This window comes from Canis lupus, chromosome 7 (assembly GCF_048164855.1).
Source record: "Canis lupus baileyi chromosome 7, mCanLup2.hap1, whole genome shotgun sequence".
Taxonomy (NCBI): domain Eukaryota; kingdom Metazoa; phylum Chordata; class Mammalia; order Carnivora; family Canidae; genus Canis; species Canis lupus.
Genome location: NC_132844.1, coordinates 71,585,588 through 71,638,452, shown reverse-complemented (window position 1 = coordinate 71,638,452; position 52,865 = coordinate 71,585,588). Strand labels below are relative to the sequence as shown.

Sequence of the window (52,865 nt, the reverse complement as noted above, 5' to 3'; positions counted from 1 at the left end):
GATCACAACAAATTCCAAGGAAATACAAACGATTTTAAAAACGTATTATTAGCAATCAGATGCCAACAGATTAGGCAGTCTAGAGGATATCTATATACAGATGATACTGTACATAGAAAACCCAAAAGACTCTATCCCAAGACTACTAGAACTCACACAGCAATTCAGCAATGTGGCAGGATACAAAATCAATGCACAGAAATCAGTGGCATTTCTGTACACTAACAATGAGACTGAAGAAAAGAAATTAAGGAGTCAATCCTATTTACAATTGCACCCAAAAGCATAAGATACCTAGGAATAAACCTAACCTAACCTAAGAGGTAGAGGATCTATACCCTAAAAACTCACAACACTTCTGCAAGAAATTGAGGAAGATGTAAAGAGATGGAAAAACATTCCATGCTCATGGATTGGAAGAATTAATATGGTGAAAATGTCTATGCTCCCCAGGGCATATGTCTATGAAAATGTCTATGCTCCCCAGGGCAATGTACATATTCAATACAATCCCTATCAAAATACCATGGACTTTCTTCATAGAGTTGGAACAAATAATCTTAAGATTTGTATGGAATCAAAAAGACCTCAAATAGCCAGAGGAATATAGAAAAAAAAACCAATGCCAGGGGCATCATAATGCCAGATTTCAAGCTGTATTACAAGGCTGTGGTCATCAGGACAGTATGGTATTGGCACAAAAGCAGACACATTGATCAATGGAACAGAATAAAGAATCCAGAAATGGACACTCAATTCTATGGTCAACTAATACTCAGCAAAGCAGGAAAGAGTATCCACTGGAAAAGGGACAGTCTCTTCAATAAATGGTGTTGGGAAATTGGACAGCCATGTGCAGAAGATTGAAACTAGACCATTCTCTTACACCAGACACAAAGATAAACTCAAAATGGATGAAAGACCTAATGTGAGACAAGAATCCATCAAAATCCGAGAGGAGAACACAGGCAAAACCCTTTTTGAACTTGGCCACAGCAAATTCTTGCAACACACATCTATGAGGTCAAGGGAATAAAAAGCAAAAATGAACTATTGGGATTTAATCAAGATAAAAAGTTTCTGGGACACCTAAGTGGCTCAGCAGTTGAGCGTCTGTCTTTGGCTTAGGATGTGATCCTGGGGTTCCGGGATCAAGTCCCACATCGGGCTCCCTGTGAGGAGCCTGCTTCTCCCTCTGCCTGTGTCTCTGCCTCTCTCTCTCTCTGTCTCTCATGAATAAATAAATAAAACCTTTAAGAAAAAAAAGATAGAAAGCTTCTGCAAAGCAAAAGAAACAGTCAACAAAACTAAAAGACAACCTACTGAATGAGAGAAATTTGCAAATGACCTATCAGATAAAGGGCTAGTATCCAAGATCTATAAAGAACTTACCAAGCTCAACACCCATGAAACAAACAATCCCATCATGAAATAGGCAGAAGGCATGAACAGAAATTTCTCCAAAGAAGACCTACACATGGCCAACAAGCACATGAGAAAATGCTCCACATCACTTGCCATCAGGGAAATACAGATCAAAACCACAATAAGATCCCAGGTCACACCAGTAAGAATGGTGAAAATTAACAAGAAACAACAAATGTTGGAGAGGATGTGGAGAAAGGGGAACCCTTTGCACTGTTAGTGGGAATGCAAGCTGGTGCAGCCACTCAGGAAAACAGTGTGGAGGTTCCTCAAGAAGTTAAAAATAGGGACGCCTGGGTGGCTCAGCGCTTTGGCGCCTACCTTTGACTCAGGACATGATCCTGGAGTCCGGGGATCGAATCCCACATTGGGCTCCCTGCATGATTCTCCTTCTGCCTGTGTCTCTGCCTCTTGTGTGTGTGTTGTGTGTATGTGTGCACGCACGCACATGTGTCTCATGAATAAATAAATAAATAAATAAATAAATAAATAAAATATATATTTTTTTAAAATAAAGAAGTTAAAAATAGAGCTACCCTATGACCCAGCAATTGCACTACTGGGGATTTACCCCAAAGATACAGATGCATTGAAATACCAGGACACCTGCACCCCAATGTTTATAGCAGCAATGTCCACAATAGCCAAATGGTGGAAGGAGCCATGATGTCCTTCGACAGATGAATGGATAAAGAAAATGTGTCTATATATACAATGGAATATTAGCCATCAGAAAGGATGAATACCTACCATTTGCTTCAACGTGGATGGAACTGGAGGGTATTATGCTCCAGGTGAAATAAGTCAATTGGAGAAGGACAATCATCATATGGTTTCACTCATATGGGGTATTTAAGAAATAGTGAAAGCAATTATGAGAGAAAGGAGGGGAACTGAGTGGGAAAAATTAGAGAGGGAGACAAACCATGAGAGACTCCTAACTCTGGGAAACAAACAAAGGGTTGTGGAAGGGAAAGTGGATGCGGAGATGGGGTAACTGGGTGACGGGCAATGAGGAAGGCACTTGGTGGGATGAGCACTATATGTTGGCAAATTGAATTTAAATTTTAAAATGTAAAGAAAAATATATTATCTGGGCATTTAAAAAAGCATAGAAGACATTAGAGAATCCCTTACTGTAGAAATTAAAGATTTAAAATCTAATCCGGCTGAAATTAGAAATGCTATTACTGAGATGCAGATGCAAATGAAGTCTCTGACAATGAGGATAAATGAGATGAAAGAAAGAGCCAGTGATATAGAAAACAAAATAACAGAAAATGAGGAAGCTGAGAAAAAAGAAAGTCAACTACTGACTTATGAAGGGACATTTGGAGATCTCAGTGATTCCATAAAGTGAAATAATATCCGGATGATAGGGGTCCCAGAAAATGAAGTAGGGGCCGGATGTTTATTTGAACAAATTTTAGCTGAGCACTTCCTTAATCTGGGGGAAGGAAATAGGCATTTAACCAGGAGGCATAGAGCAACCCCCTTAAAATCAATAAAAATAGGTCAACACCTTGACGTATAATAAGAAAGTTTGGAAATTTCAGAGATAAAGAGAAAATCCTGAAAGTAGCTCAAGACAAGAGGTCCTTAATCTAAAAGGGTAGCACATAAGGCTGGCAGCAGTCCTGTCCACAAAGACTTGGCAAGCCAGAAAGGACTGGCATGATGTATTCAAGGTGCTAAATGGGAATGATATGCAGCTATGAATACTTTATCTGTCACGCAGATGATAAAGAGGAGAAATAAAGAGTTTCCAGGACAAACAAAAACTAAAGGAATTTGTGAACACTAAATCAGTTGTTGCAAGAGATACTAGAGGGAATCCTTTGAGTGAAGAGACAGCTCAAAAGTAACAAAGGCCAGAAAGAAACATAGACAATCTATGGAAACAGAGACTTTAGAAGTGATACAATGACATGAAATTCATACCTTTCAATAATTACTCTGAATGTAGATGGACTAAATGTTCCAATCAAAGACACAGGGTATTAGATTAGATAACAAAACCACATCAATATGCTCCTACAAGACACTCATTTTATTTTTTATTTTTATTTAAAATTTTTTTAAAATTTATTTATGATAGTCACAGAGAGAGAGAGAGAGAGGCAGAGACATAGGCAGAGGGAGAAACAGGCTCCATGCACCGGGAGCCCGACGTGGGATTGGATCCCAGGTCTCCAGGATCGCACCCTGGGCCAAAGGCAGGCGCTAAACCACTGCGCCACCCAGGGATCCCAAGACACTCATTTTAGACCCAAAGACACCTCCAGATTGAAAGTGAGGGGGTGGAAACCATTTATCGATGCTGATGGACATCAAAAGAAAGCTGGAGTAACAATCCTTATTACAGACAAACTGTATAAATCAAAGACTGTAATAAGAGATGAAGAAGGACACTATATCATAATAAAAGGGCTTATCCAATAAGCAGATCTAACAATTATAAATATTTATGCTCCTAACTTGAGAGAAGCCAATTATATAAACCAATTAATAGCAGAGTTAAAGAAACACATTGATAATAACACAACCATAACAGGGGACTTCAGTACCCCACTCACAGCAATGGACAGATCATCTAAGCAGAAGATAAACAAGGAAATATGGGCTTTGAATGACACAATGGATCAGATGGACTTCACAGGTATATTCAGAACCTTTCATCCTAAAGTAGCAAAACACTCATTCTTCTTGAGTGCACATAGAACATTCTCCAGAAGAGATGACATACTGGGTCACAAATCAGGACTCAATTGATATCCAATATTGAGATTATTCCCTACATATTTTCATACCACATGCTTTAAAGTGTGAAATCAATCACAAGAAAAACTTTAGAAGGAACACAAATACATGAAGGTTAAAAATCATCCTACTAAAGAATGAATGGGTCAACCAGGAAACTAAAGAAGAATTTTTAAAAGCACATGGAAGCAAATGAAAATGAAAACACAAAAGCTCAGAACCTTTAGGATGCAGCAAAGGTGGTCCTAAGAGGGAAGTACATAGCAATACAAGCCTTTCTCAAGAAACAAGAAAAGTCCCAAATAACCCAACCTTACACCTAAGAGAGCTGGAAAAAGAATAGGAAATAAAGCCTAAATCCAGTAAGAGAAGAGATATAATACAATTAGAGCACAAATCAATGATATAGAAATTAAAAAAAAACACAGTAGAACAGATCAATGAAACTAGAAGCTGGTTCTCTGAAAGAAATGATAAGATCAATAAATCCTTAGCCAGACTTACCAAAAAGAAAAGAGAAAGGACCCAAATAAAGAAAATATTATGAGCAAGTGTTACCAACAGATTAGGCAATCTGGAAGAAATAGATACATTCCTAGAAACATATAAACTACCAAAACTGAAACAAGAAGAAATAGAAAACCTGAACAGACCCATAACCAGCAAAGAAATTGAATCAATAATTAAAGATCTCCCAAGAAACAAGAGTTCAGGGCCAGATTGCTTCCCAGTGGAATTCTACCAAACATTTAAAGAAGAATTCATACCTATTCATAGAAGTGGTGGGGAAACTTCCAAACTCGTTTTAGAGGCCAGCATTACCTTGATCCCCTAACCAGAAAAAGATCCCATCAAAAAGGAGATTACAGACCAAGATCCATGGTGCAAAATTCCTCATCAAGATATTATGCTAATAGGATCCAACCATACATCAAAAGGATTATTCGCCATGACCAAGTGAGATTTATTCCTGAGCTGCAGAAGTGGTACAACATCTGCAAATCAATTAATGTGATACACCACATCAAGAAAAGAAAGGACAAGAACTATATGATCTTCTCAATAGATGCAGAAAAAGCATTTGACAAAAAAAAATTGTTGATTAAAAAAAAAACTCTCTGCAGTGAAGGAATAGAAGGAACATATCTCAATATCAAAAAAGCCATACAAGAAAAACCCACAGTGAATATCATCCTCAATGCATAAAACTGAAAGGTTTCCCCCTAAGGTCAGGAACACGACAGGGACATCCACTCTCACCACTGTTGCTCAATATAGTACTGGAATCAGACAACAAAAAGAAATAAAAGCCATCCAAATCAGCAAAAAAGAAGTCAAATTCTCACTCTTCACAGAAGGCATGCAACTCTATGTAGAAAACTCAAGACTGCACCCAAAAATTGCTAGACTGATCAGGAATTCAGCAATGTTGCATGATATATGTTCAATGCACAGAAGTCAGTTGCATTTTTATACACTAACAAAGATGCCAAAGAAAGAGAAATGAAATAATTGATCCCATTTACAATTGCACCAAAAAAAAAAAACAAAACACCAAAATACACCTAGAAATAAACCTAACCAAGTAGGTAAAGGATCTGTATTCTGAAAGGTATAGAATACTTGTGAAAGACACAAAGAAATGGAAAAACAGTCCATGCTCGTGAATTGGAAGAATAAATATTGTTAAAATGTCCACAATACACAAAGAAATCTACATATCCATTGCAATCCCTATCAAAAAGTCATCAGCCTTTTTCATAGAGCTGGAACAAGCAACTCTAAAATTTGTATGGAGGGACGGCAGGGTGGCTCAGTGGTTGAGCATCTGCCTTTGACTCAGGATGTGATCCCGGAGTCCCGAGATTGAGTCCTACATTGGGCTTCCTGCCAGGAGCCTGCTTCTCTCTATGCTTATGTTTCTGCCTCTCCTTCTCTGTGTCTCTCATGAATGATTAAAATCTTTTAAAAAAATAAAATAAAATAAAATGTGTATGGAACTAGAAAAGACCCCAAATATCCAACGCAATGTTGAAAAAGAAAACTAAATCTAGAGGTATCACAATTATGGACTTCAAGCTGTATTACAAAGTTGTAATCATCACAACAGTATGTTACCAGCACAAAAACAGACACATAGGGGCACCTGGGTGGCTCAGTGGTTGAGTGTCTGTCTTTGGCTCAGGTTGTGATCCCAGGATCCTGGGATTGAGTCCCACATCAGGCTCCCTGTGAGGGGTCTCTGCCTATGTCTCTGCCTTTCACTGTGTCTCTCATGAATAAATAAATAAAACGTTAAAACAACAACATAACCAGACACATAGATCAATGGAACAGAATAGAGAACCCAGAAATGGACCCTCCACTCTGTGGTCAACTAGACTTCAACAAAGCAATAAAGAATACCTGATAGAAAAAGAACAGTCTCTTCAACAGATGGTGTTGGGAACATTGGACAGCCACATGCAGAAGAAGGGAACTGGATCACTTTCTTATACCACACACAAAACTAGACTCAAAATGGATGAAGGAACTAAATGTGAGACTGGAATCCATCAAAATCCTAGAGGAGGACACAGGCAGCAAACTCTTTGACCTTGGCTGCAGCAATTCTGGCTAGGCATGTCTCCAAAAGCAAGGGAAATAAAGTCAAGAATTTGAATTCTTGAGAGTTCATCAAAATAAAAAGCTTTTGGGGATCCCTGAGTGGCTCAGCAGTTTAGCGCCTGCCTTCGGCCCAGGGCATGATCCTGGAGTCCTAGGATCAAGTTCCACATCAGGCTCCCTGCATGGAGCCTGCTTCTCCCTCTCCCTCTGCCTGTGTCTCTGTCTTTGTCTCTGTCTCTCTCTCTCTGTCTCTCGTGAATAAATAAATAAAATATATTTTTAAAAAAGATAAAAAGCTTTTCCACAGCAAACAAACAGTTGGAAAAAGTAAAAGACAACCTAAAGAATGGGAGAAGACATTTGCAAATGACATATCAGATAAAGGGCTAGTATCCAAAATCTATAAAAAACTTATCAACATCAACACCCAAAAAACAAAAACTCCAGTCAAGAGATGGGCAGAAGACGTGAACAGACATTTTTCCAAAGAAAACATACAGATGGCCAAGAGACACATGAAAAAAAATGCTCTGCATCACTTAGCATCAAGGTAAACACAAATCAAAACCACAATGAGGGGCAGCCCCGGTGGCTCAGTGGTTTAGCACAGTCTTCAGCCCAGGGCCTGATCCTGGAGACCCGGGATCGAGTCCCACATCAGGCTCCCTGCATGGAGCCTGCTTCTCCCTCTGCCTGTGTCTCTGCCTCTCTCTCTCTCTCTCTCTCTCTCTGTCTCTCATGAATTAAAAACAAACAAACAAACAAAAAAACAACGAGGGGCCAAACTGTGTAAGGAGCCTCGGTGTCCATCGAAAGATGAATGGATAAAGAAGATGTGGTTTATGTACACAATGGAATATTCCTCAGCCATTAGAAACAACAAATACCCACCATTTGCTTCAACGTGGATGGAACTGGAGGGTATTATGGTGAATGAAGTAAGTCAATCGGAGAAGGACAAATAGTGTATGTTCTCATTCATTTGGGGAATATAAATAATAGTGAAAGGGAATATAAGGGAAGGGAGAAGAAATGTGTGGGAAATATCAGAAAGGGAGACAGAACATAAAGACTCCTAACTCTGGGAAACGAACTAGGGGTGGTGGGAGGGGAGGAAGGCAGGGGGTGGGGGTGAATGGGTGACGGGCACTGAGGGGGACATTTGACGGGATGAGCACGGGATGTTATTCTGTATTTTGGTAAATTGACCACCAATAAAAAATTAATTTATTAAAAAAAAAAAAAAAACAACGAAGGGCGCCTGGGTGGCTCAGTGGCTGAGCGTCTGCCTTTGGCTCAGGGCATGATCCCAGATCCTGGGTTGGAGCCCCAGGGGATGGAGCCCCACATTGGGCTTTCTGCAGGGAGTCTGCTTCTCCCTCTGCCTGTGCCTCTGCCTCTCTCTGTGTGTCTCTTATGAATAAATAAATAAAATCTTCTAAAAAACACGATGAGATTATACCTCACACCAGTCAGAATGGCTAAAATGAGCAAGTCAGAAGACAATAAATGTTGGCTAGGATGTGGAGAAAGAGGAACACTCTTTGACTGTTGGTGGGAATTCAAATTATTGCAGCCACTGTGGAAAACACTATAGAGGTTCCTCAAAAAGTTAGAAATACAACTACCCTATGACCCAGCAACTGCATTACTAGGTAATTATCCAAAAGATACAAAAATAGTGTTTTGAAGGGGCACATACACCCCAATATTCATAGAAGCAATGTTTACAATAGCCAAACTATGGATGAAGTCCAGATGTCCACTGACAGATGAAGGGATAAAGAAGATGTGAGATGTGTATGTATTTATACATAGATATATATAATAGAATATTACTGAGCCATCAAAAAGAATGAGATTTTTGCCATTTGCAACAAGGTTGATGAACTAGAGATGATTATACTAAGTATAATAGGTGAATCAGAGGAAGAAATGGGCATATAAATACCATATGATATCGCTCATATGTGAAATTAAAAAACAAAACAGATTAACATAGCACAAGGGAAGGAAAAATAAAATAAATGAAAATTGAGAGGGAGGCAAACCATAAGAGATAATGAACTCTAGAAAACAACCTAGAGGGCTGTGGGAGGGGAGGGGGCGTCTGGGGAAGGGATAATTGGGTGATGGGCATTCAGGAAGGCATTTGATGTAATGAGCACTGGATGATATATGCAACTGATGTATGTCTTTTATCACAGTTCCAGATACTAGAAGTCAATCAATAACTGGAAATTTTGGAAACTCAGAATGAGTGAACAAAAATATGCAGAATTAAACAACACAGTTCTGCATATCAAAAGGTCAAAGAGATATCAAAATGGAAATCAGAAAATACTTTGAGATTAATAAAAATGAAGACAGACATACCAAAACCTAGAGGGTGCTGCTAAAGCAGTGCTGAGAGGCAAAAACATAGCTGTAAATAGCTATATGAAAAAGCAACATCTCAGGATGCCTGGATGGCTCAGCAGTTGAGCTCAGGGCATGATCGGGGGCTTTCTGCATGGAGTTCCACAGTGGGCTTTCTGCATGGAGCCTGTTTCTCCTCCCTCTTCCTATGTCTCTGCTTCTTTCTCTGCATCTTTCATGAATAAATAAGTAAAATCTTAAAAAAAAATAGCAACATCTCCAGTCAGTTACATAAACTTCCACATTAAGTCAAGAAAGAAAGAAGAGCAAACTAAACCAAAAGCAAGCAAAAGGGGGGGAAAATTAGAGTGGGGGAAAAATTAGAGTGGAAGTTGATGAAATGAAAAAGAATAAAATTATAATATATAAAACTAAGTCAAATGTGAGCTTTTGAAAGATCAACCCAATTGACAAATCCTCAACTAGACTCTTTGAAACAAAAGAGAGAGAAATGACCCTAATTACTGGGATCAGCAATGAAAGAGAGGATATTAGAACTGACCACACAGAAATAAAGAGAATTACGAGATTATGATGAACAATTATATGCCAAAAAATTAACTTACTTGCATAAAATAGACAAAAACATGGAAAGACACAAATGACTAAAGCTGACTCAAGAAGAAATAGACTATCTGAATATACCTATAATGAAGTAGAAGATGGAGTCATTTGTCAAAAAATCTTCAGCAAAAAACAAAAAAAAACAATTCCAAATGGCTTCACTTGTGAATTATACCACATGCTGAAATAATATCAATTCTTTACAAACCCTTCCAAGAAGGACAGGAGGGAACCCAACTCATTCTATGAGGCTGGGATTATTCAGATACCAAAACCAGACAAAGATATCACAAGACAAGAAAACTACAGACCATTAACTTTTATGAATATGGATGCAAAAATTTCAAAAGAATGTGACAAATAAAATCCAGCAACATACAAAGAATTACATGCAAGCCTAATGAAATTTATTCTGGAAATTCAAGACTGGTTTAACATCCATATCAATCAGTGTAATCCACCATATTTATATACTAGAAAACAAAAGCTGCATGGTTATCTCAACAGACAGACAAGAAGCATTTGACAAAATCATGATAAAAGTCTCAACAAGCTACTAACAGAAGGGAATTTCCTCAACCTGATTAAAGGCATTTATAGAAACCGGTAAGCTAACATCTTACTTAATGGTGAAAGACTTGTTTTTCTCCTAAGATCAGCAACACCAAAAGGATGTCCACTCTCACCACTTCCATTAAAATTTGTGCTGGAGTTTCTAGAGCAAGAAATAAGATAAAATGCATTCTGATCAGAAAAAAAAAAAAAGGAGTAAAATTACTTCTATTCGCAGATGTCTTCTATATAGAAAATCCTAGGGAGTTAACTAAAAAGCTATTAGAATGAATAAACAAGTTCAATGAGGTTGCAGGAAATGAAGCCAATATATAAAAATCAGTTATATTTCATACACTTTCAATAATTAATCCAACAATGCAACTAAGAAAACAACTCCATTTATAACACCACTTAAATGAAAAAAAGTATTAGAAATACAAATCACAAAAGAAGTGCAAAACATATACTCTGAATACTACAAAACATTATTGACAGAAACTTAAAAACATATAAGTAAATGGAAAACCAAACATTCAGGAATCAGAAGACAATGTTAAGATGGCAAAGTTTTCCACATTCATTTACAGATTCAACACAATCCCTATGGGATACGTAACTAGCTCCTTTTTAAAAATTGACAAACTGATTCTATATTCACAGGAAAATTCAAGGAACTTAAAATAGCCAATCTTTAAAAAAAGAAGCCAAAGTAGTAGGACCTCCAAGTCCCAATTTCAAAACTTCTAGCAAAACGACAGTAATCAAGATGGTGTCTGGGGATTTGTTCAAGATGGCAGCTCACGAATATCCTTGAACCCATCTCCTTCCATGGACTCAACAGATTTACAACTACATACAGAATAATCTCCTCTGAAGAAGACCTAAGCCTCCACAACAAGGGATAAAAGGGCATCATCAAAAGAGGTAAGAGAGGCAGAGACACTCATGCCAAAAGCAAAAGCAAAACCATAACCAAAACCAAAACTAAAAAACCCACTTCAAGAATCCAAAATATGGTGGGTTCTCAAAGATATAAAACTTCACTGAGAAGCAAGGGGTCTGTGCACTAAATCCCAGGTCCTGCACAGGAGAGAAGAGCCCCTAACTTGCCTGGCTTTGAAATCCAAAGGGATTATACTCAGGAAAACCAAAGAAAGATGGTTTGACGGACTCACTCTTAAAGTTTGTGTGCAGTCTCACTCACCTCAGGACTCCATTTAAACAGCAGTAGGAAAAGTGCCTTGGACATACATGAAGGACACCCACTCACTAATCTTTGTTTTGTTTTATTTTGTTTTGTTGTTTTTAACTCCAGGAGAGTTAACATACAGTATTATATTAGTTTAAGTGTACAATATAGTGATTCAACAATTTGATACATTACTCTGTGCTGTTCAAGATAAGTGTACTCTTTTTTTTTTTTTTAAAGATTTTATTTATTTATTCATAGAGACACAGCTAGAGAGAGAGAGACAGAAACACAGGCAGAGGGAGAAGCAGGCTCCATGCAGGGAGCCCGATGTGGGACTCGATCCCGGGGTCTCCAGGATCACACCCTGGGCTGCAGGCGGCGCTAAACCGCTGCGCCACTGGGGCTGCCCAAGATAAGTGTACTCTTAACTCCTTCACCTGCTTCCCCCATCCCCCTACCCACCAGTCCTCTGGTAACTTTCCATTTGTTCTCCGTAGTTCTGAGCCTGTATTTTGGTTTGTCTCTTTTTTGCTTTGTTCATTTGTTTTGTTTCTTAAATTCCACATATAAGCGAAATCATTTGGTCTTTGTCTTTCCCTGACTGATGTCACTTAGCATTATACTCTCTTGATCCATCCATGCTATTGCAGACATCAAGATTTCATTCTTTTATATGGTTGAGTATCATTCCAGTGTATAAATATACCACTTCTGCTTAACTGATTTCTATCAGTGGACATGTGGTCCACTTTCATAATTCGACTATTATAAATAATGCTGCAATAAACACAGAAGTGTATGTATCTTTTCAAATTAATGTTTTCATATCCTTTGGGGAAATACCCAATAGTGGAATAACTGGATCATATTGTAATTCTATTTTTAATTTTCTGAGGAACCTCCATACTGCTTTCTACAGTGGTTGCAGCAGTTTGCATTCCCACCTCTAGTGCATGGGGGTTCCTTTTGCTCCACATCCTCGCCAACACCTGTTGTTTCTTGTGTTGTTGATGTTAGCCATGCTGATAGGTGTGAGGTGATATCTCAGTGTGGTTTTGATTTGCATTTCCCTGATGAGAGATGTTGAATATATTTTTATGTCTCTGTTGGTCATCTGGATGTCTTCTTTGGAAACATGTCTGTTCTGCCTTCTGTCAATTTTTTAATTGGAATATTGGTTTTTTGGGCATTGAACTGTGTAATTTACTTGTATATTTTGGATATTAATCCTTTATCAGATACATCATTTGCAAATATTTTCTCCCTTTACATAGGTTGCTTTTGGGTTTTGTTGTTTGTTTGCATTGCTGTGCAAAAACTTATCATTGTGATATAGTTCCAATAGTTTATTTTTGCTTTTGCTTCCCTTCCGCAGGAGACATACCTAGAAAAATGTTGCTGTGCTGTGTGATGTCAGAGAAATTACTGCGTCAGGCCTCACGTTGAAGTCTTTAATCGATTTTGAATTCATTTTTGTGTATGGTATAAGATGATCCTGTTTCATTCTTCTGCAGGTTGCTATCCAGTTTTCCCAACATCATTTGTTGAGGAGACTTTTTCCCATTGGATATTCTTTCCAAAGAATTCAAAGAATTCTTTGTCAAAGATGAATTGATTATATAATTGTGGGTTTATTTCCAGATTTTCTGTTTTGTCCTATTGAGCTATTTTTGTGCCAGTTCCATACCATTTGCATTACTATAGCTTTGTAATATAATCTGCTTTTGTTATATTACACATAGTAATATATATATGACATACATAATATGTATTACATATATATGTATATAGATAATATATAATACATGTTATATGTATTACATTACATATATATGCATATAACATATACATATTTGTCTTTGCTTTTGTTTTTCAGGATTGATTAGGCTCTTGTGGTTCCATACAAATTGTTAGGATTGATCTATCTCTGTGAGAAATGCTTGTGGTACTTTGATAGGGATTGCATTAAAAGTGTAGGTTGCTTTGAGTAGGTTAGACATTTTAACAATATTTTTGCTTCCAATCCATGAGTATAGATTGTCTTTCCTTTTCTTTTGTCATCTTCAATTTCTTTCATCAGTGTTTTATAGTTTTTGGAGCACAGGTCTTTTTACCTGTTTGGTTAAATTTATTCTTAGGCATTTTATTATTTTCGGTGTAATTTTAAATGTGATTATTTTCTTAATTTTTTCTTCTGCTGCTTCATTATTGGAGTATAGAAATGCAAGAAATTTCTGTACGTTGATTTTTCTTATCCTGTGACAGTACTGAATTCATTAATTCTTGTAGTCTTTTAAGTTTTCTATATACAGTATCATTCCATCTGCAAATAGTGAAAGTTTTCCTTCTTCCTGGCCAGTTTGAATCCTCGTTATTCCTTTTTCTTGTCTGATTGCTATGCTAGGGCATCCAGTACTATCTTGAATAAATGTGGTGAGAGTGGACATCCTGATCTTAGGGGAAAAGCCCTTAGTTTTTCCCCATCAAGGATGATGTTAGCTGTGGATTTTTCATATTTGGCCTTAATAAATAATAATGTTAAGGTATGATCCTTCTAAACCTAGTTTGTTGAGAGTTTTTATCATGAATATATGTTGTACCTTGCCAAATACTTTTCCTGCATCCACTGTAGTGATTACATAGTTCTTATCCTTTTTCTGATTGATGTGATGTATCACACTGATTGATTAACAAATATTGAACCACCTTGCAACCCAGGAATAAATCCCAGTTATGGTGGTTAATTACTTTTTGGGCGTATTGTTAAATTTCATTTCTATGGGAGTGCAAGGAGATCTGTGCTGCTCTGGGCCCCGGGGATCCGGGGCCTCTGAGGTTAGGGCTATAACAGTCACCTGCCCAGAGCCTGCCTCTGCAGCATTTGGCTACACTGTTCTGGAGTCTAACTCTGCTGGGGATCTGGAATCTCTGGTTTCCAACCTTTTGGGGGTTTTCGCCCCTAGCAACAGGCCTGGGGTGGGGGTGAGGAGGTACCAGGTCTCTTGGTTTGTCTCCCGTTGGCCCTGGACTTAGGGGACTTCAGTGGTCACCAGCTAAGCTCATGTCCTGCTCCTAATTGGTTGTCTGTTCCCAGTGTGAAAGTGTATGGCCGATGTTTTTACTGGATTGTACTTTTTGGTCTTGATTTTCAGCTGCTATGCTGAGCCCTCCATGGCCACGGCCACCGTGAGGCAGGCAGAGTCGTAGCCACTACTCCAGGCCACATGCACCTTTTGCCTTTCAGCTGGGGAGCTCCACTGGTGGTGGGGTTCACCTTGGTCAATGGCCCAGCAGGACCCCGGGGCGCACCTAGGGGTCCCGGTGGGTTTCGGTGAGTGTCAGAGAACCATGTCTTCCACCCAGTGGCACAGGAAGGGGGTACCTGTTGCCTGCCACTGCAGCTCAAGCCCCCTTCTCCAATCTCTTCGCCTCCCCTCAGAGTCTCCCATGCCCCCACCCTCTGTCTGCCATTCTCTTTCCTTTCTCTGATCCCTTTCTGGGTCCTCACCACTCTCCATCTCATGGCCACTGCCCACAAAGAGGCTTCTGGCCTAGATCTCCCTCCCCCCAACTTTTCCAACTCTATCTTCCTGAGATGACCTTTTGTCTAGAAGTCTCCCTTCCACTGCTCTCCTGCCATCAGCAAGGGGAGCCCTCTAGCAGGCTCCACAGCTCCTATGTACAGACTTGTCTCCAGTTTTGGTGCCCCTTCCTCCTCCCTCCCTTCCAGTGCAGGCACCTGCCCTTGGCCCTCCTTCATCCTGGGCCAGCACCTAGCACCACTCTGTCCCCATTCCTTCATCCTACCCTCACCCTCTTGTGGCCTCCACTGTCCCTGTGGGCTGGACTCCAGACCTCCCTGATCCCTCTGTACCCTTCCCCCAGGGCCCCTTGCCTGCTGGCGCCCCCCTGCCTGGCCCTCACCAAGCTCTCCTCTCTCAGGAGCTCCTCCGATGGGGCCCTTGCAGTCAGCAGTGCCTCCTCCCTGCTCTCAGCCCATGCCTGCTCCTCTCTTGTCAGCCTGTAATTAAGTTCTTTCAGGGTCACCCAGTCCCCCATTCCCAGAGCCTCAGCACTAGTGTCCCCTGATCCTCTTGCCATTCCCTCTCCCCTGTGGACCAGAAAGCTACTCCAGGTCCAACCTCCCAGATTAATCCTCGGCCCTCATCCCCCCTTTGGTTTCTTGACCCAGTCTTCGAACTGGTTGTTCTTGCCATGTGGTCAGCGCCAGCCTTTCCTTATAGCCAGCCTCCTCCCAGCCTGCCTGCTCTGTGCTGGATGTCTTCCCCTAACCCTCCTTGGGGGTCTGGCCTATCGTTCCTCCCAGAACCATCCCCACATGCAAGTCCTTCCGCAAGGAGTTCATCGTGGTGTCTTGGTTCTATTTTCTCTTCCACTCCCCCTCCTTTCTAATATAGACTACCCCTGGGCTCCCTGCCCTGATGCTCTGAGACCCCCACCAACTACCTTTCCCAGGGGACACTGGCAGGTCCAACCCATCCCCACCTGGGATCACAGCCTGCCACTCTTCCACTTGGGCCTAAGCCTACACCTTCCTCACCCCTAGGGGCACTGACACACCCTGAGCTCCCCTGTGGTCACCATACCCTCCAACATACAGCCCTTCTGCTTCACTGCCCTTTCTACCCTTGACCCCATCTCTTCCCTGATGAACTTTCACCACAGGCAGCAGCCCCTGGCTCTCCACTCCACCATAATCCCTGAGCACCGTGGCATCTCTGGCCATGGATCACTCAACCTTGGGCTCCCCACTGCCCCTGCCTCCCTGCTCACAAGGCCTCTCCTTCCCCATGGCCTTCTTGCCCTCCCCCTGCTTCTTGCAGGCCAGTATCTCCCCTTGACCTCTTACCTACACCACCCACAGGACCCCATGCCTTCCTCTCCTGGCTCCCATGCTGCATGTCTGTCCATCTCCACTTCTCTTTGCCATTCCTTCTTCCCTCTCCTTCCTGCCCCCTTTCCTCTCTTCTTGTATGGAAAGCCTCCTTCTTGTCCTTTGTACAGGTGCATTTTCTGCATGCTCAATATTTCAGGCAGTTCAGGACAGCAGAGCTTTTCAGAGAAGGATCTGTTATGTTGTTCCTTCCAGGTTACTTCATCTGTGATCTACTCCCTCCCCAGATTCCCGCAGTCTTTCTTATAACCTCACAGTGGAGTCCAAGATGGATGTGTATCGGAGATTTTTCACTGAGGGACACTTGGATGATCAAGCCTTCCTCCACCTTGACATGGTAGAGCCACAGGGACTGTGGGCAGAAGCAGTCCCGGGTCTGAGACGCAGAACACAGAGGCCAAGGACTTGAGAGAGACTGGAAACAGCCTCAGAATGAGTCTGACAGGTGTCCTGGCCCTGTAGGCACAGGCGAGGTGAGAGTGGGGTCAGAGCAAGAGTGATGGTAGGACTTTCCCAGGGAAGTTCAGGGTAGAGAGCAGAGCCCTGTCTCTTTCCTGGATTTGGCTGGGGGTGGGGGTGAGGGCTAAAGGTCTGTGGACTTCAGCCTAAGGGGGCCATTACTGAGCCAGCACAGAGAAGACATAGAGGAGAGGAAGGGGGGCCCTCTGGCTGGAGTTTGTCACTGGGGCAGGGAAGTCAGAGGGACACAGGGTGGGAGAAGTCACTGCTGGCTGGAGGCAGGCTTGCATTCCCTGCAGGAGATATGGGGCTCAAGATCTCAGAAGACGACAGCACCAGGAGCTTTGGGCATTTCTGCCATGATGGGGAGCTCTTCCTCTCTTTATGACCTGAAGACCCGTGGATGGACTGTTCCCCCATCCTCAGCTGGACCGCGATCATGGAAATCAAGAAGTCCTGGGATGCAACCTGAATGGGCTTCTTGGACAGGTCAGGCATGACCCCCGGGGAAGGAGCCTTCTTCTTCCCCAGACTCACTGAGCCTCCCCCAGCAGTCCTGTCCTATGAGATGCGCACATGTTCTGTTGGCACATTGTATTGAGATCCGCCTGTCCTGTTACAGTCTCTAGAGACACCGAGCAGGTTGGGATGGAAATGAAATCTTCCAGTGTTAATAGTCCAGGGAGCAGTGGGCTTTCCTACGTAGAACTCAACCAGAGAAGGCAGGTGTCAGCAAGAGAGGAAGTTCAGTCTCCCTGTCACAAAGAGTTTCCTTTAGAGTCCCCTCAGCCGAAGAGCCCACCCTCCATGCCCCCTCCTCAGCAGTAACACATGCATCCAAGAGATCCCATTCCTGGCCCATCCTCCTGCCCGGGCTAAGGACCTGGGTCCCAGGGTGCAGAACAGACTTGGAGCAGGTCTGGGGTCAGTGAGGGCTTCAGCCAGAGGTGGAAAGTGGGAGAAGCAGCCTTTCTCTCTGTCTTTTGTGGAGGTGAGCAGGGCTCAGCCATGGACCTCACCAGCTCTGTGCCTTCTTCCTCAGTGCCCCCAACAGTGAACATGCTCTGCAGCCAGGCCTTGGAAGGCATGATCCCTCTGACATGCTGGGCTTTCAGTTTCTCTCCCAGGAATACCTCCCTGACCTGGCTTCAGGATGGGAACCCCTGAGCAAAGATTACCAGTAGTGTCGGGAATGGGACCTACTGGACAGGAGGGGCCATAAAGTCTCAAGGAGAGGAGCAAAGGTTCACCTGCCAGATGGAAGACACAAGGAACCACACTGTACACTGTGTGCCCTCAAGTGAGCCTGGGGTGATCCGTGGAGGGGGTTCTGACCCTGGTTGAGTTAGGAGCCAGGGTCGGGAGAGGAGAGCAGGCCTGTATCCTTGAGGAGCCCAGGTCACTATAAGGCCCTTTTCCAGGAAAGGCCCCAGTGCCCCGGAGTGGATGGACAGCTACCTGCCTGCTGCTGCTCCTGCTGATTTTCTTACTGTCATCATTGCACGTGTTTTTTTCTCCAAGAACAAGATACCACCAGCAGCTGTGGAAGCCCAGATAAGAATTCTGGGCAGTGGGTAGGGTGGGAGGGGCTCTCCTAGGACGTGGGGCACTTTATGTCTCCCTCTGCACAGATCAGAGGGGATGAAAAGCTTCTGTAACAGGAGCTGGAAGTCAGAGAGCTGAGAGGGGCTGGGAGCCACATCTGCATCTACATCCTTAGCCCTGGGTCCCCAGGGCCCTTGAGTGGTGAGTGTGGCCTCTCCTTGCTCTGGGTGAGGATTGGGCAGTAGGGACTGGGGCTCCCTGCTCTGAGTTTGTCCCTACCTCTCTCTACTCTCAGGCTCGGCAGGACTCTGTCTGGAGGTAATGTGTGGGGACCATGTGTTGACTGGGGAGGGCCAGAGAGGCACAAGCAGTAAAGGGTCCAAGACCTAGTGGGGAAGTTTAACACTGGGCAAGAATCCAGACCAGAAGTAATGATTCTATTTCCTTCCTGTCCACACCTGTTCCAATATCTTCGGCCATCATGAGGAATCAAAGAAAAGGACTCACAAGGCCCCATGTGGCAGCCAGGAGAGCATGCCAGAGTCCTGCCTGTGACGTCCCCTTGGGAAGTTCCACTCACAAGGCATAGATGCATCCTGAGCATAGATGGTCACCTTTGGTCCACTTTGTAGCCCCTCGAATGGCTCCTCCAGGACCTGTCTCCCGAGTTGTTCCACTGGGTCACTCCCACCTGTGCTCTTTCCTGGTTCCCATCATATGCCCCCATGCTTCCTGGAGTTTTCTTGTGGATCATATGCAAGAGTCTCAGGGAGACTCTGGGGGAGTGAGCAGATAACCCTTGATCATTTGGGTAGAGAGGGTCAGGCCATTCTCAGGGCTGCTGTGGCCACTGCTTTTATCCTGCCTCCCTGATGTGTCCTGTCCAGGCCCTCAGGGCACAGTCTAAGAAACTACTTAGGGCAGGGCATTCTGTCTGTACCCTTGTGGCCTCACTCTGCCCTCCCTGAGCCGGTTCCCTTTCTTGTGCTGCTCACTGCCCTGTAGATTTGGAGGAAGGGATGGTCAGAATGATTACCAGGTAGGGGCGCCTGGGTGGCTCAGACAGTTAAGAGTCAGACTCTTGTTATTGGCGCAGGTCTTGATCTCACGCTCATGAGTTCACGCCCCATGTGGAGCTCCACGCTGAGCATGAGGCCCACTTGAATAAAAATTAAATTAAAAAAAAGATTTCTGTGTAATCAGGCTGGTTGAGGGGAGGTGAAAACAGAAAGATGGAGTTTTGTGTTTGGGCAAAAAACAAGGTGATGCATGGGACAGGGAAAGAATGGGGTGTGTGGGGCCTGGGGTCCTTCAGTTGATTCTACCACTGCTGGGTGACCATCATGGCAGGCATCGGATTTCTCACTCTGGAACCTAATCTACTTATAAGCTGGCCTTTAGGCGCCTGGGTGGCTCAGTGGTTGAGCATCTGCCTTTGGCTCAGGTTGTGATCCCAGGGTCCCAGGATCAAGTCCCACATCGGGCTCCCTGCAGGGAGCCTGCTTCTCCCTCTGCCTGTGTCTCTGTCTCTCTCTGTGTCTCTCATAAAATCTTGAAATATTAAGCTGGCCTTTGGTCTTAGGCAGACTGGGATGATTAGTCCCCTGCCCCACACTGAGGGGCTGAGACCAGGTCACAACTAGAGCAAAGAGCCATGCAGGTCTGCAGATGTTCCTGTTGTTCTCTGGGGTGGCCCTCCCAGAGGGAACACCAGTTTTGATTCCTTAGGGTAGAAATGATTGCCTCATATATCATTGAGGCATTTACTGGAGAAAGAATACAAAAGTCATGTGTCAATTTCTCAAATTCCTGCTTTAAATTGTGATGTCCAAAACAAATTATTTCAGAAAACGAATTTTAATAGGATTTCTTCAGATCCTGAGCTAGCTTAGTGCGTGAAATATATCAGGAATTCAACCAGAGGGAGGGCTCTTGTCTGGGAGGGTTCCATGTGGGAGGTGGGAGAGAGGTGGTGGCAATGGCAGTCTCAGGGTTCAGAAGATGGACAGATAGCCTCAGGCTTGGGGTCTCAAGAACCCCCTCTACCTCATTTAGAAGAAGACTGCAACAGGTTCTCCTTGCATTGCCTGGTTAGTCCCTGCTAGGATTTGGGCCAGAAGGCCCTGGCAGCCTCAGCCAAGCTGCACTTGGGGAGGAGCTGTGATTCCAGGTGCAGGTGGGCCAAGAAGGAGCACGGAAGGCCAAGTGCAGCCTGGCCGCCTGGGTCAGGGTGAGGGTGGAGGGCAAGGACAGGCCTCTGTGAGCATGGGGTGCTCCTGAGTCAGGTCAAATACAGACCCCACTGTAGTCCACTTCTTCTAGACTGTGACTGGTGGTCACCTGAGCACTCTGATGAGCCTTCCAGTTAGGAGCTGCTGGCTTAGGGCTAGGGAAGGAAGGAGGCTGAAGCTGCAGGTGAGGTCAGTGCTTGTGGTTGAGAGGTCTCTGTGCTCAGGTGTTTATGCAAATGGGAGCCTGACAGATAGAGAAGAAGCAGTGTTTGTAACCACTGTCTGGCCTGGAGGAACAGGCCACAGGGACATGTCTCTCAGGGGCCATGTTCTCTGTCAGTGGACAGTTGGGACCAAGAAGGCATTGAGTTTCTGCTCCAGGGTGTTGTCCTTGGTCCTGGGACCCTTTCCTGCTCCTGTCCAGTAGATGGTGGAGGCAGGGCCAGCTAGTGATGCTGAGGCATCACAGTGGGGAGAGCAGCAAGGGCTGGTAAAGGGGTGAGAGAGAGATAACAGCAAGGGTTTATCCTCCTTCAGAGAAAGTCAGAGCTGAGTTTGGAGTAACTGAAGAAGTTCTGAGCAAGTGCAAAACAATATTTTGCACAAATTGGGCTCTATGGGTTTCTCTTTTCCCCAAAATCTTGGTAGCCTTCAAGACCTGGATCAACACCAGGTAGCACCAACAAGCCATGATGGTAGCAACCAGCATTTACCAAGCTCAGTGTATTACACACTGAGAGCCAGCACCACTTGCAGCAATGTGAGGGAGCCCTCTGGAATATTCTGGACTATTCAGATCTCCAGATGACTGTAGCCCCAGCCCATGTCACATGGAGCAGAAGAGCTGCCAGTTGAGCCTAGCTGACCCACACAATGAGAAAGAATTAAAAGGTGGTTGCTTTATTCAGAGATTATTTTGTTACCTAGCAATAGGTCACAGGTATATATATCACATAGTGTCATGTACAAGTATTATTATGTTTTGTTTATTGTCTGTCTTTCTTATGAGATTATAAACATTAGGAGAACATGTGCTGTGTCTATGTCATTAAATGATTACCAGACTTAACATACAGATTGGCATAGAGACATTCACTGAATATAGTTGGGGGAATGAATGAATGAAAGAATGAATGAATGAATGAATGATTGAATGAATAAATGTTGTGGGTAGAATTCCTTGAAGTTGGCCTTGAGGCTAGAAAGTGGTAATTTTATGGGTAGTTGGTGAGGGGGTTCCTTTATGATGTGTGTGTGCCCATGTGCATGTACCTGCATGTGTTCTTAGGTGAGTTTAATGCCACCTGTTGGTCCTGGTTGCCCAAGCAAGCAACCAAGACTGCACAGTGCTTCCTGCACTCATATGCCAACCAGATGGGCACTGCAGACAGGCAGCACCTAACCACCAGATGCCTCTGAGATGTCTTGGGCTCAGGAAGGGGCTTTAGCCACGTTGTAGGTCATTGACTCAGCTGCAGGGCTCAAAGCCCTAGGGAGCTCCCAGCTGGCCCCCCTCAAATCCCTGGGTCAGCCATCATGGTAGATATGAGCTTTGAGTTGGGTGGTAGAACTTCTGTCCAGGTGTTAAGGGTTGCAGACAGTGGGACCTGAGGTGGTCAAGACTGAAAATTCTGGCACTGACATCACTGAGGGATGTATCCCAAGCTCCAGTATCAGAGGCAGCAGCTGGAACAAGTGACAGATGTGGGACCCAGGAAATTTAACAAAAATCCCCCACCCCTGGACAAGCAGAGCAGGACTGACTCCACTTTGTGCTACACCCGCCACCTCCTGTATCGCCCCCACATGACCCACTTATTACTTAGGGCGCTGCCCACCCTAGTCAAGCTGCTGGGCACACCCTAATTGGAAATCGGCTCAGTGATAGGCCAGTTCAAATGGATACTTTAGGGTAAAATGTAATTCAATCGGCCACCTGCGTGTGGACCGACATGACTGTGCAACTTTCTGCGTATCCCATTGGCCACTAGCCCCTATAAAGCTGCTATGCCTCTTAGTCTCAGGGTCCAAGTCCCTGCTCAGCTGTGTCAGGTATACTTGGACCCAAGCTCGAGCTTGCAAATAAACCCTCGTGCGCTTGCATCGGTGTCGGCTCCTTGGTGGTTTCTCGAATTCGCGATCTTGGGCACAACAACAGGGACTTGTGGGTCCAGTGTCCTCCTCACAGAAAGTGGTGGAGTGCATATTGGAGCACCCAGCATGTTTATGGGGGCTGGTTGCAGATCTGTGTGGCCACAGGGCTGAGGACAAAAGCCTGAGTTCCCCTTTTGCCTGCTCAGCCAGGACCCCCTCAGGGTCTCCCTGGGCTACTGCACCAGGATAGGCCTCTACATAGAGGGGGCACGCCTCTCCAGTCAGTTTTGGCTTATAAAGTGTTTCCCCAAATCTACACTAACATTGATGTTTCCTCCTCATTGAGTAACCAGGGACTGTGGCCTTAGGGAAGAGAGTGGTCTCCAGGCCATAACAGTTGGTACCCAGAATCTCAGTGAACACCACTGTAGGGGCAGGAGGGGTGGGGATATAGAAAGTAGCCACACACACATGCTCAGGGAAAGTGTGGACTCAAAAACAACATGAGAAGAGCTGAAATGCACACCTAAAGCTGATTTCTGGCACACAGTCTATAGCAATCAACTATCAAAACAAACAATAAACCTGCTGATGGGGAGAATCTGATTTTCAGAGTTACCACATTAGGAGACTGAGAACACCAGTTTTCAACAACAGCAAAACACAAAATACGCAAAGCCAGGAAAATACGACTCACTCAAAGTAAAAACAAACATCAAATGTCCCTGTGGAAGATCAGATAGTGGACTTACTAGACAAATACTTTAAATCAACTGCCTATAAGATGCTCAGAGAATTACACAAAAACTCAAGTAAATGAGGTGTGAATAAAATAAAATATTAACAAAGAGATATAAGACAAAAAGAAACTAACATCCAGCGCTGACATAAACAATAACTGAAATAAAAAATGTACTGGAGGTATTTAAGAGCAGATTTCAGCCAGCAGAAGAAAGAATATCTGACCTTGAACACAGGACAATTGAAATGATCACATCCATGGAGCAGAATGAAGAAATAAGAAAAATGAGGACAGCCTAGAAGAGAACTGAGACCATAAAGGGAATAATCTATGCATTTTGGGGAGTCCCAGACAGAAAAGAGAGAAGAAGGTAGGAGAGATTATTTGAAGAAATAATGACTGAAAAGTTCCTCAAATTGATGAGAAATGAATATAAACACTGAAGAAGAATAACAAATTCCACTTAGGGTGATATCCACACCGAGACATATTATAATCAAAATGTTGAAAGCCAAAGGCAAAGAGTCTTGAAAACAGGAAGGGAAAAGTGATTCATCACAGACAAGGGTTCCTGTAAAAAAATTAGCAGATTTGTCATCAGATATCCTAGAAGCCGGGCAGCCTGGGTGGCTCAGCGGTTTAGTGCCGCCTTCAGCCCAGAGTATGATCCTGGAGACCAGGGATCGAGTCCCACATCGGGCTCCCTGCATGGAGCCTGCTTCTCCCTCTGCCCGTTTCTCTGCCTCTCTCTCTCTCTGTCTCTCATGAATAAGTAAATAAAATCGAAAGAAAAAGAAAGAAAGAAAGAAAGAAAGAAAGAAAGAAAGAAAGAAAGAAAGAAAGAAAGAAAAAAGAAACCCTAGAGGCCAGAAGACATACTGATATACTCAATGTGCTGAAAGAAAAGCACTCAATCAGGAATCTTATATCTGCAAAACAGATCTGAAAAGTGAGGGAGAAATTAGGACCTTCTCCAGTGAACAAAAGGCTGAATGAGTTCATCACCACTGTACTTGCCTAGCAAGACCAGCTACAGAGAAACCTATAGGATGGAAGGACCCTGGACAGTCACTTGAAGCCACATGAAGACTTACAGGGCTAGTGAAGGGAAGTAAATGAGCAATTATAAATGTAGTATTAGTGTGACTCTGATTTGTAACTCCACTTTTTGTTTCCTACATGATTTAAAAGACTGATATATTAAAAAACAACTACTTGCTTAAAAGCCATATTCTAGTAACTTTGAATTATAACTCCACTATTTGTTTTCAACTTATTTTGACAGACTAATGCATAAAAACAATTATTAGTCTATGTTTTTGGACACTGTGTAAAGATGTAATATTCTGAAATCAATCACTATAAGGGGATGGGATGGAGCTGTAGAAAATGACACTTTTTGTCTGTTATTGAAAATAAGCTTGTAGAAATACACAGTTAGGGTGCTGGAATTTTAGGATGTGTAATATAACCCCCATGGTAAACACAAAAACAGTATCTATGGAATATACATGCAAAAGGAAATGAGAAGGGAGTTAAACCATTCTACTAAATAAACTAAACAAATACTAAAACAATTCTGGAAAAAATTTTAAAGATTTTATTTATTTATTCATGAGAGACACAGAGAGAGAGGCAGAGACATAAGCAGAGGGAGAGAAGCAGGCTCCCTGTGGTGTGGGACTCGATCCCAGGACCCCAGGATCACAACACAAGCCAAAGGCAGATGCTCAACGCCTGAGCCACCCAGGTGTCCCAGGAACAACATAATTAAAAGAAATATAGACAATAGGTAAATAACAGAATAATGGGAACATGCCCTTCCTTATTCAGCAAAATTACTTTGAATGTAAATGAATTAAACGCACCAATCAAAGGATAAAGGTGGCAGAATGGTGACAGAAAGATGATCTAACTCTATGTTGTTGAAAGGAGGCTCATTTTATCTAAAATCACAAATAGTTTGACAGGAAAGGATGGAGAAAGGAATCCCATGCACATAGTAGCCAAATGAGAACAAGACTGTTTGTACTAATATCTGACAAAATCGACTTTAAATCAAAGTTTAGGGTTGGGAACGCAGAGCGGACGGAGTCGATTCAACGGGGTTCCTGGCTGGGCTATAGAGCAGGTAAATGAGCTGAAAGAGAAGGGCAATAAGGCCCTGAGTGCGGGCAACATTGATGACGCACTGCAGTGCTACTCTGAGGCCATTAAGTTAGATCCCCAGAACCATGTGCTCTATAGCAATCGCTCTGCAGCTTACGCCAAGAAAGGGGACTACCAGAAGGCTTATGAGGATGGCTGCAAAACGGTGGACTTAAAGCCCGACTGGGGCAAGGGCTATTCGAGGAAGGCTGCAGCCCTTGAGTTCTTAAACCGATTTGAAGAAGCCAAGCGAACCTACGAAGAGGGTTTAAAACATGAAGCAAATAATCCTCAGCTCAAAGAGGGCTTACAGAATATGGAGGCTCGGTTGGCAGAACGGAAATTCATGAACCCTTTCAACATGCCCAATCTGTACCAGAAATTGGAGAGTGATCCCAGGACAAGGACACTGCTCGCTGATCCTACCTACCGGGAGCTGATAGAGCAACTACGAAACAAGCCATCTGACTTGGGCACGAAACTGCAAGATCCCCGGATCATGACTACTCTGAGCATCCTGCTGGGTGTGGATCTGGGCAGTATGGATGAGGAGGAGGAAGTTGGAACACCTCCCTCACCTCCTCCTCCCAGGAAGGACACCAAGCCAGAGCCAATGGAAGAAGATCTTCCAGAGAATAAGAAGCAGGCGCTGAAAGAGAAAGAGCTGGGGAACAAAGCCTACAAGAAGAAAGACTTTGACACAGCCTTGAAGCACTATGACAGAGCCAAGGACCTGGACCCCACCAACATGACTTACTTGACCAATCAAGCAGCCGTGTACTTCGAGAAGGGCGACTACAGTAAATGCCGGGAGCTTTGTGAGAAGGCCATCGAAGTGGGGCGAGAAAACCGAGAAGACTATCGACAGATTGCCAAAGCTTATGCTCGAATTGGCAACTCCTACTCCAAGGAAGAAAAGTGCAAGGCTGCCACCCATTTCTATAACAAGTCTTTGGCAGAGCACCGGACCCCAGATGTGCTCAAGAAATGCCAACAGGCAGAGAAAATTCTGAAGGAGCAAGAGCGGCTGGCTTACATAACCCAGATCTGGCCTTGGAGGAGAAGAACAAAGGCAATGAATGTTTTCAGAAAGGGGACTATCCCCAGGCCATGAAGCATTATACAGAAGCCATCAAACGGAATCCAAAAGATGCCAAATTGTACAGCAATCGAGCTGCCTTCTACACCAAACTCCTGGAGTTTCAGCTGGCGCTCAGGACTGTGAGGAATGTATCCAGCTAGAGCCGGCCTTCATCAAGGGGTACACCCGGAAAGCAGCTGCCCTGGAGGCAATGAAGGCCTACACGAAAGCCATGGATGTCTACCAGAAGGCGTTAGATCTGGACTCCACCTGCAAGGAAGCGGCAGACGGTTACCAGCGCTGTATGATGGCCCAGTACAACCGCCACGATAACCCCGAAGACGTGAAGCAACGGGCCATGGCTGACCCTGAGGTGCAGCAGATAATGAGTGACCCTGCCACGCGGCTTATCCTGGAGCAGATGCAGAAGGACCCTCAGGCACTCAGCGAACACTTAAAGAATCCTGTAATAGCCCAGAAGATCCAGAAGCTGATGGATGTGGGTCTGATTGCAATTCGGTGATGACTTGCTCATCATCCCCTTCCCTTCGCCCTCATGTGGAAAGAGGAGCTGGGACCCCGGCAAGCCGCGCGGAGCAGAGGGGAGAGCAAGGGAAAGTGAACAACTTCTCTCTATATATTTATATAGACCTATGTGGAAGACACAGAGACTCGTACTCATGTTACTCGCACCGCCGCTGCCTCTGGGCCCTCCCAGCACACGCATGGTCTCTTCCACCACCCCCTGGGTTCCCTGTTCCCTTCCCCAACTTCAGTCACTGTCTCAACTGCTCTCCCATAGTTGGTTATTTTTTATTTGGGGCAGTGGGCATGTATGGGGAGGGGGTGCTGTTCTTCCCCGACCTCAGGTCCCATTTGTCCTCACGTTGTTAACTCCACATGGCCTTCTCCAATAAAACAAGCCAGTCGGGTGTGGTTATAAAAAATAAATAAATAAAATAAATAAATAAATCAAAGTTTAGAAGAGACAAAAAAGAACAGTATATATTAATACAAGTTTCAATAGAGCAAGAAGATATAAAAATTATAAACTTCTAGCATTAATAACAGATCAACAAAATCTGTGAAGCAAAACTTGATAGAATGAAAGGCAGAAGTAGAGAGACCCACAGTAACAGCTGGAGAATTCATTATCACATTCTGAGTGGGATAGAGCAACCAGCAGAAGAAAAGTTAGGGAACAGAGGGCTTGAGCAACGTAATAAACCAGCTAGATCTGACACACATATACAGAACACTCTACCCACACATAACAGAATACACATTCTTCTCCAGCGCACATGGGACACTCACTGTCCAGGATGCAGCCTATGTTAGACCACAGATGAAGACTCAAACAGAATTGAAAGGATATCACATAAACTATGTTTTCCAAGCACCATGGGCGGGCGGGGGGGGTGCAGTTAGAAATCGAAAACAAAAGGAAAACTAGAATTAAACACACTCTTAACAAATGGGCCAAAAGAAATCACAAGTAAAATATTTAAGAAATGTTTAAGTCAGTGACCAACTCCTGCCTTAGACGGTTCTGCTGGCCCTTTGGTTCCCCACTGCCTTCCTCCCTCCAGGAGAGCTAGTCTCGCGGTGGCAGGCGGAGGGGAGCAGAGAGAGGTGAACAAAGAGAAGGAAGACCTGGCTGCATGTGGGTGGTGTCTGTGGTGACAGAAGGGGAGGTGGAGGAGCAGTGGCAGTGTGGGTCGCACCTTGAGGAGGAAGAACAGCACGTGGGCAAGGGCTCTCTCCCCACCCTTTCCTCCAGCCCCTCAGGTGCAGAAGATGAGTAAGCTCTCCTTCAGTGACCTATGTGGCCTCTGCTGCTGTCTGCCTTTCCCTGGGAAAATGACTTCAAATTAGCATTTTTACCACCTGATCCAACTTATACAATGATGTGTGATGAATGTAGAAACTGCTAGACTTAGGGATGCCTGGGTGGCTCAGTGGTTGAGCGTCTGCCTTTGGCTCAGGATGTGATCCCCGGTAGGGGATCAAGTCCCACATCAGGCTCCCTGCATGGAGCCTGCTTCTCCTTCTGTCTGTGCCTCTGCCTCTGTCTGTGTCCCTCATGAATAAATTAATAAAAATTTTTTAAAGAAAAGAAAAAGAAACTGGTGGACTTCACACCAATCAGAATAAGCAGACTGGTAGTATTCTTCTAGAGAAAAAGATGCTATTGAGTGTTTCATGACTAGAACCAGTAAAGGCACCAGAATTGCCTGCATGTTTGTACTTTGTCCAAGCAAGAGCGGCCAAGTACACTTAACTCTTCGCACACAGAAATGATCTTGATCTTGGTCAGATGAGCAGCTTTTACATAGGACTGGGATCACAGACCGATTGTACTATACTGTGTAAGTGTTGGGAACCTGTTGAAGAAAAACCTCTATGCAGATACAGGAGCTGCTTGGCTTACTCTTAGCACAAAATATGGTATTTTCCCTGAAAATGTGATCACATGTGGCCAAAGTAGGACAGAACATCTGTGGATCCTGCTGCTTGGTGTGAGAGTGCTACAGCACTCTTCATTCTCTTCATTCTCCTTTGACCACGGGATGGGAATCACTCTTCCTGACACTTGGAAGACCTACAGTTTTGTTTTTTTTTTTTAAGACCTACAGTTTTGATGCACTCCCAAACATTGACAAAATCTCTAAGATAACAGCTCCTGTGCTAATAATTCAGGAGACTGAAGGTGAAGTCAGTGACTTTTCACATGGCTTCGCATTCTTTGAGCTTTGCCAAGGTTTGAAGGGGCAGGTCACAATGATGTGGAACTTTATGGACGGTACCTTGAAAGGCTGAAACACTTTGGGTCACAGGAACTGCTAAATTTGTAAAATAGTCTGCAAATTTGCATATTGGGTTTTCTGTTCTTGCTGAACTGTGCTCTTCGGTAAATAACATAAAATCTGAAGGTTTTGTTTGCCAATCATGTCAGTTGCCTTCATAAATGTACAGGAAATGACTTGTTATCAGACTTAATGAAGGTTTTAATTACCAGAACCAGAAACTGGAAAGAATAGTATTATGCAGTCAGGCTTCTAATATATTTTTTCTAAGAATGTTCTTTAAACATCAAAGTGAGTACAGTATGACATTTTAATTCTATAAAATCGAATGCTGTAAAAGTATTGCCAAATGCTTTTGCATATCAGAAACAAGTTTATACATATTTTAAAAACATCTCAATGTAATAAATCTTATCCAGGTATACAAATATAATAGTCTTTCGATGGAAAATGGTATATCTAAAACAATTCAGGTACTTATGATAAAATACACTGTATGGAAACATGCAAATTTACTAGAGATGAACTTAACCTTATTGTACAGGGATGGAGGTTTGAATGGTTATTTTATTGTAAAATACATTGAACTTTCTGTATTCCCTAGTTATCATACATTTCCTCCTATAAAAAAAAGATGTAAGTCTTTATTTTTATGCCATCTATTAATTTGCCATCTAGTTACCTTATAAATGAGAAGACTGATACCATTGAATTTTAACTAGTTCTGATTTATAGATTTGGTCCTGTGAGGCAACTACTCAAAATTCTCATTTTTGTTATGTAAAGGCATTTAGAGCTTCAAGAATGATTTTGTAGGGCAGCCCCGGTGGCGCACCGGTTTAGCGCCACCTGCAGCCCGGGGTGTGATCCTGGGGACCTGGGATCGAGTCACATGTCAGGCCTCCTGCATGGAGCCTGCTTCTCCCTCTGCCTGTGTCTCTGCCTCTCTCTCATTCTCTATAAATAAATAAATAAATAAATAAATAAATAAATAAATAAATAAATCTTTAAAAAAAAAAAAGAATGATTTTGTAAGCAATGCTGTTTTAAATTTTGACAAATCTCACAGAATTCAGTACTCTGCATTATGAGACCACCTGAGAGTGTTAGATATTCTTCAAGACCACAAACAGGCTGGCTATATGGTCATTTTTCACTTGGGCTATTTTTAATAGGACCTATGATTTAGATTCCTGAGAATTTCATGGATTCACTCCTGGATGCAGGACATAAGAGAACATGTAATTCATAACTTTTGTACTTACTGATATGGTAAAAAAACAAAGCTCACATGTAAAAATTAAGTTGCCTTTCCTTGAATGAATCCTGACTGAATAAAACAAAGAAAGGAAAAGAAGTGTCCGCAGTCTAATTTGTGTTCCAGAAGACTCGTGCACTAAGTTTATGGGGAAAACTGGAATAACCCCCACATAAAAATAAATAGGCAAATAGCAAAATTGTGATTTAATCCCAAAATGTAAGACAGTACAGCAGTAAAAATGAGTGAACTACACTAACACATCGGGATAAGTTACCTGCATGTAACAACGATTCACAGAAGACATGTAGTTGTGTTTACTGTACAAGGAGGTAAAACAGGCAAAAAGCAATAATATTGGCTTTGGGCACAGAAACACTTATTGTAAAATCATTAGAGCACTCAAAGGAGTGGTTAGCCACGAATTCTTGGACAGAGGTTACACCTGGGGTACGGCACTGGGGAGTGGCCCATGGGGCTTCATGTTTCTTGTCCCAATTGGGGGTGTGTGCCCAGGTGTTTGCTGTTTCAGATCTTCTGAAACTGGCATTTTTTTAAAATTTTTATTTATTTATGATAGTCACAGAGAGAGAGAGAGAGAGAGAGAGGCAGAGACACAGGCAGAGGGAGAAGAAGCAGGCTCCATGCACCGGGAGCCCGACGTGGGATTCGATCCCGGGTCTCCAGGATCGCGCCCTGGGCCAAAGGCAGGCCCCAAATCGCTGCGCCACCCAGGGATCCCTGAAACTGGCATTTTTCAAACTGGAGTTGTTTTATATTCCAGGTTCATTGTTTTTAAGGAAATTAAAAATGAGATACCAAACTTCATTTCAAGGATACTTGGTAATCCATTGCAAATTGGATCAAAGCACAAACTGTTCACATTGGAATAGAGCCACAGTCAATTATCCTGAGCCATGTTAGAGAGGATACAGAAAGTCATAACAAGAGTTTTGGCTAGAATAGGTCATTTGATCTTTTTCTCGCTGGCACCGTCTATTGTTTTCTGATATACAATGTTCAATGTGGTGTGCAAGGCAATTCTATCTTGTGAAGGATTTGATGTGTCACATTAACCTCCCATTCAACTGGATTCAATACATTCAGAGAATGAAAAGCATATTGTTGCTCAATATAAATTAAACTGGAAATCATTCAATGGAATAACCACTGATGAAATAGCAAATACAAATGGAAATGACAGCAAATAGAGCTGTGTAAAAAATTTTAGTGTATTGTGACAGTGCTTTTTTGAAGTATGTTACTGCCTAAATCTCTTCTACTAAATTCACTGAAAACAACCATAGAGAGAGATGTTAAATATTATAAATGTTAAATTTATATAAACTTCTCATTGTTACTTTCCAAAGAGAAATTTGAAGCATTCAAGGAAAATAATTGGGTGAAAGAAGCATTTGATTTACAAAATTCTGAAATAATATTTAGTTTTGATTTTGGTTTTAACAGGTTCACAAATTCTTTGACAACAATCCTCCTTTCCAGAGATGGATCTTAATGTCCTCCTCCTGAGCATGGACTTGCACTGAATGATTCACTTCTAACTGATAGAAAAGGCTGATGTGATGGTGTGTGACCCAGGACCTAGGAACATAAAACACATTGCAGCTTCTACCTGGCTTTTTCTCTCTCTTTTTGTCTGTCTGTCTCTCTGTTTCTGTCTCTGTCTCTGTCTCTGGTTACTTGCACTGGGGGAAGAAGCTACCTAGTTATTAGCTACCTAATGGAAAAGTCCACACAGCTAGGAACTGAGGCCCCTTGGGACCATCTGGGAAGGAAATGAGGCCTCTTCCTCATTTCCTCATTTCCCTCAACAGCCATGTGAGGGAGCCTTATGTCCTAGGAATCCCTCAGCCCCAGTCAAGCCATCAGATGATGCAGTCCTGTCTGACAACCCAGTCCTGTCTGACTTGACTGCAACCCAGAGAGAGGCCCTGAGACAGAAGCACTCAGGTAAGCCTCTCCTGGATTCCTGACCCTGGGAAACTGTGGGACACAATATATATTTGTTGTTCTGAGCTGCTATGCTGTGGATAATTTGTTAGGCACCAGTACATAACTATTATAGAGTCCAAAGAAGAGAATGAAGTATTGCACTTTAATTTCGATTGGCTCTAAATTAACTATGATATTAAACATCATCTATTGGTTTTAAGATTTAAGAAGAATATCTATGTCTAAGGGAACAGAATGCATATTATTACCATTCACAACAATCTATTTATTTGGAGTTTGATTTCTGACGGTAAACCAATTAAACAAAAGGAAGAAGCAGGCTATCCTAGGCAGATGCTAAGATGGCCTGCCATAACTAACCTCTGGTTATTCATATTCTTCCAGTTGTTGGATCAAACACTAATCCAGGTGCTAGCGTGAAAGGACTTTGCATATGCAGTGAAGGTTCAGATCAGCTGCATTAAAACAGGAGGATTGGGCAGCCGGGGTGGCTCAGCAGTTTAGCACCACCTTCAGCCCAGGGTATGATCCTGGAGACCCAGGATCCAGTCCCACGTCGGGCTCCCTGCATGGAGCCTACTTCTCCCTCTGCCTGTGTGTCTGCCTCTGTGTGTGTGTGTGTGTCTGTGTGTGTGTCTCATGAATAAATAAATAAAATCTTTTAAAAATAAAAATAAAAAAATAAATAAATAAATAAATAAATAAATAAATAAATAAATAAATAAAATAGGAGGATTATCCCAAGTAGTCCTGACCTAATCAGGTGAGCCCTTAATAGCACAGGGTGCTTCCTGAGTGAAGGGACTGGAAGAGTGAGCAGGATTCACTGTGAGTGGGGGCTTTATGATGGAAGGGGCTCCCGGCAAGCAATGCTGGTGGCCACAGGAGCTAAGAACAGCATCCCACTGACAGCGTGCCAGGAAGTGGAGACTGCCGACCTCCAACTACAAGAACTGGAATTCTGCTAACAGATCTGTACAAGCTTGTAGGGGGACCTCAAGCTCTAGTTGCAAACACTGTCTGTGACATGCTGAGGAGAAGACCCCTCAGCATCACTCGTGGACTGCTGACCTACAGAACTGTGCACATAACCATGGGTGTGGTTGTAAGTCACTATGTTTGTGGTTAATTTGTTATGCAGCAATAGAAAACCACCACATAGCCTCAATGCACATCACATTTTCCCAGTGGAATGAATGAATGTATGAATCGTCGTGCACACTAGTTGCATGAAATAAAATCTCATTTTTCATGTATTTTCCATTTTGTGATTTTTAAGTGATGGGATTAAAATCTAATAGTCATATTTCATTCATTCATTCAACAACAATTAATTTAGTGCCTACTCTGCACCAAGAATGGCTTTCTACACTAGGGGTACAGCTTTCCTCAAAGTAGCCCAAAGCACCTGTGCTTCATGCTTTACATTCTAGAGGCTTCCTAAAAGTGAGATGGAGCCCCTGGAGCATTTTCAGTGATGAAATGACACATTCTGACTCACATTAGCAGGATCACTGACCCCAGTGGAGAGAGTGGCCCTGGGTGGCAGGTGTTGGGGTGGCAGCAGGGTGCAATCAGGAGAGCGGGTGGAGACTAAGGGGATGAGAAGGCATGAGGGCTGAGAGAGATGGAGAGAAGGGCTGCAGATGCAGGTGGAGGGAGAGAAGCAGTGGTAAAGAATTCTAAAGTAGTGGAATTTGAATACATTGAATACATTGTTATATCAATTTTTTATTTAATCTCTATTAGGTCTTAGCAAGATATTGTTTGCATCTAATATTTACTGCACTCTGTGGACTGAATACCTGTGGCCTCCTTATGTTATCAGGGTTAAGAAGTAACCTAGATGCCACTAATACCCAAATAAAATCGTCCTTAGGTGCTCATTCATACACACAGGCAACACTGAATGCTGATGACGGGCATTTGGACTGCCCTGAATACTTGCAACTATGAGGTGATTAATGGTTGGACACTCTGATTGAAATGTACTATATTAATGATACTTTCTCTTTTTTTGTATCCTTGATGCTCTGGCATTTGTGGCCTCCATAACTGGGGAGACATTCTCCCTCCCCTGAGTGGCCAATTCTGAGAGCCAGCTAAATGCTTGACCAGGAGCACACCTTCCCTTTGCAAACATATTCTGAACTACCTCTCTTTAAGACTACTCCAGGATATAATATTCCTCTGCTCCAATTACTCAGGACCAGGTACCAGGCTTCTAGAGACAACTCCTGTGACCCAAAGCCAACTGATGACATTATTCAGACTAGTTAATTCTAAAATGTGTCCCCAACCCCTCTGTCTTTCTCAAGGAAAATACAATAAATGCTCTGGGCCATGCTTTCTTCCACTCCTTCTGCCCCCTGGCGCTCCTTGGTGCTTCCCCATATGGCCCTCTGTGGTGTTCCATGCCCCTCCTCTCAGTAATGTAATAAAAAAAAAACCGCTTCTTTCAATGGCATCAGCCTCTCCACCTATCACTTAGTCACCTGGGTAAATCAAGACCCAGACACAGATCACATACAGACTGTACTTCCAACGTGCATCTTTGTATTGAGGCTATGTCTGGAATTCACAGACGGAGCTATGGAACAGAGGTCATTTTAAAGCACAAAAACTTAAAGTCTTGGCTTGGGAAAGTGAAAATGACAGCTTTGGTTATTTCAAAGCTGTTTAGGCAAATTTATACAGAAAGGATAAAATCACTACTTTGACACATGCGAGTCCCGATCTCTCAGGGGTTGTCAAGATTATGGTTAAGAAACAAGAAGAAAACTGGCCTCTGTGAAAATCTCTAGCTAGTGCCCCAAGCACACCTGCCTCAGGTACAGAAGACACCTTGTTCCTTCACCAATTGTCCCACAGTCAGCTCTCTCTCTGGCATCAAATTCCCTGAGAGTAAGTTTCCTTCTCAGACAGTCCAGGGGGACTGTCTGGACTGTTGTTTCCTTCGCTGAGTAGAAGATTTTTATTTTTGTGCAGTCCCAATAGTGTATTTTTGCTTTTGTTTCCCTTGCCTCCGGAGACAGATCTAGAGAGGTTACTGCCTGTGTTCTCTTCTAGGATGTTTATGGTTTCAGGACTCACATTTAGGTCTTTACTCCATCTCGAATTTATTTTTGTATATGGTATATGGTTCTTTCTTTTTCAAGTTGCTGGCATGATGATGGACCTGTCAGGTATGGGACTATGGAATCACTTGCGGTACACCTAACACTGTATGTTAACTTCTGGAATTAAAACCCCTACATAAAGAAGTAGGCAAGTAAGTAAGCAAGTCAGTCGGTGGAGGGGGAGTGGTGAGGGGTTCAAGGCAGAGAGTCAAGCTCAGCAAGGGGTCTCCGGGAAGTAAGACAGGAAAAATGGCTGAGCCCAGTCTGGTGTCTTCACCTGGTTTCTTCAGAAAGACCCTGGTCCAGGAGTCAGGGGGAAAGTGTGACCAAGAGCGCTGCACGCAAGATGAAAAGTGTCAGGTCACTCTGTGGTCCCGGGGAGGGCGAGGCTCTCAGGCTCTCAGGCCCCCAGGCCCCAGGGCGGGTCCCGGGCGGGGACGCTCGGGCTGGGGAGTCCCCACCTCCCCGGGTTTCACTTCTCCGTCTCCCAACCTGGCTCAGGGCCCCCTGCCTGGAGACTCGTGACGCAGCCCCAGCGCGCACTCCCATTGGGTGCAGCGTTTCTGGGGGAGCCAATCGGCGGCACCGGGTCCCGGGCTCGAAAGCCTCCGCCTCCGCCTCCGCCCCCCAGTCCAGCGGCGACGGCCAGTGTCCCCGGAGCCCGGAGATGGAGGTGGTGATGCCGCGAGCCCTCCTCGTGCTGCTGTCGGCGGCCCTGGCCGTGACCCCGACCCGGGCGGGTGAGTGCGGGCGGGAGCGAGGGGACCGGCGGGCGGGGACGCGGGACCCCGGGAAGCCGCCTCTCCGCCACCCCCGGCCCCCCGCGGCCTGGGCTCCCCGGTCCCTCCCGCCTCCGCCCCGCCCCGGACATCTCCCCTGGGCCCCGGGCCCCGCGGCGGGAGGGGGTCGGGCGGGGTCTCAGCCCTCGGCTCCGCAGGCTCCCACTCCCTGAGGTTTTTCCACACCGCCGTGTCCCGGCCCGGCCGCGGGGACCCCCTCTACATCTCTGTGGGCTACGTGGACGACACGCAGTTCCTGCGGTTCAACAGCGACGCGGCGAGTCCGAAGGTGGAGCCGCGGGCGCGGTGGATGGAGCAGGAGGGGCCGGAGTTTTGGGAGGAGCAGACGGAGATCGCCAAGGTGCACGCCCAGACCTCCCGATCCAACCTGCAGACGGCCCTCGGCTACTACAACCAGAGCGAGGCCGGTGAGTGACCCGGGCCGGGTCCAGTTCACGAGTCCATGAACCCCCTTGCACAGCCTGGGGTCTCCCCGAGTTCCCGGGTCGGAGATTGACCCCCGGGCCAGGAGACCGTCCTGGCCCCCTACGCGGGACGAGCCTGCAGGGACTTGCGGACAGTTTCCGAGGTCTCTGACCACTCGCCGGCCGTAGGTCCAATGCCAGGGGAGTCTAGGTGGACGGGGCTGACGGCGGGGACCGGGCTACCGGGGCGGGACTGACTGAGACGGGGGCGGGGGGGGTTGCCCAGGGTCTCACACCTTCCAGTGGACTTCGGGCTGCGACGTGGGGCCGGACGGGCGCCTCCTCCGCGGGTATGAGCAGTTCGCGTACGACGGCGCCGATTACCTGGCCCTGGACGAGGACCTGCGCTCCTGGACCGCGGCGGACGCGGCGGCGCAGATCACCCGGCGCAAGTGGGAGGCGGCGGGCGCGGCCCAGTACTACCGGGTATACCTGCAGGGGGAGTGCGTGCAGTCGCTCCTTAAGTACCTGGAGAGAGGGAAAGAGACCCTGCAGCGCACAGGTCTGTGGGGCAGCTGGGACTCCGGGATCTCCCCTCCCGCTGGGGCTGTACCTCCTGCTATCCCTGCAAAAAGGAAAATGGAATTGACACCAGAATTCCTCCCCTGCCCCACTTCTTGGATCCTGAAAGTGAAGACTTTCTTGGTTTTCAGTTCTGTACTAAAGAGAGACTCGCTCAGAAAACCCATCCTTCTCTCTGGACATTTAAGGGATCCAGTCTTTATGGAGAGGGATAGAGATATCTCTGAAATAATTTAATAGCAGATTTCTTTGACCCTGGCATTCACCTTGGGCACCACTGACTGACTTCCTCCCTCAGGCCTTGCTCCCTGTCCCACACCCCACTTAATTGGAGGTCTGCCTCCAGGTTTTAAGAGGCACTGGACTTCCTCTACCTAGGTCAGGACCAGAAGTCTCTGTTGTCCCACTCAGAGACCTGGAACTTCCTACCTTAGGCTATCTTATCCTGATTCTAGATCTTCCAAAGGGATAGGAAGGTATCCCAGATCCTGGAGTTCAGGCTGGTGTCTGTATTTTGCACTCCCTCTCCCCCATTTGTCCTCTTCATTCTCAGCATGATCACAACAGTGCTGCTTAGGTGGCCCACCCGGTATAATGCAAATTTGTAAATTTTCTGACCCTTCTCCTTAGATCCTCCAAAAATCTACCTGACCCGCCACCCCGTCTCTGACCATGAGGTCACCCTGAGGTGCTGGGCGCTGGGCTTCTACCCTGCAGAGATCACCCTGACCTGGCAGTGCGATGGGGAGGACCAGACCCAGGACACAGAGGTTGTGGACACCAGGCCTGCAGGAGATGGGACCTTCCAGAAGTGGGCAGCTGTGGTGGTGCCCTCTGGACAGGAGCAGAGATACACGTGCCACGTGCAGCATGAGGGGCTGGCGGAGCCTGTCACTCGGAGATGGGGTAAGGAGGGCCTCGGGGTAGAGCTTCTACTCAGGGCAAGTGGAGCTCTTCTGGAGAATTTCAGCAGAGTCAGGTCTCAAGCCAGAGGCTGGACCCTCATCCTCCCTCCCCTTTCCAGAGCCTTCCCCTCTGTCCACCATAGTCATCGTCAGCATTGCTGCTCTGGTTCTCCTCGTGGTCGCTGGGGTGATTGGAGCTGTGATCTGGAGGAAGCAGCGCTCGGGTAGGGAACCGACTGAATACTCTGTGTTTTCCTGTCCTGTTGGGGGGTTTCCTAGGGAGCACGCTGTCCTGCCTTGTTAACGGGAGGTGTCGTCCATACGCGGTTACTCTCCCACACTGGAGCTGTGTACTCACACTCACTGTGCAGCAAACACTTGGGAAAATGAAGGCCAGAGTTTCACCTTGGTGATTCTGGTGACGGGGACTGATTCCCAGCCGTCACAGGACAGAGCGGAAGGCCCCTGCTGAGGACAGACCTCCAGCAAGTCAGGTGGTCCAGTGACCCCTCACCTCATGGCTTGTCTCCTGACCCTGACCTGGGCGGTCAGTCAGAATTCTGCAGACTCACTCTGCACCAGGACTGGGAGCTTCCTCGAGGATCTCCTGGCCCAGCCCTGTGCCCGGCCTCTCACATGATGTTTTCTTCCCACAGGAGGAAAAGGACCAGGCTACTCTCATGCTGCACGTGAGTATGCAGGGAGTGATCCCTGAGACCCCGGGGGAGTGTAGACAGGACCCCATGGGGAGCTCACCCCCACAGCTTCTCCTTTAGTCTCACCTCCTGTGAGCTCTGACCACGTCCTGTTTATTCTCCTCTAGGCGATGACAGTGCCCAGGGCTCTGATGTGTCTCTGACAGCTCCTAGAGGTGAGACCCTGGAGACCCTGAAGTGGGGAGGGTTGGGGCACTGGGGACCAGATGAGCGCGAGGGGGCTGTTGAGAATGTCAGTACTTATGTGACTGACCTCAGTTTGTACTTGATTTTTTCTCACAGTGTGAGACCAGCTGCCCTGTGGGGACTGAGCGATGCAAGATGTGTTCACATCTCACGTGATGACATCAACAACCCTGGCTTGTCTCTGCAAACAGTGTCAGGATGTGCCTGTGTCCCTAGGAGCATAATGTGAGGAGGTGGGGAGATTGGCCCACCCTGCCCACCATGACCTGTCCCTAATCTGATGTGCGCTCTCTTCTCTGATGTGCTTTCCTGTCCAGCAGAGGGAGGGCTGGACCATCTCCATCCCTGTCTTTGTTTCATGTTGAGTACTAATGACTTACTACCCTATTGAAAATAAGGATCCATGGGGATCCCTGGGTGGCTCAGCAGTTTAACACCTGCCTTCAGCCCAGGGCATGATCCTGGAGTCCCAGATCGAGTCCCACATCGGGCTCCTTTCATGGAACCTGCTTCTCCCTTTGCCTGTGTCTCTGCCATTCTCTCTCTCTCTCTTATCTCTCATGAATAAATATATAAAATCTTTTTTAAAAAAATAAGGATCCAGATAGGGGTTTGTGTTTCCTAAGTCTTGGGATGTGGGGCTGCTAAGGTAATAAAAGATTTCTGAAGTTGCGAGAGCAAATAAATGGAAGCCCTGAGAACCTTCCAGAATCCTCATGTTTGCTGTGCTGAATCAGTTGCAGTTGGGGGCTGAAAGCTGTCAGGAGCCTAGAGGGGACGGTGCCAGTGCCCAGTAGGTGCTCAGTACATACTGGGTGAGTCGTGTTCAGGCCTCAGCGGGGTCCTCTCTTCTCCGTGTCCTTGCCCCTTCTATAGAAGCTTGTCTCACCAGGACCTGTGATCACAGGGACTTGGACGTCACCTGTCACCAGGACCTTCTGTAGCCAGAGCTTCCTGAGACTGGGTCAGCCTGCTAGACTCAGGTCTGGGTCACAGCATAGCCCCCATTTTGTTTCTTCCTTTTTTTCTTTCTTTTTTTTTTTTTTTTTTTTTGAGTTGTTCCTCTAGAGCCTCATGCCTGCTCTTGCTCTTGTGTCCAAGTTCCTGTCCCATTGTCCCCTGGTGACCCCATTGGTTACAGCAGCAGGTGTCCTTTGGGCTCCCGTCCCCACAGGCCTAGGTCGTCCCCTGCACACAGGAGTCCCCGAGGTTTGGAGAGATGAACTTCCAGATCCATCCAGTCTCCCCCTCCCTCCCCAGCTGCTTTCTGGATTATTGTTCACATCCTGAGGTAGAGAGGGGAGAAGTCAGAGGTTCTCCTCCTCATAAGCGTCCAGGAGTTTCTGCCTCCCCTGCTGCTCTGCCCTCCCTCCCCGCCCTGGGCCCCGTGATCCCTGTGGGATTTATAAAGCAGAGTGTAACGTAGATTTCTCTGTGGCTGGAGAAGAGGACCCAGGAAGCCCAAGTGCAGGGTGCCTGAGGAGTGAACTCTGTGCGTGGTGTGTGCAGGAGAAACGGTGTGGGGGTGGGAGCTGAGGGAGGGAGGTGGGGGCAGCCCCATGAGGAGAGAGAGGGGGCACTGATGACCAGTGGCTGGTGGGGGGCAGGAGCTGCCACAGAACAGCTGTGCCCCAGGCGCTTCTAGAAGAGGGAGACCCTCTTCCTGCGCATTCATTCAGCTGTAACTGTCCTGTGTCACATGCAGGACACACTGTTTGCATCTGGGCAGCTCAGTGAGACTCAGGTGAGGCAAACCTGCTGGTCTCCTGGAGAGTATGTTCTAGTGGTCGGGGGAGACTACACCTGACCCAGGCTGGTGGGTGATTGGGGCAGTGACCCCCTTCTGTAGTAGGAAATCCGACATGTAGCTCATGTCTCCCCCAAAGCATACCAACTAATAGCATGCTCATGACTGGAAGCCTCACGGAGAACATGAGCAGTTGCTTACACTGTGTGTTACGGGTAGTGTGTACTGTGTTCTTACGATGAGCGAAGCTTCAATAAATTAGTAAATCATAAGGAAGGGAAACACCGCGGATAGTACTTACAGTAAAAAAGTCCTCATACAGATGCACACGCACAGTCCCAACCCGTGTAATTCAGACATGAACTGTGTGTGTGTGTGTGTGTGTGTGTGTAAGCACAGTAAGGGAGGTGTAGACATTGGAAGTAGGTAGGAGCCTTGAGGAAGGTGACCCAGAGAGAACCTGCTCTAGGACAGGGACGGTGGCCACCTTACTGCAGGGATTGGGGGAGCCTCCCTGAGAAGGTGACCTGGGAGAGATTGGAGGACATGAATTGTGTAAGAGGATGTCTGGGGGAAGTTCTTTCCAGGCAGGGAACCTCCATGCTCAAGCTCCAGGGCAGGAGCCTGTCCCATGTTTGAGGGAGGGTGAGGAGGCCCCTGGGGCTGGAGCAGAGAGCAAGGGGGATGACATGACGTCACGTCATGGAGCCTGAGGACAGTAGAAGGGTTTTGAGTTTTCTCTGAGTGAGATGTGGAGTTATAAGAATGAACAGATCAATTCATTGAATTTCTTTACCAGCACCTGTTTGCTGCGTGCAGAATTGAGAGGTGAAGGGGAGCAACTAGTAGGGAACCTGTAGGACCCAGGGCAGTGTCCCAGGAGGGGGATGGGGGCTGAACATCTGGAATGTGGGGAGGGAAGATAATAGGAAATGAGTGGGTGCTGGATATGTTTACAGGTGAATTTTGCAGCATTTCCTAAGGCATTCCTTCTGGGGGGTGAGAGGGAGGGATCAAGGAGGGCATCCGGTATTTCAGACTGCAAGGAGAAGTGTGCAGTGCCTTCCATGGAGATGAAGGAGTCACTGGAATCAGGACATTGGGAAGCAGCATCACAGACATCCACTTAGGAATGTGGAATCTGGGCTATAAGAAATGCAGCTGATGTCAGTTGGATACAGAGATATCAAGATTGGAGAATTATACTTGGGAAGTGGCTCCACATCAATCAGTTTCAGAGCCTTCAGCAGAGATGAGGACACCAAGGGTGTGATGGCCATAGAAGAGAAAGGAACAGGCCCAATCCCTGGACTGCTCGGGGCTAAGCAAGCTGATCAGAGCGTACCCCCACAGAGCGTAGTGCTCTGTCTGGTTCTGCATCTAGTAGGTGCATAGAACAGAGAGGCCCAGCCTTCAGTGAGCACAGGGATTTCCTGGACTGTGCAGATCTAGAGAGGCTGGAGCACAGTGTGAGATTCGGGGTTTCTACAAGGTTGCTGCTGCTGCTGTTGGTCTTCAGATCACACATTGAGTAGCAAGCACATGAAGCAGGGTCCCCCGAGTCCCAATTTGAAGACTTCTGGCAAAGCAATGGTAATCAAGGCGGTGTCAGGGGATTGGTTCAAGATGGCAGCTTACAAACATCCTGAACCCATCTTCTTCCATGGACCCAATAGATTTTCAACTACTTGTGGAACAATCTCCTCTAAAGAAGATCTAAGCCTCCACAGCAAAGGATAAAAGGGCAGCATCAACACAGGTAAGAGAGGCAGAGACATTCTTGCCAAAACCAAAAAACTAGAAAATCCACCCCAGGCCTGAGAATCCAAAATATTGTGGCATCACAAAAATACACAACTTTGCTGAGAAGCAAGGGGTCTGTGCTCTACACCAGACACTAAACCCTGGGTCCTCCACAGGAGAGACGAGCCCCTCATGTGCCTGGCTTTGAAAACCAAAGGGATCATATTCAGGAAAACCACAAAACTCCAGGAAATGAAGAACTCACTCTTAAAGTTTGTGTGCAGTCTCACTCACCTCTGACTCAGTTCAAACACCAGTTTGAAAAGTTCCTAGGACACAAGTGAGGGAGATCCACTCACTAATCTTTTTCTTTTCCTATCAAGTCCAGTATAGTTAGCATACAGTGTTATATTAGCTTCTGATGTACAGATTCAACAGTTCTATACATTACATCATGATTGTCAGGATAAGTGTACTGTTATATCTGATAAAGGTTTAGTATCTAAAACTTAGGAAGAACTTCTCAAACTCAACACCTCAAAACCAAATAATCAAATTAAGAAATGGGCAGAAGACACGAATAGACATTTTCCCAAAGGCATCCAGATGGCTTGCAGACACATGAAAGATGCTCAATATCACTCACCATCAGGGAAACACAAATCAAAACCATGATGAAATACCACCTCACACCTGTCAGAATGGAGAACATTCACAACACAGGAAACAACATATGTTGGCAAGGATGCGGAGAAAGAAACCCTCCTGCACTGTTGGAAGAATGAAAACTGGTGCAGCCACTCTAGAAAACAGTATTGAAGTTCCTCATAAAGGTAAAAATAGAGCTACCCCATGATTCAGCAATTGCACTAGTAGGTATTTACCCAAAGGATACAAAATGCAGATTAAAAGGGTACATGCACCCTGATTTTTTTTTAAGATTTTATTTATTTATCCATGAGAGACACACAGAGAGAGAGAGAGGTAGAGACACAGGTAGAGGGAGAAGCAGGCTCCCTGCAGAGAGCCCAATATGGAACTCGATCCCAGGACTCCAGGATCACGCCCTGGGCTGAAGGCAGGAGCTAAACTGCTGAGCCACCCGGGGATCCTCCTTGTTCCTGATCTTAAAGGAAAAACTTCCATCCTTGTTCGTTTCATATAAAGACACCTGGAGCATATTCATCTCTGGCTTTTATTATGTTGAGGTAGTTTCCTTCCATTCCTATTTGTTGAATGTTTTTATGATAAAAGAGTGTTGAATTTTGTCAAATGCTTCTTTTCTGCGTCAACTGAAATAATCATGTGTTTTCCCCTTCATTCTCCTAATGCGCTGTATTAGATTGCTTGATGCTCACACGTTGACATGTATTTGCATTCCAAGAATAGTCAGTGTATCGTGGTGATGCTGCTGAGTTCCGTTTGCTGGTATTTTGCTGGTGATACCTATGTGGATATTCCTAAGGGATACTGGCCTGTAGTTTCCTTGTATTGTCTCTGTCTGGCTTTGGTGTTAGGACAATGCTGGCCTCATGCGATAAATTGGAAGTGTTCTCTCCTCTGCAGTTTTGTGGTAGAGTTTCATTATTTTTTTAAAGATTCATTTACTTATTCATGGAGACACAGAGAGAGAAAAAGAGAGAGGCAGAGACATAGGCAGAGGGAGAAGCAGGCTCCCTCCAGGCAGCCTGAGGCAGGACTCCATCTCAGGACCCTGAGATCACGATTCAACCAAAAGGCAGATGCTCAACCGCTGAGCCACTCAGGCATCCTGTGGTCAAGTTTTAGAAGGATTGGTCTTCTTTTATGGTAGGATTCACAGTGAATCCATCAGATCCGGGGCTTCCTTTTGTAGGAGATATTTGATGATTGATTCAAAATCCTACTGGTTATGGTTCTATTCAGTTATTCTATTTCTTTGTGATGCGGTTTTGATAGGTTTTTTTGTTTCTAAGCATCTGTTCATCTCATCTAGGTCATCCAGTTTGATGCTACATACCTGTTCATTGCCCTGCTAATCATCTTTAATTCTGTAGAATAGGCAGTAATATCCCCACTGACATTTCTGATTTTTAGCAATTTTAGTCTTGTCTCTTTGTCTTAGTCAATCTAGCTAACTGTTGGTCAATTCTGTAGATCTTTCTAAGAACCAACTTTTGGGTTCATTGATTTTCCCGATTGTTTTTCTATGCCCTGCTTAATTGATCTCTACTCTAATACTTATTATTGCCTTTCTTCTACTAACTTTGTGTTTTGTTTGTCTTTTTCTACTTCATTAAGTTTAGAGTTTGGCTGTTGACTTGAGATCTTTTTTTAAAAACTTATTATATTTTAATTGAATTATAATTAACTCAGAGTGTTATATTAGTCAGATGTAGAATGGAATGATTCAACAATTCTATACATCTATATACATTGCTCATCTCATTACTATAATTGTTCTCTTAGTCCCCTTCACCTTTCATCCCTCCCCAACGACCGCCCCTCTGGCAGCATCCGGTTTGTTCTCCACATTTAAGAATCTCTGTTTTACTTTGTCTCTTTTTTTCTTTGTTTTGTTTCTTAAATTCCACATAGGAAAGACATCATATGGTGTTTGTCCTTCTTGGACTTATTTCACTTAACATTATACCTTCTACATCCATCCATGTTGTTGCAAATGGCAAGATTTCATTCTTATTCATGGCTCCATAATACTCATACCTGTAAATGCATACATAATATCACAACTTCTTTATCCCTTCCCTCTATGTATGGACACCTGGGCTGCTTCCATATCTGGGCTACTGTAAACAGTGATGCAATAAACATAGGGATGCATATATCTTTTCAAATTAGTGTTTTCATTTTCCTTGGGCGAGTACTCAGTTGTGGAATTAATGGATCATATAGTAATCATATTTTCAATCTTCTGAGGAACCTCCGTACTGTTTTCCACAATGGTTGCACCAGTTTGCATTCACAACAGTGCATGAGAGTTCTTTGTTCTACACATCCTTACCAGCACTTGTTCTTTCTTGTGGTTTTGATTTTAGCTATTCTGATGGATGTAAGGTGATATCTCATTGTGGGTTTTTTAAATGTGTTTAAATATTTTTAAGGGTTTAAAAAGTGTTTATAGTTTGTAATTCCTAGTTGGAAAACATCATCTGAATGAATACCCTAGTGGCAAACCACTATAGAATGTTTCAGTTGCATGTGGGGCAGAGGGGTAAGGATTCTCTTCACAGCACCCAGCTTTCTTCATGAGAAGGTCAGAGGTACACTAGTTTGTATTATAGCAACATTCATTAGGTGATGGAAGTTACTTTGCCTTCAGCAAGGGCTTTATTCGTCAGAAGGGCATAATGCTTGACCTCCAAATTTGGCTGACAATTTCTGATGAGATTCATAACCTTTGGGTTGCTCTAATATTTTGACATATTTGCTGGGTTCTGGACTCTATCCTGGAAGGCCACCTAACTTCTGGATCCTGCATGGCTGCAAGAACCTCTGGGTCACTAAGACTCTCAGTTGAGCCCAAATATTCCTGCCATTCCAGGCATCCTCCCCCCTGCCTTTCCAGGCATTTCTCCAGGAAAATTACTAGGCATTAGCCCAGGAGAGCCACCTGGGAAAGAGCCATACACTGAGCTCCTGATTGTTGTCTGGCTTCTTCCTCCCCCTGGGCTCTCTCATGTTCTTACGAGCCTCTTAACCCTTTTCTATTCTTTCTTTGATCTCTCACTCTTCATGTTTTCGCTCATACTTCCTCCGATGTTCAACAATTTTCTGGGCCCTCGGTTGAGCTTCTTTCAGCATTGCACTAGCATCTTCATCATAATCCAGTTTACAAGCAAGGGCAAGATCATGTGCTGCTTCTACCCAGTGATCCAGAAGTCTGTGTACTTTCCCCTCGCCACTTGTTTTTGTTTTTGTTGTTGTTGTTTTTTTTTTAAGATTTCATTTATTTATTCATGAGAGACACAGAGAGAAAGGCAGAGACACAGGCAGAGAGAGAGAAGCAGGCTCCATGCAAGGATCCTGATTTGGGACTCGATCCCGGGACTCTGGGATCATGGCCTGAGCCAAAGACAGACACTCAACCGTTGAGCCACCCAGGTGTCCCTTCCCTCGCCACTTGCAAAGCTAGCGGGATTTATTTCAGTAGCCCTGTCACAGTCTCGAATGGCAGCATTTGGCTTCTGTAATTTGACAAAGACACGGGCTCTTGGCATACAAAATGGCCAAACGAGAATTCAGTTTGATGGCATCTGTGAACAAGTCAATGGCTTTCTGTAGGTCACCATCATGTAGGGCATCAATGGCAGCCCCTTTTTTATCGTTTGCCTGATCCATCATTTCCTCAGTTATCTCTACATTTTCATCTCCCATTTCCTGAGGGGCATCAGTATCTGGTTCAGTCACACCGTCGTTGTCAATTTCTAGATCACTTTCTAGATGGTTCCTCTGTCTTTATGTTTTCCTCTGCCTTCTGTTTTTAATTCCTTGATATTGTCTTCTGATTTAGTTTTATAAGTAGCAGGTGGTATTTTACCCCCCATGGTCTCCACCCACTCCCACAGGAAGCGCATTTCCTTGGTAGGCAGAATGCTCAGATCCTGCTTACACATTTTCATGAAGGCCCAAAGCTCGCTCACTGCAGGGGTCCATGGTCCAGAGGTGGTGGCAGGGGGCAGGCATGGCTGAGGTCGCAGCCTGATTCCAGGTGCGAGTACTAGCTCAGCGTGACCGTGTGGAAGGAGGCCGCTGCCTCTCATTGTGTGTTTGATTTGTGTTTGCCAGATGATGAGTGGTGTTGAGCATCTTTTCAAGTACTTGTTTGTCTTCTTTGGAAAAAAAGGCTCTTCGTGTCCTCTGCCCACTTTAAATTGGTTTATTTTGTTGAGTGGGTGTTTTGTTCTTGTTGAGTTATATACATTCTTCATATATTTTGGGTATGCACCTTTATTGAATATATTTTTGCCAATATCTTCTCCCATTCAGTAGGTTGCCTTTGTTTTATTGAGGTTTTCTTTCACTATGCTAAAGCTTTGTATTTTGATGTAGTTACAACTGTTTGATTTTTCTTGGTTTCCTAAGCCACAGGAAACATTCCTAGAAAATTGTTTCTATGGCTGATGTCAGGGATATAACTGCCTATGTTCTCCTCTAGATATCTTACATTTTTAGGTCTCACGTTTAGTTCTTTCCCCCATTTTGAGTTTATTTTGGGGTATGGTGTGAGAAATAGTCCAGTTTCATTCTCGTGAAGTAGGTGTTGCTTTCCAGCACCATTGGTTGAAGATACTGTCTTTTTCCCTACTGTATATTGTTGACTCCTTTGCTGTAGATCATTTGACCACGGAAGTGTTGGTTTATTTCTGAATTCTTTCACTTTCTCCTCTTCCTTTGTCTTTTCATCTTCTTTTTTAATTTTATTAAGAAATCTATATGTTTAGTTATTCATTTATTTTAGAGAGAGCATGTCAACTCAAGCAGAGGGAGAAGCAGAAGGGGAAGGATGTGGAGGGGGAAGGACTCTCAAGCAGACTCTGTGCTGAGTGCAGGCTCCATCTCACAACCCTGAGATCATGAGATCATGAACTGAGCTGAAGCCAAGAGTCAGAGGCTTAACTGATGGAGCCATCAGATGCCCCTTCTTTTATATGTAAGTATTTGCAGCTCTGAATCTCCCTCTTAGTACTGCTTTCACTGCATCCTGTAAGTGTCAGTATGTTGTGCTTCATTTGTATTTGTCTCAAAATATTTCCTAATTTCCTCCTGGTTTCCTTTACACCCATTGGTTATTTAAGGGGGTGTTGTTAACATTTCACAAATTTGTGGAATTTCCAGTTTTCCATCTTTTTTAAAAAAAGATTTTATTTATTTATTCGTGAGAGACACAGAGAGAGAGAGAGGCAAAGACACAGGCAGAGGGAGAAGCAGGCCCCATACAGGGATCCTGACGTGGGACTCAATCCCGGGTCTCCAGGATCACACCCTGGGCTGAAGGCGGCGCTAAACTGCTGAACCACCCAGGCTGCCCCCAGTTTTCCATATTCTATTGATTTCCACTTTCAACCCATTTTAGTTGGAGAAGATAGTTTGTATGATACCTTTCAAATCTATGAAACTTAATTTGTAGCCTAGCACATGATCAATACTGGAGAACATCCATCCAGGTGATTTGAGAGACCATATAGTCTGTTGTTTTGGTTAGAGTGTTGTGTGTATGTGTATTACCTCTAGTTGGATTACTGTGTTGTTCAAGTCCTCTATGTCCTCTATTTCTCTTCTGTCTGGTGGTTCTAACCATCATTAAGAATAGGGTATTGAAGGGGGCAGCCCCTATGGCTCAGTGGTTTGGTGCCACCTTCAGCCCGGGTTATGATCCTGGAGACCCAGGATCGAGTCCCACGTCGGGCTCCCTGCATGGAGCCTGCTTCTCCCTCTACCTGTGTCTCTGCCTCTCTTTCTGTGTCTGTCTTGAATAATTAAATAAAATCTTAAAAAAAAAAAAAGAATAGGGTATTGAAGCCTCCAACTATGATTATAGAACTGTGCATTCCTCCCTTTGGTCTGTCAGTTTTTCCTTCATGTGTTTTGAGGACCTTTTATTAGGTGTGTAAATGTTTAAAATGATTATATTTTCTTTTACTGAATATTCTCTCAAAGTGCAATGTTGTCTTTTGTAAGTTTTTTTTTTCTTTTGTAAGTTTTTTAATTGAAAGCCTGCTTTGGTTCCTATTTCATTTCCTGATAGTACCCTGGGTTTTGATTGCTGGATCATGTGGTAGTTCTATTTAAAATTTTTTTCCAGGGCAGCCCCTGTGGCGCAGCGGTTTGGCGCCGCCTGCAGCCTGGGGTGTGATCCTGGAGACCGGGGATCGAGTCCCACATCAGGCTTCCTGCATGGAGCCTGCTTCTCCCTCTCCCTCTGTCTCTGCCTCTCTCTCTGTGTCTATGAATAAATAAATAAAATCTTTAAAATAAATAAATAAATAAATAAAATTTTTTTCCAGGGCAACCCCGGTGGCTCAGGGGTTTGGCGCCCCCTTCAGCCCAGGGCCAGATCCTGGAGACCTGTGATCACATCCCACGTCGGGTTCCCTGCATGGAGCCTGCTTCTCCCTCTACCTGTGTCTCTGCCTCTCTTTCTGTGTGTGTGTCTCTCTCATTAATAAATAAATAAAATCTTTAAAAAATTTTTTTTCCGGGAGGTTCCACACTCTTCCATACCACCAATAGTGACAAGGATTTCCTTGTCTCCACACCCTCCCCCATCTGTTCCCTGGTCCTCTTGTAATAGCCATTCTAACAGGTGTGACATGATGTTTCACTGAGGTTTAGATTTGCCTTTTCATAATAACCAGTGATATCGAGCACCTTTTCGGGTACCTGTTGACAATGTGTATGTCTCCTTTGAAAAAATGTCTATTCAGATTTGTTGCCTATTTTTAAATTGCATCATTTGTTTTTCCCTCTTGATTTCTTTGTGCTACTTATATATTTTGGATATTAAACTCTTACCAGATAATGAGTGCCAAATATTTTTTCCCACTCCATAGGTTGCCTTTACATGTTTCATTAGATGGTTTCCTCTGCTGTGTAGAAGCTTTTTCATAGATGTAGTCCCACTTGATTTTAGCTTTTGTGTCCTGTGCTTTTCGTGATACTCCCAAGTCATTGCTAAGACCACTGATGAGAAAAGTTCTCCATGTTTTTTTCCCTAGGAGTTTTATGGTTTCACTTCTTACATTTAAGTCTTAAATCCATTCAAGTAAATTTTTGTGAGTGACAGGAGACAAAAATGCAGTGTCGTTCTTCTGCATGTGGTCTCCAGAATGGTACCAACCATGTGGTTGGTTCCCTTGTCAAAGATTAGTTCGCCATATATGTGAGGTTTATTTGTGGGCTCTCAGTTCTGGTCCATTGTTCTCTCTGCCTGCTTTTATGCCAGTACCATACTGTTCTGATCAGTACAGCTTTGTGATGTAGTTGGAAATCAGGAATTGGAGTGCCTCAGAGACTCCTGGGTGGCTCAATGTATCTCTGCCTCTCTCTGTGTGTCTTTCATGAATGAATAAATAATATCTTTTAAAAAAAAAAAAGGAATTGTAGGGCCTTGGATTTGTTGTTCTTTCTCAACATTGTTTTGGCTATTTGGGGTCTCTTTTAATCCCATATGAATGTGGGTATAGTTTTTACTGTTTCCTTGAAAGCTATCATTGCAATTCTGATACAGATTGCATTGACTCCATATGTCACTTTGACACTGTGGATAATTTAACAATATTAATTCTTCCAATCCAAGAATATGGGATATCTTTTCTTATTTCTTTATTTTATGATTTTATTTATTTATTTATTTATTTATTTATTTATTTATTTATTTATTCATTCATGAGAGACACAGAAAGAGAGGCAGAGACATAGGCAGAGGGAGAAGTAGGCTCCATGGAGGGAGCCCAATGTGGGACTCGATCCCAGAACTCCAGGATCATGCCCTGAGCTGAAGGCAGACACTCAACTGCTGAGCCACCCAGGTGTCCCGGGATATCATTTCATTTATTGCCTCATCTGAAAGTTTTTCATCAAAATTTTTTGTGCGCGTATTTTTCCCTGATTAAATTTATTCCTAAGTCTTGTATTATTTTTGATGCAACTATAAATGTATTGCTTTCTGAATTCCTCTTTCAGATATTTTGTTGTTAGGGTATAGTCAAACTTTTATATATATACTGATTTCATATCCCATAACATTACTGAATTTGCTATTAGTCCTAAAGTTTGTTTGTTGAAGTCTTTAGGGTTTTCTCCTTATAAGATTAAGTCATAGCTAAGATATGGAACAACTTGAGTGCTCATGAATGAATGAATGGATAAAGATAATTGTATATATATATAATATTGTGTATATATACATTATACATATTATATATACATTATGTAAAATATTGTGTATAAAGATAATTGTATATATAATATTATATATATACACAATATATATAATTGTGTGTATATATATATGTACAATGGGATTGTAGTCTGTTGCACGCTCTGCGGCAACACGATCAGGGTCCCGAGGGTAAGGGGATGAGGAAAATAAAAGAAAAGTAAAGAGATGGTGACAGGAGGGACACAGTGGATGATGTCCAAGCAGTGCCAGCTTTATTCAAGGTTCAACAACATTATATAGCATAAGCAAAACAAAGACAAAGAAGTATCTGTTCTTAGCATGTTTGTGAAACCCTCCAAGGTTCCCCTTTATCAGCATGCAAGACAGACCCACTGGCACCAGAAGACCTTGGTAAATAGATAAGCTTATTGCTCCAGATGTACATACCTCAAAGGAACATTAGATATGGTTAACAGACCAGCAAGAACAGCACAGACCCCTATTCAACTTTATGGCCAGGCCAGAATACATTGTATCTAATGTGTTATGTGGGCGATCAGGTACCAGCCAGCTCTGAAAACCATTGCTCAAGCCCTTTCTCAAGCATCAACCAACTATTCACCCTTTAGGCTCCCGAGCCTTTTGAGTGAATGAGGGACGCAAGTCCGGGTCTGGTTTGGTTTAGTTAACTCCAGCTAGTCTGTGGTTGCCCACAGTAGTCAGCTATATTAAAGAATGAAATCTTGCCATTTGTGATGATAGGGATGGACTCTGTGGATATTGTACTTAGGAAAATAAGTCAGAAAGAGAGAAATACCACATGAGCTCACTTGTGTGTGGAATCTAAAACAACAACAGCAACCAACAAACAACTCCCCCTCAAAAAGAGTAAAAGAGGGGATCCCTGGGTGGTGCAGCGGTTTGGCGCCTGCCTTTGGCCCAGGGCGCGATCCTGGAGACCCAGGATTGAATCCCACATCGGGCTCCCAGTGCATGGAGCCTGCTTC

The 52,865-nt window shown here is 44.5% G+C and overlaps 1 protein-coding gene, 1 long non-coding RNA gene and 5 pseudogenes across 2 annotated transcripts; 5 read left to right on the top strand and 2 right to left on the bottom strand.

Annotated features, from left to right (window-relative positions):
- Positions 1-16,704: 16,704 nt before the first annotated feature.
- LOC140636432 (MHC class I polypeptide-related sequence B-like) lies at positions 16,705-18,239 on the top strand (annotated as a pseudogene).
- Positions 18,240-21,931: 3,692 nt separating this feature from the next.
- LOC140636431 (stress-induced-phosphoprotein 1 pseudogene) lies at positions 21,932-27,713 on the top strand (annotated as a pseudogene).
- Positions 27,714-28,533: 820 nt separating this feature from the next.
- On the top strand, positions 28,534-29,591 carry LOC140636363 (alpha/beta hydrolase domain-containing protein 17B-like; annotated as a pseudogene).
- Positions 29,592-36,477: 6,886 nt separating this feature from the next.
- Positions 36,478-40,204, top strand: LOC140637337 (DLA class I histocompatibility antigen, A9/A9 alpha chain-like). The gene is made up of 8 exons (XM_072833782.1): positions 36,478-36,634; positions 36,832-37,101; positions 37,385-37,660; positions 38,311-38,586; positions 38,705-38,809; positions 39,242-39,274; positions 39,409-39,456; positions 39,584-40,204. Exons 1-8 carry the CDS (start codon positions 36,562-36,564, stop codon positions 39,586-39,588), a joined length of 1,086 nt encoding a protein of 361 aa, XP_072689883.1. The 5' UTR covers positions 36,478-36,561; the 3' UTR covers positions 39,589-40,204.
- Positions 40,205-41,056: 852 nt separating this feature from the next.
- LOC140637339 (uncharacterized) lies at positions 41,057-52,639 on the top strand. The gene is made up of 3 exons (XR_012034509.1): positions 41,057-42,993; positions 48,436-48,627; positions 49,982-52,639. It is a non-coding gene; the product is annotated as an uncharacterized lncRNA (long non-coding RNA).
- On the bottom strand, positions 46,305-46,916 carry LOC140637397 (hsc70-interacting protein pseudogene; annotated as a pseudogene).
- LOC140637338 (hsc70-interacting protein pseudogene) lies at positions 46,916-47,630 on the bottom strand (annotated as a pseudogene).
- Positions 52,640-52,865: the final 226 nt, after the last annotated feature.

Bases quoted from the DNA above. Each gene is read 5' to 3' on its own strand.
- LOC140637337 (XM_072833782.1), top strand. From the start codon at position 36,562: ATGGAGGTGGTGATGCCGCGAGCCCTCCTCGTGCTGCTGTCGGCGGCC. The intron at 37,102-37,384 runs GTGAGTGACCCG...GGGGTTGCCCAG, and splicing joins CTACAACCAGAGCGAGGCCG to GGTCTCACACCTTCCAGTGG. The intron at 37,661-38,310 runs GTCTGTGGGGCA...CCTTCTCCTTAG, and splicing joins AGAGACCCTGCAGCGCACAG to ATCCTCCAAAAATCTACCTG.